Here is a 69,358-nt window from a genome sequence, read left to right as displayed (position 1 = left end):
GTGGGCTCGCAGTCTTAACAAGCAGAAAGAAAACTTCAAAAACAGCTTCCAGCCTATTAGTGCTCTACGAGATGATGAAAGGCGGGAATCGGCCACTGCAGACGCAGGCTACGCCATCCTTGAGAAGAAGGTATGTTGTAACTGTTCATCTGTACCCCACCTTCAATCTTACGATTCTTTAGGATCCTCTGTGGAGCTCTGAATTTCTGTTTCTTCTACCTCAGGGGGCACTAGCTGAAAGACAGCACACCAGCATGGATCTCCCAAAGTTGGCCAGTGATGACCGCCCAGTAAGTTTCAGGGCAAAAAGGGGCAGGGGTTTCTGATCTTAGCAGGTATGACTGACTCCGTACCCTCACCCTCTACAGAGTCCACCTCGAGGGCTGGTGGCAGCCTATAGTGGGGAGAGTGACAGTGAGGAGGAGCAAGAGCGAGGGGGTCCTGAGCGGGAAGAAAAGCTCACAGACTGGCAGAAGCTAGCCTGTCTGCTCTGCCGCCGCCAGTTTCCCAGCAAGGAGGCACTCATCCGGCACCAGCAGCTCTCTGGGCTCCACAAGGTGATTGAGCAGAGAATTGGTAGGAGAGCCCTGTCTAGCCCAGCCCAGAGCAGCCCGATCGCTTTACCCTATCCTGTCTCCCTTTGCAGCAAAACCTTGAGATTCATCGGCGAGCCCACTTGTCAGAAAATGAATTGGAAGCACTAGAAAAGAATGACATGGAGGTAAGCTGTGACCCACTCCTTGGCTCCATCCCATATGCCCCTCCAAGTCTCTGTCCCTCCAGGCAGTGGGACTTGAGAGTTCCTTAGCCAGGTATAGCCTTACAACCATGTATTGTCTCTATCACTGTGAAGCTTCTCCCTAGTTCCCATTCCATTATGTCCTGACTCTTAGGACCAAGGACCAGGCCAGACAGAGACTTGTGTTGCCCCTTACCCCATCCTTGCTTATGTTTGATGAAAATAATAGCCAATTCCAACATCTTCACATGCATAAATTTGTAGCAAATGAAGTATCGAGACCGTGCAGCTGAACGCAGGGAGAAGTATGGTATCCCTGAGCCACCAGAACCCAAACGGAGGAAGTACGGCGGCATATCTACAGCTTCTGTGTGAGTGCAGGGCCAGGTACCAGGTGAGGCGGGGTTGCTGCTGGCAGGCCACTAACACTATATATGCTGTTCCCTGCAGGGACTTTGAACAGCCCACTCGGGATGGATTAGGCAGTGACAACATTGGCAGTCGAATGCTCCAGGCCATGGGCTGGAAAGAAGGCAGTGGTCTAGGCCGAAAGAAACAGGGCATTGTAACGCCCATTGAGGTGAGTCTCTATGAGCCATTCTTGTCTCCAACACTGCTAGTGTACCTCTACCAGCCTGACAAAACCTGCTTCCCTTACACAGGCCCAAACACGCGTTCGAGGTTCTGGCCTGGGTGCCCGGGGCAGTTCCTATGGGGTCACCTCAACAGAATCCTACAAAGAGACACTGCACAAGACAATGGTGACCCGCTTCAATGAGGCTCAGTGAACCATTTTGAAAGCAGTTTTCTACAGATACGGGGTATTCAACCAGGGACAGAAAATGATGTGGAATGATCCAAGGAAGGCTCTTCTATCTACCAGCCTGCTCCCCAACCAGAGAAGCCCTTACCAAATTAGACTTGGAGTTGGTGACTTTTGCTGGGAATTGGGCTCAAATCATGTTCCTTTTGTAATAAAATCTAAAAAGCCTGCAATTTCTACTTTCTCATGTGGTAGCATGGTTTCTTACACAGGCACAGAATGCACAAACAGCTATTAGGCTAAGCTGGACAGCAATGGTGGCTATAAATACCTGGGGCTCTAGCCAGCAAACTCAACTGGCAAGCTTATGCTTATGGCCCATCCCTGTCAGAGACCTGGAGTTTTGTTCAGAACCTGGATTGGGAATCTTCAGTCCCCTCTACTCACTTAACCCTCACCCACTTTTAGCTTATGGTGCTTAGACTAAACTCTGATTTGCCATTCTGGACTGGAGACAGTACTTTCTTTCAGGCATCTGTATGTAAAGCATAGTAGGTGCTTAAACCCTGGTTGTCCCTATAACCTCAACGAGTTGATGACCCCAAAGGGATACAGGAAGGTTGGCCTGTTTAATTTCTTCATGAGCATCATGGCAGAAACTCTGAATGTAGTAGAACAGGAAACTTGGATTGCCTTCTAAACCCCAGTCAGTGGAGCTGCAAAATGAAGCTAGGAATGTAGACCTGCTATTCCTTTCTAACCTAGAATGCTAATACCAGAATCCCCAGAGAATACACACACACCAGTAGCTGTAGGGTAAAACAGTATGGCAAACTAACTTCATATGAAATTAAAAATGCATGTGCCCTGTGACCTAGCAATTCTTTTGTCTCTGGCCAACACAAATGAAATACATTGACAAAAGATTTATATGCATGTTTCTACCAGCTATATTTGTAATAGCCCCAAATAGTCCAAGAGTCCAACAAAACATACTTGATGTTTTGTAGAATGTATAGCACAAAGGAAAATGCTGGTAGTCAAGTATCAACAAATGAGCCTCACCAGTACCACTAGGTGAAAAGTCTGGCACAAAGGAGCATATATTAGATGACTCTATTAATGTGGAACTTGGAAGTCGAAGCAATTTGGTGACGGTAGCTGGCAGAACAGGGTTGAGACAGATAGCATTTATTATATTATAGGAAAAAACCACCAAAGCAAAAGGAAGAAGAAAATGTCTCTTATCTACAAGAAGCTGGTTTCAGTATATTATTGCTCCTTACCACCTGAGCCAAAATGCCAGGATTTCCATCTGAAGTTTTGAGACAGGTCTCCAAACTAGAATGGCTTCAGATTAGATATGTAAACAAGGATGGGTTTAAATTGATCCTTCTGTTTCTACCTCTTAAGTGCTGAGATTATAGTCATGTGGTACCATGAGCAGCTGAAGTTCCTTATACAAAAATGGTAGAGTATGTGGAGAGATGGCTCAGTGGTTAAGAGCACCTACTACTCAATTCCCAGAAACCACATGGTGGCACACAACCATCTGCCTTCTTCTGGTGTGTCTGAAGATGTCAATGCTGTACTCATGTAAATAAATAAGCAAATCTTAAAAAAAATTCAGATATAATTTCTCCCCCCCTTTTTTTTTTATTCATTTGTTGACTGGTGCTGGGGACAGCCCAGTGCTGCCTTTGATACTGTCAACTCTCCCTGAATGTTTTCTGTCATGGTTGAATCTGCGCATGAACTCATGAATATGGAGCACTAAATGTGAGCCTCCATGAAGGTGCTAAGAACCAAACCTCAGTTCTTTCAGAGCAACCAGTGTTCTTAACTACAAAGCCATCTCTGCAGTCCCCCAAATGTACTTATTAGTACCAAGGAAAAATAGTAACTTTACAGGATAGAAACCTGGCAGGTACCATCCTTATGGTATATTAGAATTCTGTTTTCCAAAATAACTGGGTAAGAAAGGCACAACATAGTCTGGTTGAATCCCCTATCCAAGTCAGATGGTATTAGACAAACCTAAACAGGTGAGCTACAAAAAGGCCTATAATCTTCAAAAGCCTTGAGGCCAGGAACACCAAAGACTGAAGAAACCATCATCTGAGCATTCTAGCAATGCCTCCATCATGAGGTCTGCCCAGGCTGCCCCATGTAAAAATTCTCAAGCCTCCTGTCATGCATGATCCCTGTGTTCCAGTGTGCTACTTTCCGCAATTCATTTGGTCACATGAAGTTTTATTTTTCCATATTTGTCGTTCCATTATTTGTTGCTTGAATCATAACAAAAGCATCATGATGTAAAGGACTTTTGTCTGTCTTGTTTCTTACTCTGTCACCACTGGCAAGAACAGGGTTCTCTCTCTCTATGTGTGTGTGTGTGTGTGTGTGTGTGTGTATGTGTGTGTGTGTCAGACCTTGGAGGCAGGAGGAAATTCACACATCGAAACTCTGAATTCCTCTCATTCTCAGAGATCTGTTATTTTGTGTCTGTGGTGTTTGAGGTTGAACCCATGCTGTGTAAGTGTTCTTACCACTGAGTTACACTGCCACCCCTAGGACACCATTTTGAACAAGGCTTTATTCGAACATGGTAACATAGACCTGTAGTCCTAGCCACTGGGGCAGGAGATGAGGGAAAAGTTGGGATGAGCCAGAGGCTTACTTAAGCCCCAAAAGTATGAGGCTAGCCTGAGCATCATAGGATGACAAAGACTACATTGGGAGAAGGAAAGAGTCAGGAAGGAAAAGTTCTGGATTGACATATTAAACATACTCCAGATGAGGCTATTATTACTAGAGGGAGGTCATAATGGCACAGAACACTCTTACCTCCCAGTCCTCCTATACACTTTCCCAATTTCAGTTTTTCTTGAGTTGTCCCTTACAACCAATACCCTGCCCTCTTGTTTTTTTTTTTTTTTTTTTTTTTTTTTTTTTGTTTTGTTTTGTTTTGTTTTTGTTGTTTTGGTTTGGTTGTTTTGAAATAGATATTTCCTCTGTATAGCCCTGGCTGTCCTGGAACTCATTCTGTAAACCAGGCTCAAACTCAGATCTGTCTTCCTCTGCCTTCTGGGTGCTAGAATTAAAGGCATACGCCACCACCTCCTGGCTTCCACTTGTTTTTGTAAAGTCTAAATTCTGCTTCGATTAGTGTATATGCAACATGGCTGCATATACAACATACACTATATCCTCCATGCATCCCCACTGGTAAAACTGGAGACAAAAACCCATTCACGTGCATGGTTTCAATTGCCAGATATTCTGGTCTTCAAATTCACATTCTGTGTAGACTTCACCCTTTTAATTTGATCACTCAGTCTTCAACCCTTATTATTTTTCTTCTGTTTTATTTTTAATTGGATATCATGCAACCCAGGATAGCCTATAACTTCGTATGTCACAGAGGATGGCCTGAGTTCCTCATCCTCCTTTTGAGATTGTATGGATTTACCTGGCTGTTCTTGAGTCTCACAGTAAGTAGATCAGACTGGAACTCAATGGTTTAGCTGGCCTCACACTCCCCAGCAATCCTCCTGCCATAGCCTCCAGAGTCTTGGGAGTAAAGATCTGAACCACCAAGCGTGGTCTCAGCTCTTCTTCAGATCAACATCTCCCCTTGGGTGTCTGACAGACACCTTTAGTGTGATACAAGCAAAACCAAACTCCATCTTGCTCCCTGTGCCTGTGAATGACAATTTTATCCTTCTAGTCACACACGCCAGAAACTTGGGTCATCAATGGCTTTATTTTTCATATCCCAAATCTGACTAAATCTAGCATGAGTAAGTTTAAAATCAATCTGGAATGGGACCACTCCTCCCTGCTTCCCCATTACTGACAAGGGGCTGCTCTTCTAGCATTGCTTCTTACATTCTTGACAGTTTACTTCCAGTGATTTTCCTTCCCTGCTTCCCACGATAAATGTTCTCTCCGCATACCCAGACTGTTTTTGAATTGGAGTTAGTGGAGTGTTTTCCTAGCATGTGTAACCCTTGGTTTCCTCCCTAACACTGCAATAAATAAAATTTTTCTTATGTGGTTCCTATTACATCTGGGTGTGGTGGCTTATGCCTATAATCACAGAATTTGGAGGGCTAGGGCAGGAAGATTGCTGAACATTCTAGGTCAGCTCTGGATATTTAAGGGTGTTCCAGGCCACCCTGACTTACAGTAAGATGCTGTCTCAAAAACTAAAATCCTGTTACATTTTTTATTATATGTGTGTGATATGTGTGTATATGTGCAAGTGTGCAGACCATGTATGCATGTATGGAGGCCAGTTGGCATCAGGTATCTTTCTGTCACTCTCCACCTTATTTTTAAACTTATTACTACTACTACTGCGTGTGTCACACGTGAAGGTCAGCAGACAGCTCTGGAATTGGAATTGGTTCTCTCATTTAAATGTTAGATCAAACTCATCGAGTTTGTACAGTAAGTATAGCACCTTTACCTGCTGAGCCGTCTCACCTGCCTCACATTATTATTTTCATTTTTTAAAACAAGGAGTTACATCATTGCCACCTCTGTCCCTTCTCCAATTTATCCCATACATACATATGGGAGTTAATTTAGTGTTACTCATAAAGGCTGATCACTTGGATAACCTGTCAAGGGGCATGGCATGTCCCAGAAGAAAATTGATTCTCCTCTTAGCAGTCACTGATTGTCTGTAGCTCATCTAGGGGTGGGCACTTGTAAGATCCCCACCTCCATTCACATTGGTGTCTCAACTGATATTGGCATTGTTCGGGTCTTGTTTAGGCAACTGTACTGGGATTTCAAGGCTGCAGCTTCCATGTTATACATAGAAGATAGTATCTATACTATCTAGCAGCAGGCTTCCTGGTCCTCTGGCTCTTGCAATCTTTCTACCCCCTTTCCCTGATTTTTTTTTCTTGCGTATATGGATTGAGTTATAGATATACCAATTGAGGATGAGCATCCAATGGGTCACATTTCTGGTTTTTGACCCGTTGTGAATCCCTTTTTCCCTCCTCAAAGATTCATTTATTAATTATATATAAGTACAGACGCAGGCATTAAACCATACAGAGGGTTGTGAGCCACCATGTGGTTGCTGGGATTTGAACTCAGGACCTCTGGAAGAGCAGTCAGTGCTCTTAATCACTGAGTCATCTCTCCAGCCTGTGGAACTCTATAATAGTATCTGTTGCAAAAATAGGAAAGCTTTTTTATATATAATAGCTACACTGAACCTGGATATAATAATAAGTGTGTGGGACACAGAAACTATAGTGACTCCAGAAAAATTGTAGTAGTAGGTTCTCTTCTAATGCCTATGATCTCTCTAGTCACAGGTAGTTGGCTAGCTTTATAGTACTAGGCATATCTTGTTAGGTTAGTCATGGTTCATAGGCTTTTCAGCTAAGTAGGACTATTTTTTTTTTTCTTATTAGCTTGCACAGCACCCACAGACACTGAGAACTAGTCTTCAGGGAGGAAACTTCTAGGTCAGCCATTCTCAATCTCCTTTGGGGATTGAGTGACCCCTTCACAGGGGTTGTATATCAGATGGCCTGCTATCGATATTTACATTACAATTTATAGCAGTAGTAAAATCACAGTTATACAGTAGCAATGAAATAATTTTATGGTTGGGGGTCATCACAACATGAGCAACTGTATTAAAGGCTTGCAGCAGAAGGAAGGCTGAGAACCACTGGACTAAGTAAATTTCAACTTAGTTCCTTCAAGTTCTGTGTCTGAAATGTGTGATATCCAGCATTAGGGTCTTACTTTCGAGTTCCCAAAAGGCAATAGCAATGGCCTTCATTTGGGGGAATTCTCCTGGACAATCCCCCACCTCCCAACCAAAAACTGGAAGGGAGGTTTCCTTTGTCTGGTGCTGGGGGTTTTGGTAGTCTATGGCTTTGGGGAGGGGTGAGTGTATATCATCACTCCATGTGGCCTACCTCCATTACAATATGTAAAGGTATGTATTACATATATGTACATATCACACACACACGTTAAGTAAGCTTATAAAATAGTGTATTTCCATATTGCTTTTAAAAACACCCTTAGTATTATTTATCTTTCCTTCTGTACTACCTTCCTTCCTACACACATAACTTTTGATCTTCAGGTATCCTCTCGTTTCTACCTCCCAATATTGCAATTACAGACCTAAGCCACCATACCCAGTGTTGTATGCATGCTCAGGTCCTGATCAAATCTGGGTCCTAAGTAAACCACTGAGCTATCTCCCTATCCCCTCTCCATGAGTCTTGAATGCTGAACATCTCAAAGCTGTTTTACAAGAACCCGATTGAACTGTATCAAATCTTTGGGAAGAGTGTTCTTGACTACTACAAGGATGGGATCTTTGTTGTGTTCCCAGAATTCTGCACTTAATAGGTGCTCAAGAAGTCTTTCAAATGAACAAATGTGGTCATTGGCAATATTTGAAATACTGAATCTGAGGTGATAGAAGCATTTTATGTTAAATACCTTTGCTTACACACCACCACTGTGTAAAGCTGCAACCTATCCTAACAAATCACTTTATTGTGATCTATTTTTCTCCATAGCATTTAGCAACTATCATGTACAATGGTGTATGTACAGAAAGCTTATTTGTCTGTTCCCAAAAGATTAAAATGAAACTGAAAATTTATTGTTATCCAGCATTTTGTTTCTGTGTTTGTTATTTTGTTTTACATTATTATTATTATTATTATTGTTGTTGTTGTTGTTGTTGTCAAGGATCAAATCTAGGGTCTGCACATTTTACACATGCATTTTACCACCATGCACAGTACCACTAGCCCAATATGTGTGTGTGTGTGTGTGTGTGTGTGTGTGTGTGTGTGTGTGTGTGTTTTGCCTGGAAGTCCTGGGATAAACCATGTATCTTAGGTGAGCAAGCTTGTACCATTTGGTTTAATATAAGTTCATTCAAGACATACAAGACAGTTCTTAGATACTATCTCTGTTGTACTATTGTTAAGGGACATATGGTTAGTTACATATTAAATAATATATACAGTTAGCTGTATAGACAGTGTTTAGTCAGTCATAATTATATGCACAATGCATTAAATATAAGATACATTTGATAGAAGCAGATGTAAATCATTTACATATTAACATTTGCAGCTAGGCATGGTGGTACATGTCTGTAAATAATCTCAGCACTTGGTGGAAGGAGTATCACAAGTCCATGATCAACCTGGGCTGTACAGCACGTTCTGCCAGCCTAAGTAGTATAAGGAGTTCCTGTTAAATACATGCACATGTATTTATGTTCATACATGGTCATTTATATAGTCACGGACTTCTTATATAATGCACATGTATATGTGAGGCTATTGCTTGTTCTTATTTGTTGTGTTTACGGACTTTCTCACGGTAGAATATTGTTCCAAGAAGGCAAGGAAGAAGTGCCCGCACCTATCCCACATCTTGAGCTCCACAAAACGGAAAAAAAAAAATGAATGAACGCTTTTAGCCACCAGAGTCTCAGCCTTCCAACGCTTGGGTTGGATGTATCTTCTAATCTTGAGGCTCTATCATATTCCGTTCCCTTTTCTCACCCTCACAAAGCACACAGTTCTATGAAATAAACCTAGGCTTACATTTTCCCATATTCTAGGGGCTGATACCCACCACGTGCACCAGGCATTAGCGGGACAGAACTACCAGTCCCAGCATGCATCGCGCGATAGGGTCGTACCACAACCTGCAGGGGATATATGGCCCTGAAACCGGCGCCAAAGGCGCAGAAGTAGGAAGAAACGCCCCTCTATCCAGGCATCTATGGTACGCCCCAGACCCGGCCCTCTAAGGCCCCGCGCTTCCGAGCTCCGCGCAAACTCTGGTTCTTTTTGCACGACCGAGGTGGTTTGTTCTTCCGTTGCCCTGTGGCTTCGGTTTGTCTCCAGAAGGAAGGCGAGGCTTCCGCCCAGCACTGGGGGTGAGCGGGAGCACATTGCTCCCAAGCCTCTGGACAGAATTAGGAAGAGGGTGCGTCTCTAATTCTAACTTCAGGGAATCCCTAATGGGCATGTTTAGAGGTTGTGGGGCCCGGGTGGCATTCTGTGGTTGTCTACTTTTGAGGAGACCCTTAGGAAGCGGTACTTCGGGACTCGGGTGGCATTTACGAGTCTGTTTTATGAGGTAGTTCTCAGACGCAGACTTACACTCCTTGGAAGCAGGGCTTAGGGGGCGCTTGGGGGAGGCTCGGGGTCTGTGTATGAATACTCTGTTGGCGGGCAGAATTTTGGGGCTCTCCTAGAGGAGAGAAGTTTGAAGTTACTAAAGTCAAGGCGGGAGTTGAGGAGAGCTTGTCTTGGGACCAGACCGGGTGACAGTGGGAACGTTCAGCACAGACGTGGCACTGTGAAGTTATCAGTGGCCTTTGTGACCTCTGACTAGGTGATGAGGTCCGTGTGGCTGCTGCTTTACTCTGGGCTCTGAAACCCGGGCACTTCAGGGGCCCAGACGCTGGGAGAGGAGCCTCTCAACCGAGGCCAGGAAAAACTGTCTGCGGAGATCTTCCGAGCGGACGTTGGGCTACTGGGCCGCTGAGCGGTCCTTGGCTGTTACTTGATTCATTTATGAGGTGTGGGGCTTTGGTGCGAACCCTTTTTCGCACCTGGTTCACTAGAAGTGTCAGCTTATGAATTACTCTCTAGGGGGCGGATCAGCGTGTGGAAGGGGCGTGTTGACTGGGTATCCCGAAGTCTGCCTCACAAACTAGAGTTTATTGATAACCCATACAATAATCTGTGAAGGTGAGTAGCGCCCGGAGGGTTTTTTTAAAAAGCTTTTTTTTTTTTACGGGTGCTATGCATAATTTATGAGGGGAGTAGCCTTGATCCGCTGTTAGCTTTCCCTCACAGGTTCCAGCATTTAAACCTGGCCTGAAAGTAGGTATCAGGATAATAAGGATAATTTACACCCATATAGTTACTTTCATTAATCCATTTTATCTTCACAACTTCTCAAAAGTAGGTTTCATCCTACTTCGTAGATGAGGAATCTGAGATACAGGACAGGTAAGTAATTTGTCCTAAAGCCGAACAGTGAATGGCTGAACTAGGATTCAAATCTGATCTGTCAGGTTTCATAGTTGGATAATGCTCCCGCCCCCAGGTCAGTTTAATGGTGTCATTACTTGTGCGCACTCCATAACTCCTGTCCCTTCCCTTTCTTTCCCTTCTCCACCTCTCTCCCCCAACCCCTAGTCTGTCACTGTGTTTCCTGCTGCTTGCCTAGAGTTAGTGACCTGCCTGCCTCAGTCAGCCAAGTACTGTGTGAAATTAAGAGTAGTTGGGATGTTGAGTGAGGCAGGAGGATCTCTTGAATAGGGGTGTTTAAAACCAGCATGGTCTCAAACCTCTCTACCTCTTCCTCTTCTTTCCCTCTCCCTTTTCTCTCTGTTCTTTCTTTCCTCTCTGTGTGTCTACTTCTGTCTCTTTTCCCCCAAACTTGGTAGATACTATGATCCTTTTGTGTAAGCCTGCCACATACTGTGGAATTACAGGAGCTGTGCTAGCATATCCCAACATACCCTGTCTTTTAAGAAAATTGTGTTGCTACCGCTCAGGCTAATTATATGGTACTATGTGCCAGGCACTGTACTAAACCCTTTCTACATATTTACTCAATCACAAGGTAAGTTCTTGTTCTTAATCCTCATTTTCTGATCTGGAAACATTCAAGTTGATAATTTCTGTAGTGGCTGGATATATCCTCAACGTAAGTACTTTTGGATTAATGCAAATGTGTCTACATATTACCTTTAGTTACATATATTTGAAGATTGTGGCAGGGCCTTGTGGCAACACTGCTCTAAGACCCTTTCTGGACATATTCTCAACACATTTCATCAGTGGCTTTTTTAAGGTGGGGATTGATGTGATTTTTGTTTGTTTTTTATGATTCTATGAATTGAACCCAGGGTGTTGAGGAAGTGCTTTATCCATTCTACTTCTCCAACTGAGGTGGATTAGTTTCTTTATCATTATCACTGCCTATCAAAGGCAAATGGTGAGTCTTCGTTTAGCTGAGGCAAGATAAGTGCCTAAGTAGTCAAGGATGAGGAGCCAGGACTGTGCTCACTCTGGCTTTGCAGGGTTATCCTTTATGACAAATGGCTTGACCATTGTCTCCTAATTTCCGCTTGCTGGGTGGGGCCACCTTGGGTTGGAGGCTGCCCTTCAAGCCTCATAAATAATTCATGAACTGGATGGGAATTTTTTTTTTTTTTTTTTGAGACAGGGATTCCTGTTAACTGGTTTGCCTCAGACTAATGAGCTTCCTGCTTCCACCTCTCTAGTGCTGAGATTAAAGGCATGTGGCACCGTGCATATAAGCGCAGCCTGGGTACAACCTTTCTTTTGGTGTCCCTACCCACCCCCACCATCCAGAGACAGGGTTTCTATGTGTAGCTCTGGTTGTCCTGGAACTCCCTCTGTAGACCAGACAGACCTCAAACTGAGAAATCCTGCTTGTGCCCTGAGTGTTGGGATTAAAGGTGTACACCACCACACCCGGTAGGTAGGCTCGACCTTTCTTGACCTCTCTCTTTTCATGCTGAGCTGCTACTGCAGCATCTCCAGAAGCTTCATTCAGTATTTAAGGGCCAGAGGAGTGCGGTTTTTCCTGCAGTAGCCCTGTTTTGTTTTGTTTTGTTTTTTTCCTTCCTGGGTATTAGAGCAATAAGACAGGCTTGCCTCTTTTGTTCCATCCCACTGAGTCTCGTGCATTATTCATGAATAAGATGTAGCTTTGGTCTCCTTGATTCCTGGCAGCTGCAAGATCATTCATTATTCATGAACATGGGGTGTGGTTGTCATGCTTTAACATTTACTGTCTGGTAGCCTAGTCTTAGTAAACCCATCGCCTTGCTTCATAATTCACAACTGGGAATAATGGCCTTGAGGTTCTTCTGTGATTTCTTTGACAGCTTAGCTGCAGTAATTCTTTATTCGTATTTCATGGGGCATGGCCTCTTGCTCTGCCTGTTTTTCTAGTTACTACCTCCAGAGCCACTTGGTGGAGCTGTTCTCCTTCTAATTAAAGAAGTCCCAAACTGGGCAGGGAAAATACATGATTCATGAGTGGGCGCGGTCCTCTTGCATCCGGGTTTCTGGGGGTGGGGCCCAGGGTTTTGTTCCGGCCTTGAGCTCTGCCGCCGCCATCTTGTGTCGGCTGCTTGGGTGAAGGAGTGTGGCAGGGAAGACCACAGTCACAGCAGTCGGGAGGAGAAGGCGACAGTGATCCTAGCTGGCCCAGGCGGCAGGGAGGAGGAGGAGAAACAGGAGGGTGGCGGCCGAGCTTGACTTCGGCTCCTTGAGGAGTTGGCGGCGGCGCGACCCGGGGAACCGGCATTGGTAATAGCTTTTCTCTGCACCTGGCTCGAAGCGCAAGGGCTCTGGGAGGTATGGGAGGGTCCATGCTGGCTCTCTGCCAGCACGATGTCTGAGTGCACTGCGGTGTTCTGCGTATTAAAAATCACTAGACAAGCGGGTGTGGGGGTGTGCAAATCCTGGGGCGGGTGGATCATTTCTGCCTGGGACCACCCCTATTCCCTTGGGCTCCGAAATCTGACCTTGACATCAGACCCCTATCTCTGCTTCTGGAGACTTCTGGCTCAGCACTATTAACTATAAAATATCTTGGTCGGATCCTGAGCCTTGCATTTCCTATCAGAACTCCACACAGTTTCGCATAAAGGCTAGTCTCCCATAAAGGCACCTGAATTCGGCGTCGCTGCTCGTGAAAGCCGTCCATACTTGTGTGCTATTTGAAGACCTCTCCCGAAATCTCCCTTGAGACTCCTCGTAGCCCTTTAGTATTTGCTCTCATGGCTTAAGAGGGCTTCAGGAAAGGTCCGCGTGGCCTTCGTTTCTGAAAGAGGAGCCTTGTCTAGAATTTTCATCTAGAATCTCCCCCTCCCCCCAGGATACTATCCGTCCTCAGAGCTACCTTCTGTATTAAGCCCGGTGAAAAGCTCTCTGCCTGGCCTTTCCGCGGGAAACCCATTCCTGCATTTGAGATTTCCCAATACTACTGACACAGCAGCCTCCATTGTGGACGCCTAGCATTTTTAGATTCTTTTTAGCATCTGCCTTTAGAGAATCCCTGCTTTTGGGGACTCCCCCTTTTTCATGTTCTCATTGTTCATAAAGGTTCGTCGTCTTCTCCATCAGCCATCCTTAACCTCCAGTATATTTCCTTTTGTCTCTCAGGGGACTAGGCACCAGGGAGGACCTGTTTGGACACAGGTCTCCATTAGTGATCTCTTGCTACTATCTACGTTTTCAGACTCTTGATTTGTAGCCCCATCTAACCATCATCCTAGACTCAGATTTTGCCTTCAAAAGCAGACCAGCATTCTAGCTTCTCCTTTTTAGATCTTTTAATTTACCAACAGGCCTCAGAATCTGCCTTCACCCTTTTTAAAGGTTCCCAGTATCATTCAGAGAGACTCAGCATTTGCTTTTGACTTCACTGAACCTCTATCATTGCCAGATACCCCTTTCCCCAACAGCCCCATTTATCTTCCATGGGAGTAGAAAAACCTCAGTATCTATTTACTGTGGAGTCACAGAATTGATTAGAGAAACCTAATTCCATTTGGAGATCTAGCCAGTATTTGCTTGGTAACCTATTATTATTGTATTACAGAGTCTTACTGTGTGGCTTTGACTGGTCTCATACTGACCAGCCTGGCTCTGCCTCACTAATGCTGGGATCAAAGGTGAACCCCACCATGCTTAGTTAGCTCTTTGTACCTTTTTAAGACTTGAACTATCTGAAATTCATCTTCCCTTCTCCACCCTATCAGCAGCTGTGGTACTTGTTTAGAGCCACACAAGGCCTGTGTTGCACCATTAGAAATCCCTCTCTAAGAGTCTGCCCTCAGAGACCTCTCCCTAGTCTCTTAGCACTTAATCTCACGGCTTTTGGGCATTATAGTGTCAGTATAAAAGACATTTTTCTGTGCATTCCCATTATCTTTGATGGAGGGTTTCTATCACTTAAATCTAAGACTGCCAGCCCCAGAATTTTCCTGCAGTAGTCTCAGGGTCTACATTCTCCCACCTCTTTTTAGAGACCCAGATTTAAGTCTTTCTTAATATCTGTATCCGATACCCCCATTATTTATAAGGCCTCCTTCACAGCTCCTTGAGCTCATTCACTTCCTTTGATACCTTTCTCACACTCCTCGAGATTTCTTATTTAAAACCTCCCAGAAGCCTCAGCCTGGGACAAGCTTCAAGCATCCTCCCCTGTACAGTATCTTTTCTACTTCAGCTGGCTCTGCTTCCTAAACCTATCCCAGGTTCCCTTACTCAGCCTTTCTCTGCTTTGGAAATAGAATATTCTCAGGCTTTAGTCATCAGTTTGGAGAACTCAAGTAAGTTTGAAATGCTTTAAGTTCAGTTTTGCCAAGTAAGTTTTGGAAAATATATTCTAACAGAGAAGACTGAGCACATGTTGAGGGAAAAAATATGGAGATTGTTTTGGGGGGGTTATTTTGGTTTTTTTGGGGGGGGGATGGAAGTTAAGGGGGGTCTTTAACTCTTGTCCCAGAGTCTCTGTCCCAGATTCCTCCTGCTTGCCTTGATAAAGGGGCTTTCCAAAACCTGGCAATTGAAATCTCCTTATTTATTTGTTTGTTTTTTTGTTTATTTATAAATAAATAGAGTCTCACTGTGTGTGTGTATATATATATATATTTCAGGCTGGCCTCAGACTTGAGAGTTCTCCTGCGTTTGCTTCCTAAGTGTTCTGGTTGTGGGCTTGTACTGCCGCACCTGGCTTTGAAGTCGACTTTTGAACAGTGATCCCAAACTGCTTACTTAGACCCTTGCTGCCAGCAGTGGGTGGGGGTGGAGAGGTAAAGGTCTGATAAAGAGCTCTCTCTGGCTCTGGATCTTGTCTGATGGGAGTGGAGAAAGAAAATGCCTGTAACAAACCAACCAATGACAAGAGAAAGGAGATAACTAAGTAATGGAGGCCCCTGTGGGTGCCTTGGGAGGAGCCTCTGTCTCCAGATCATTGAGTTTTGACCACAGATAGCCTATTTTGCCTCATCAGGAGGGAGATTCCTTTTCTCCCAGCTTTTGGAGAAAATGGGCTTAGAGGAAATCTTTGTGCCAAGTCACTGCCACTAAATGAAAAATAGTAATTTTCTCTTCCTCCTAGTTTATCAATTCTCTTCCTACCCAAGTTGGATCTAAGCATTTCCAGCAACTGCACTGGCAGACATTGACCCTAGGGAGCCTCCCACTTCCCGTCTCCCTTTCTTTACCTCCCATCTCTGAGAAGTCTGGGCTGGACCTGACACAACTCACCTAGGAAAACCATACAAACTGGACAGATGACATGAGCCAGGGCAAGTGAGAGAAGTTCTCCTAGTTTTCACTTTCTATTTATGTAGTTCACAAGCATTGTTAATGTTAGACAAAGCCCTTTACTCTGCTGACACAAGGAAACACTTGTCATTGTGTTCATATTAGAATGTGACAGTGCTAAGATGGAATCTTAGGTATGTTGGAGGTCTTCAGGGTCAGAAAGGGCTTCATTTTAAGAGCAGTTGTGTGAACAGAAAACTCAGCGTACACACAAAGGCTTGGTGCTTTGAAGAGCCACTGGGCCTACATAGTGATTCTAGGTCCTATCCTCTTATTTATAAGCATCTGAATCCACCACATTAGACTTTACTTCTAACAGCAGACTGTATTGTTATCCACTCCCTCTGGGATCTAGTATGTCACTTGATTATATGAGCTCAGCTTTTCTCATTTGTTCAGCAGGGACCTTAAGCCCTCCCTGCCTTGAAGGGTCAGGACAATTGAGAGCATGAAATTTGCTAACTCTGAGAAGTGGCTTGGACTTCAGAGTCATTGAATCTGATCTGATCTCAGTTCAACCACTCTGAGTGGGAACTTTGATCAAGTTTTTCCTTCCCTGTGAGCTGGGGTAAATAGTAGTTCAATTCCCACAGGGTTGCCCAGGGGACAGGCAGTGACAAGGCTAGTAAAGTGTTTAGTGTGGCCTCTGACACAGGACTTCTAGTAAATATTCATCTATCATTACTGCTAACCTACTGAAGGGACAGACAACATTCTGAAGAGACTGTAGAAGTGTGTATTTTCTCTCTTCATACGCCCTGTTTTATTGGCTTGAGTTGTTGTCTAGTCCTAAAACTGGGAGAAGGGTTTGGGCTTTGTAAAGCTCTGCCCTGAGTCTTCCTAGGGCCTGTGGTCTGTATCTTTTCTCATCCCAGTAACTCATAGAAATATATTATCTCTTCACCCATTTTACAAAGTGAGGGAGCAGATTTACATGATATGGATCAGGGACAAGATTTGAAAACTGAGTATTTCCTCAGTCTACATCTGTCCTCCAGTCTTCCCTGAATAGACTGCTTCCTTTTATTTCATATGCTGGGCTAGGGAAAGACAAAATGACTTAGCAATCAGCTGTGTGGATTTGCAAGCCAAACCACCTTGGTTCAGATCTTGAGTATGACAGTGGTGTGATCCTAGATAAGCCACTTCATCTTTATGTGCCAGTTTCTTTCATAAACTAGATTTGCTAATGCTTAAATCTTCCCCCACTATTACAAGTAATATGTAGAAAATTAGTTCAAGGGTCAATCAAGGTTACATGGTGAGACCCTGTATTTAAAGCTGAAAGGGTTTGCAACCTCATGGGAAGAACAATATTATCAACCAACCAAACCCTTCAGAGCTCTCAGGGACTAAAACACCAACCACTGAGTTCACATGGAGAGACTCATGGCTCCAGTTGCATATGTACTAGAGGATAACATTGTCTGGCATCAATGGGAGAAGAGGCCTTTGGTCCAGTGAAGATTTGTTTTCCCACTGTGGGGGAATGCCAAGGCACTGAGGAGGGAGAGGGTTGTTGGGAGAGGGAGCACCTTCATGCAGGCAAGGGGAGGGGTGGGGGAGAGATAACATTTGAAATGTAAATACAGAGAATATCCAATCAAACCAGAAAAATATCCCAATATATCCTAGGCTTACCTCTGGCCTGTCTTTCTCCCCTAGATGTCCAGCTCGCCGCTGTCCAAGAAACGTCGCGTGTCCGGGCCTGATCCAAAGCCAGGTTCTAACTGCTCCTCTGCGCAGTCTGTGCTGTCCGAAGTGTCCTCAGTGCCAACCAACGTGAGTATCTTCCCCCTGGAGACTGGCAGGTATGGTGGTAGGGAAGGGATTCTTTCATATTAGTCTGCATTTGCCCATACCCCACACCCGATGCATGCATGTTGTCCTGAACCCATTCTTGCTCTCTATTTCCAGGGAATGGCGAAGAACGGCAGTGAAGCAGACATAGATGAGAGCCTTTACTCCCGGCAGCTGTAAGTCAGGCTGAAGTCTGCCTGAGGTGGGAAGGGGCACTGAAAGAACTGGATGGGGTGGGCTGAACCATAACCTGGAGTACCCTCTAACTTAACAGGTACGTTTTGGGCCATGAGGCAATGAAAATGCTCCAGACATCCAGCGTCCTTGTCTCAGGCTTGCGGGGCCTAGGTGTAGAAATTGCTAAGAACATCATCCTTGGTGGGGTCAAGGCTGTCACCCTACATGACCAAGGCACTGCCCAGTGGGCTGATCTCTCCTCCCAGGTATCTCTTCCCAACATCCTTTCCCCTGCTGAGACACCTGCTTTTCTGTGCCACAGCCTTATCCTCCTGCCCACCTGTCTCTTACAGTTTTACCTTCGGGAGGAGGACATTGGTAAAAATCGAGCAGAGGTATCCCAGCCCCGACTTGCTGAGCTCAACAGCTATGTACCTGTCACTGCTTACACTGGGCCTCTCGTTGAGGACTTCCTTAGTGGCTTCCAGGTACTTGGTGATTGCTCAGCCTCCTGCTTGGTTTTCATAGAAAGAACTCAATGTTTTGTATTTTCAGCACTGTTCACTATTTAATGCGTTGTCTTGGGTATCAAGCATTATGCATGAGAGCAGAAAAGATGCAGACATGATGAGACCTTGGGCCTGCCTTTGGGGAAAGGGTGGAGACAGTGTCCTGCTATGAGTGTCTAGCTCTTCTGGTATTAACTTTACACAGGTCACTTAGATCCTGGGCCTTGCTCTTTCCGTTTTCAGAATAGGAATGGCAAAAGTACCAACTTCATGGAGTTCCCATGAGGATTAAGCATGGAGAATAGCAGCTTGGACACAGGAAAGAGATGGCACAGGCATTTACTAGTTAAAAAGCCTAGGCTGTAAGAGCTGGAAGTCTGCCTCAGGGACTGAGGTTCCCAAGGGCCAAGGTACTGTAGCAACAACAATCAGACATAGTAGTAGGAGCTCATCCTGGTGGGCAGAGATGGATATTCCTGGAGAAGGTAGAGCACTTTCAAAAATTGTAATGGAGTGGGCACCATCTTGGGAACCATCAACAGGTAGATATTGTAAGAGTGAGCTCAGACTTTGCCTTCATTTTGCCCTGCCTATGTCTCAAAGCGCATGGCATGGTTGTAGGCAGTTAGTAAACAAATGAGTCAGCTGTTCTGCAGTCTCTGCCCAGTACCATTCTACCTTCCCCAACATGCTCTAAACTTTCATTTTCTGTTTGCTGTGTTTTACTCTCATTGAATCTGATTCCCAGAAACTCTGAGAGAGGCCTGGAGGACTAGGAGGATAACTGCCGTCATGACTGCCTGAACCTCTTCCACCAGCTATTATTCTTTCTTCTCCCCTTCCTCCTAGTTCTAGCCTCTTGACCGGAGCTCCCTTTCTCCACAGGTGGTAGTTCTTACCAACAGCCCCCTGGAAGAGCAGCTTCGAGTGGGTGAGTTCTGTCATGCCCGTGGCATCAAGCTAGTGGTAGCAGATACAAGAGGCTTGTTTGGGTGAGTACCACTTCTGCACGCCTTTTCCCACATCCTTTCCTGAGCCAAGACCCTCATCCTTCTACAACCCACATTTCTGTTTTGTGCGTCCACCTCTCCCTGTGACATTAGTGCTGCTGTATCCCCTCTATTATGTGCCAAGTTTGTTCAGCACACATCCAATGCATCTTGAAAGATGCCTTGGCCCTTGTGTGGGCCTCAGGCATCAGTCCTCTTGCCACTCTCTACAGGCAACTTTTCTGTGATTTTGGAGAGGAAATGGTCCTCACAGATTCCAATGGGGAGCAGCCACTTAGTGCTATGGTTTCAATGGTCACCAAGGTAAGGAAATTAGCCCCAGGGATCTTGGCAGACAGATAGGCAATGGCAGCCCTCTCTGTACTCTTATAACTTGACATGCCTCCTTTTTAACCAGGACAACCCCGGTGTGGTTACCTGCCTTGATGAGGCCCGACATGGCTTTGAGACTGGTGACTTTGTGTCATTCTCAGAAGTACAGGGCATGATCCAACTCAATGGATGTCAGCCCATAGAGATCAAAGTGCTGGGTGAGCTGGGACCATTGGGGTATCATGGGGGAACTGGCTAGGAGATTTAAAAGAGAGGAGTCCCTGGGTTCAGAGTAATGGGAGCTGTATTTTGAGTGACTGCAGTGGATCAGAGAACCTAGGATCTCACCAGAGTCAATGGACATGGGGAAGAAGGACCAACCAACTATGTTTGAATTGTTAGTAAGAATGTGAGCCCTTAGGATCTGAATTGAGAAGAAAGAACTTGTGTTTTGAACAGGGCAGATCAAAAGATCTGATCATGTCTAAACTGATTTGGGGAAAAGCAGCCCATCAGTGTAGACCTGGGACCAGGGACACGAGTCTCATGGTGTCTGAACTAGCTTAATTTCTGATCCCCGATGGGGACTGTGGTTAAAAGAGTACCTGGTGTCTACACTGGGTCAGGTATATGTTTTTTTTTCCTTGTCTCTTGAGTTTTGTAAACTTTAAGTATGGCATGTAAGACTGACAGCCTCCCTATCTACTCTATACTCTAGGTCCATATACCTTTAGTATCTGTGACACCTCCAACTTTTCTGACTACATCCGTGGAGGCATCGTCAGTCAGGTCAAAGTACCTAAAAAGATTAGCTTTGTGAGTATTGGGGACAGTAGTTCATGGTGGGTGGTTCTAGAATAGTGGTTCTCAACCTTCTGCTGTGACCCTTTAATACAGTTCCTTGTATCATATTGATTGACTCCAACCATAAAATTATTTTCATTGCTACTGTTATGAAATGTAATGTAACTATTTTGCCAGAGGGTTGTGACTTATACAAATTCAGTGTTCATTTGTTCTCTTCTTATATGCTGCTTTCCCACAGAAATCCTTGCCAGCATCACTGGCAGAGCCTAACTTTGTAATGACTGACTTTGCCAAGTTTTCTCGCCCTGCTCAATTGCACATTGGTTTCCAAGCTCTACACCAATTCTGTGCTCAGCACAACCGACCACCTCGACCACGAAATGAGGTAGGAAGTTGGGCCAGAAGCCAGCCAGGATAGAAATCCTTGGTGCTAAAGTCCCACCCATACCTGTGCTTGTCAACTGTCCATCCCTTTACAGTCTCCTGAGAAAATCTTACTTGTTTCCTTTGCCCTACCAGGAAGATGCAACAGAAGTGGTGACCCTAGCTCAGGCTGTAAATGCGCGGTCCCTACCTGCAGTGCAACAGGAAAACTTGGATGAAGACCTTATTCGGAAGCTAGCTTATGTTGCTGCTGGGGACCTGGCACCTATAAATGCTTTCATTGGGGGCCTTGCTGCCCAGGAAGTCATGAAGGTTAGTGGGGTTTTGTCTTGCTTCTTATTTGCTATTATTCAATGTGTGAGGGCCTAATTAACACTGGCCATTTCCTCTTTCCTTCTCCTTCACTAGGCCTGCTCTGGAAAGTTTATGCCCATCATGCAGTGGTTGTACTTTGATGCTCTTGAATGTCTCCCAGAGGACAAAGAGGCTCTGACAGAGGACAAGTGCCTCCCAGTATGTGAATGGGCTGGAGGGAAGGCATTATTGGGAGTGTTTCTTGGACTGCTTCTCTCTGACCCTCCTCACTTCATATTCCTCAGCGGCAGAACCGTTATGATGGACAGGTAGCTGTATTTGGCTCAGACCTTCAAGAGAAACTGGGCAAGCAAAAGTACTTCCTGGTGAGTAGTTTTCACCTCCCTTGGTTGGTCTCTGGCCACCTTTCCTGGGGTTCTCTCCTGAATTATAAATGGGAGAGTCTTTTTATTAATCTTCCTATTCTGTATCTCTTTAACCTATTGCCTCTTGGTCTCATCTTCAGATTATGAAAGGTCATTTCTTACAGCCCTGGGGCTTGGACATGTGGCAGTAGACCTTTTTGCTCTATCATGTTGCCTCCAGCAGGCATGAGGAACAGTGGGTGGCTTTGTACCCACTTGTATCACCCTGACTTGCCACCGTGTCTCCTCTTGACTGTTTCTTAGGTGGGTGCAGGGGCCATTGGCTGTGAATTGCTCAAGAACTTTGCCATGATTGGACTAGGCTGTGGAGAGGGTGGAGAGGTCGTGGTCACAGACATGGACACCATTGAAAAATCAAATCTGAACCGACAGTTTCTTTTCCGGCCCTGGGATGTCACGGTGAGATGGATGGGAGTAGGAGATGGGTCTCTGACATCTCATTTTCCTGTCTTGTCTACAGTATTTCTAGTAGAGATATACTTACCTTTTCTTGGGCCCTTCTCAGCCTCTGTTTCTGTCATTTCATTCAGCAAACATTAAATAGCCCTACCTTGAATCAGTTCTTTTCATCTCTTTTTCTGAACAACCATCAAGTCAATTTCTTTCTTTTTCAGTATTGGAGGTTGAATCTAGAGCTATCTAGCATGCTGCATGCTACGTCGCTAGTTATAAAGACTACCGCTGAGCTGCCCTTTCATTTCTATTTTTTGTTGATTTAAAAAATTTATTTCTAGCTAGGTGTGTTGTGGCACCTCTTTTTTCCTCATTTATTTACTCACTTTACATCCGATCACAATCCCCCCCCCCTTTACACAGCAGCAGTGCAGCTTGGTTTTCGTGCAGGTCCTCAACAACTGTGGCATATCTTTAATCCCAGCCCTCATGTATAAATGAGGGCCTGCATGTATGTATGTCTGCCTGCTGTGTGTGTGCCTAGTACCTGAAGAGACTGGAAGAGTATAATGGTCCTCCATAATTGTAATTCTGGGGTTATAAGTGGGTTGTGGGCTATCAGATGTACTGAGAACCAAAACTTAGTCCTCTGAAAGACCAACAAGTGCTCTTAACCACCGAGCCATCATGATCCAGCCCTTATCACTGCTGCTTTGGCACAGTTGTCTTGCAGGTTCCCAAAAATATCCCCAAACTCAGTGACTGTCTGGGAGGACTAGTGGTTGATTTATTGCAGAAAAAGAACACAGCACAATCAATAAAGAATGAAAGTCAGCAGCAAGTATCTTAAAAGTTATCTCCTAGCAAGAGTTAATCTCCTAGTGGGGTTGCAGAAGGTGGATTTCCCCTGTAACAAATATAACAATACTCCTGAAAAGTTTTTAGCCAGGGAAACCTGTTCATCTGTACCGAGGGCTTTTACTGGGATTTGGTTGTGTATCATAATTCCTGAATCTAGAGAGAAAGAGCGTGATTAAACATACACATTGTTCACACAAACATTTCAGGCACACTGAGCCATTATCAGGTGGAGTAGTGACGGGGAGTTTTCCAAAAATCTAAATTCCTAGACTTCAGTCAAGGGCCACTTAGAAACAGGCCTTCTGAAGGATGACATTGACTCTTCAGTTTCAAACTGAGGTACCAGGTATGACGCTTTCTATAAGGCCAATATTGTTACCTGTCTAGTGTTCTTATTTATTAGGCTATTCACTGAATAGTAACTTTAGGAGTTACTTTGTAGATACTTGAGATATAATAAAGAATAAAATAAGGCAAGAAAAGGTTCATACCTTTTCAGTGCTTGAGAGGTGGGTGGATCTCTGAGTTCAAGGACAGCCAGGTCTATAAGGAAACAGTCTTAAAAAATAAAAACTAAAAAGAATAAAGGTTCTATGGAGGAATGTAAATAATAAAGGACAGATACGTTATTAATACAGATATAGTTCAGCCCACCCTTGCACTCAGGAGGCAGAGTCAGGCAGAGTTTGAGGCCAATCTGGTCCACAAAGTAATTTTCATGATACCTATGTAGAACCTGTCTCAAAACACCAAAAAATGTATGTGTGTGTGTATATAGATAGATAGATAGATAGATAGATATAGATATATAGATAAGTAGGTGGGTGGGTGGGTGGGTGGATGGATATAGGGATATAGATAGATACAATGCTACAATAAAATAGTCAATTTTGGCACTTGGCAAAGGGTAAAGAAGCAAGTTGGGCTAGCAAGGGGACGGGGTTAATTTGGAGATTTCATTATGCTTCTTAAGGAGCATCTCATTTCCACTCTGAGAGGTCCTGGGAACCAATTCCCTTTACCTTTACGTGGGGATAAGAGCCATGGAAAGGTTTTAAGCATAGGAGGGACGTGACCTGACTTTGATTTCATAACACTTATGTTTATTTATTATTAAACCATCTGGTTAGGTTTGGACAAATCTATTCTAACTTGCAGTGCTGCTCTTTTAAAGAACAGTAGGTCAATGAAGAACCAGGTGGCTAGTCCATTGTCTATAATACATGCTTGTCTTCTGCTTTCTTTTCCATCTCATTGCCACCATCTTTTCCAGCTCAGTCCTGGCCATGTGGCATTATCTTAGAATATTCTGCTAAGCCAGGGAGCCTCCTGAACTCGGTCTGGTTCTTCTAGCATTAGATGAATGCTCAGGGACACAGCTTTTTATGATGAGTGAATACACCCACTTTCTACCCTCAACTGTGTCTCCTGATTTCACAGAAGTTAAAGTCTGACACAGCCGCTGCAGCTGTGCGCCAGATGAATCCTTACATCCAGGTGACAAGCCACCAGAACCGTGTAGGTCCTGACACGGAGCGCATCTATGATGATGATTTTTTCCAAAATTTGGATGGCGTGGCCAATGCCCTGGACAATGTAGATGCCCGTAAGTTTTAAAGGCTGGTAAAGAAGGCAAAGGCAGAAGGGTGAGAATCTGGGTTTTCCTGTTCTTTCCTTGTCTAAAGGCTCTCACATTCTTGTCCTCATCCCCATCATACAGGCATGTACATGGATCGCCGCTGTGTGTACTATCGGAAGCCACTGCTAGAGTCTGGCACACTGGGCACGAAGGGCAATGTGCAGGTGGTGATCCCCTTCCTGACAGAATCATACAGTTCTAGCCAGGATCCACCAGAGAAATCCATCCCCATTTGTACCCTGAAAAACTTTCCCAATGCCATCGAACACACTCTACAGGTGAGTGGTGCTCAGGGGAAAAGAAAGAGGGCAGTCCATGTTTACCAGCCCTTGGCTTCCTGTTATTTACAGGCCTATACATGAAATGTGTTTCATGGCTATCCACAATGACAATGGTGTTACCTCCAGCTCCAAGGGATCCAGTGCCCTGAGTAGTTACTGCATGCATACTAATATACATGCAGAATACCCATACACATAATTTTTAAGTTGGGGCTAAAGAGATGGCTTGGTGGTTAAGAGCACTTGCTATTCTTACAGAAGACCCAGGCTCATTTTCTTTTTTTTCTTTTATGTATATGAGTACACTGTAGCTGACACACCAGAAGAGGGAGGGCATAGGGTTCCATTACAGATGGTTGTGAGCCAGCATGTGGTTGCTGGGATTTAAACTTACGACCTCTGGAAGAGCAGTCAGTGCTCTTTAACCACTGAGCTATATCTCCAGGTTCATTTTCTAACATCTATGTGGCAGCTCACAACTGTCTATAGTTGCAGTTCCAGGGGATCCAATGCCTTTTTCTGGCCTCTGTGGGCACCTATTACACACAGTGTTTATATAAAAATCTTGTTTTAAAAAATTAACCTATACCACACTTACAGGCTTCAGACTTGCTGTGTAGCTGAAGTTGACCTTGAACTGATACTTCTGCCTCCCAAGTGCTGAGATGTGCCACCATGCATGGCTCCAAAGTACTGTTTTCATGCTTAAAAAAAAAGAAGTTATTTCCCTCACCTAGTTACTATGTGATAAACACCTAAGCCACAAGAATAGCTGTAGTGCTATTAGAAGAATTCTTAGTGCTAAGGTTCAACACATTCAGGACGGATGGTAGGAATAGAGTGGAGGGAAAAGACCAATCCTATCTATCACACACCCACTTCTGATCCTGCTGGTTCATGAGGGAGTGGGAAAGGTTGAGAGCTTCTGCTTTCCCAAAGTAGTTGGGTATTTCCAACTTGCATTATCCATGATGACTTTCACAGACCTGTGGAGGCCTTTTTTTTTTTTTTTTTTTTTTTTGCCCATCATTCCATAAAAGTCATCTGCTCTCCCTGCAGTGGGCCCGGGATGAATTTGAAGGCCTTTTCAAACAGCCAGCAGAAAATGTTAATCAGTACCTCACGTGAGTAACTTCCACACTCCGCCCCCCTGCCTGCCACCAAAGACATTCTCTGCTTTCTTTAGTTGTTACCCTCAATGCTGGGTGTACACTTTTCAAAGCATGCTTAAATGTTTAGTTCTTATGTTGTTAGAGAATCAAGATGAGGACCTTTCCGTGGAGAAAGTGGGATTGCCATGGAGCCTAGTTCAGTGGCTACTATGTAATCTTACCCCCTGGTCCCCTCTGTTCCCTAATAGAGACTCCAAATTTGTGGAGCGGACATTGCGGCTGGCAGGTACCCAGCCACTGGAGGTGCTGGAGGCTGTGCAGCGCAGCCTGGTGCTGCAGCGACCACAGACTTGGGGTGACTGTGTGACCTGGGCCTGCCACCACTGGCACACCCAGTACTGTAACAACATTCGGCAGCTGCTGCACAACTTTCCTCCCGATCAGGTAGTGTAACTGTTTGGTTTCGTTGGGATCAATTTGCTGCAGACTCAAGTAGCTTCTGCCATTTACTAGTCCAGGCAAGAGATGTCAGAAAAGTGACCTTTTTGTTTCATCCGTCATTCCTTGAAGCAAGAGAACTGGTTCTCTTGCTGTTCTTTCACTGTGCTGTAGGCTATGTCTGACCTGATTTTTATCAGGGTTGTAGTGAACCTGGAGGCAGAGTTCCTTGATTTAAGAGCAAGGAAGTCAAGTCAGCATTTATTAAAACTTGAGCAAGTCATTTCTCCATACCTTTCTTTAGCTTGAAGGAAGAACAGTTAGATATGTTTCACAGGGCCTTCTGTTAATCCTCATTCATTGTTATTTATTAATAGTAAGTACATACCTAGTGATTTAGACTAGCAAGTAAAGCAAGTGTCTAAGAATTGATTTTCTCAGCCAGGACCTTGCAGGGTAGGTCTTAGAGGATTGGCTCCAGCCCTCTTTAGGACCCAGCCAAGGGTAATGAATTGGGGCGCATCTAGGATTTTCAGAGATCTTGCTCCTGAGACTTTCTTTCTTTGTTTTAGCTTACCAGCTCAGGAGCCCCTTTCTGGTCTGGACCCAAACGCTGTCCACACCCACTTACTTTTGATGTTAACAATGTAAGTCTTATTGGATTTTCCTGGGGTCAGATACAGAGGATGGGTAGGTGGGAAGGAGGTGGTGGTTTCCCATCCAAGGGCAGATGTGTTAATCCTACTATGCCCTGCCTTCCTCTAGACATTGCATCTGGATTATGTGATGGCTGCTGCCAACCTTTTTGCCCAGACCTATGGGTTGACTGGCTCCCAAGACCGAGCTGCTGTGGCCTCACTCCTGCAGTCAGTACAAGTCCCAGAGTTTACCCCCAAGTCTGGTGTCAAGATCCATGTTTCTGACCAGGAGTTGCAGAGCGCCAATGCTTCTGTTGGTGAGGGTGTTTGGCCATTTGGTTAGAAGTCACTGCCCATATCTGTCTCTACCTTCATTAGTCTTCTAATAGTTCTGTGACTTCTCACCTTCCTTTGCACTTCCCTCCCCCTGAAATGAAGACAATCTCAGTCTCCCCATCCCTCCCTCCCTCCCTCCATTACTTCTTCCCTCTTTACCAAGAAAACAAACTTTGTTCTTCTTGCTTGGTGCACATTTACCTTGATTTTATTCTTTTCTCTGCTTCTCCTCATCTAGGGGCAGTGATCTCCAGCAGGGATCTCCTCCTTTGATTCTTGCCCACTTTGTCTCATTCCAGATGTCCCATGTCTTCCCATCCATACAACTCTCCCACCCTGATTCTCTGTATATGTGTTTACCCTAATAAGGCCCGTGCCTTCCCTTCCTGTAAAGTTTGTATAGCTCTGTAATCACTCCCCATCTTTCTTCTGAAATACCTACCTTTCATGTTCCTGTCTGTGTATTTCCTTTAGTCTTTTCTTCCCCCTCCTCCACAGGCTCCCTCTAGTTTTCTTCTGGCCTGTTTCCTTCTCCATCTCATCTTCCATCTTGTCTCGATTCATATCTTCTCTATCTCCCCTCTGATCCTTCTGTATATTCATGCTTATACTTCCCTATATTCCCCACCATGTCTTCTGTGTGTCATATACATTATCTTCCCAGGACTTGACTGACACCCTATCCATTTGATCACTCTACTCTAAGGTTTCTGCTCCTAGTGTCTCTCCAGATCTTGATAGCCACTGTTCTTATCTTTTTCAGGTTTTCTCTCTGTTCTGTTCTGCCTTTTCCCTTTGACCCTTGATTCTAGGATATCTCTCCAAAATCTGTGACTAACCCTTTGCCTGACCCTAGGCTTTCTACCTTACTCTTTGCATCTAAAGGTCTGTGTTTTTCTCTTTGTGCAGATGACAGCCGTCTCGAGGAGCTCAAAGCCACACTGCCTAGCCCAGACAAGTTGCCAGGATTTAAGATGTACCCTATTGATTTTGAGAAGGTACTTGGAAAGGGCCCTGTTTAGGACAGTTGGGGTGAGCTAAGCATAGACTGGGTTGTAAAGAATGGGGATCTAGGACTATGTAGCCAGTCCAAGCCTTTACAGTGAGCAGATCATGGACTGCCACATAGCACGAATAGACCAGCAGGTAATCAGTATTGGCAGATACTTATGTTCCAAGAATCCAGAAAAACTTCATCTGATCTACTCTTATTCAGGATGATGACAGCAATTTCCACATGGATTTCATTGTTGCTGCATCCAATCTTCGGGCTGAAAACTATGACATTTCCCCCGCAGACCGGCACAAGGTCAGGAGACTTAAGCCTGATATTCTTATGTCCATTCTTGGGCTTCAGTTCCTTATAGCTCATTCTCTTCTGTAGACCTTCAGAGTCAGTCTCTGTCACTCTGTCTCTGTCTCTCTCTCACCTTTAGTCTCATAAATTATAACATCTTCCTTGGTCTGTTTCTCAGAGCAAGCTGATTGCAGGGAAGATTATCCCAGCTATTGCCACAACCACAGCTGCTGTGGTTGGCCTTGTGTCTCTGGAGCTTTACAAGGTAGTTCAGGGGCACCAACAACTTGATTCCTACAAAAATGGTTTCCTGAACTTGGCCCTGCCCTTCTTTGGGTTTTCGGAACCTCTTGCTGCACCTCGTCACCAGGTAGGTGCCCACATACAGGATGGAGCTTCTATCTCAATAGAACTTGCTTTGGTTTGCATTACACCTGGTCACTAAGTCAGAGTTCCAATTGAAATATGCCTGCATCTTTTTTGCAAGAGTACTAAGGAAATAAAAGTGAGTACATCAGAGTGATTAAGAACATAGTGGGGGGCTGGAGAGATGGCTCAGTGGTTAAGAGCACTGACTGTTCTTCTAGAGGTCCTGAGTTCAAATCCCAGCAACCACATGGTGGCTCACAACCATCTGTAATGGGATCTGATGTCCTTTTCTGGTGTGTCTGAAGACTGTTATAGTGCACTTATATATAAAATAAATAAATAAATATTTTTAAAAAAAAAAAAAAGAAGATAGTGGGTAGAAGATGAGAATAGGGTTCTTCTTGTGGTATAGGACCTGTCATTGTAAAGGTTCAGTGTTTACTCAGTGATACAGGAACCATGAGAAGGGTTTGAACAAAATGTTATGATCTGACTTAACTAGGTCTGCATGCATCAGAGCAGGGAGGGCAGGGACTTCTGGAATGGTCCTATTCTCTTTCTTATTGCAGTACTATAATCAAGAATGGACATTGTGGGATCGATTTGAAGTACAAGGGCTACAGCCTAATGGTGAGGAGATGACCCTCAAGCAGTTTCTTGATTACTTTAAGGTACGGTCCTTTCTCCCTTTCCTCCCACCTAGAGGACAAGATGTATATATAGATAACCTTTTGGCCCTCCACCATCCTAACACTGGTGTTTCCCCTTCCTGCCTTCCAGGTGGAGCACAAATTAGAGATCACCATGCTGTCCCAGGGTGTGTCCATGCTCTATTCTTTCTTCATGCCAGCTGCTAAGCTCAAGGAACGGTTGGATCAGCCGTGAGTAGGCTGGGGAAGGCCCTGTTTTCCTTGTGTTGGGTGGGGAACCTCAGCTTTTGAAGCTCTTCCACTCCTACCTATCACCTCTTGTGCCCTCACCTACCTCCCCTTCCTCTATTATCTGTCTTCCTGGCCCTCTTACCTTACCCTCACCCCTTTCCCTTAGGATGACAGAGATTGTGAGCCGAGTGTCAAAGAGAAAGCTGGGCCGCCATGTTCGGGCACTGGTGCTTGAGCTGTGCTGCAACGATGAAAGTGGCGAGGACGTCGAGGTCCCCTATGTGCGATATACAATTCGCTGATCTCCATGCATTCCTCTAAGCACCCGTCTTCCCTCCCCAGATCCTTTCCAGTCCTGGTTTCCATTTGGCCTCAGGCAGTGGTTCATGTAGCCAAGCCTGGTCTTTCCTTATCACCCAGCAACCTCAAAGATCCTCTCACCACTGCTTTGTACCTTGTTTGGAACGTAAATCCCAATAAAAAGATAATAACCCAAGTATAGCCATCATGGCTGTCTCCAGGGAAGAAAGGAGTATCTCTGGAGTTCTTTCATTCAAATAAGTACCCTAATGGGTTACTCCAGTTATGAGCTTTCTGGGTAGAGAAAAAATGAATTCGTATCTCTTAACTACTCTACATAACAGACATGAGATACCAGTGAAGGTATGCAAACCAGTACTTGGGTCCATATGACTTTTAAGTGACTTTGCAAACTCTGCGTTCTCTACAATCACTAGCTGCCTCCATCCACGATGAAGAACACACTTAACAGTGATCAGACTGCGAGGGCTAAATTAGCATGATTTGAGCATTCTTACTTGGGCAGATCCCCTCCCCAGTTTGAAACAACCAGCCTCTGGGCCATCCTTTTGCTCTTCTGAGACAGTCTCTGTGTTTAGCACTGATTATCCTGGTATTCACTCTGTAGACCAGACTGGCTTCAAACTCAGAGATCTGCCTGCCTCCCAAGTGCTTGGACTAAAGGCATGTGTCACCACTACTAGGCCTGAGCTGACTGTTACAGTCATAGTTCCCCATAGCACCAGGGTTGCTTGTACGGTGTTTCATGCTGAGGAGCTCTAAGCAGCCAGTATTTTGAGGAGTTCTAAGGAACACTGTAGTTTTTACAGACATACTTGGCTAAGGATATCTGGAGAAGAAAGTATACCTCTAGGAGGTACCTGAACCTTCCAAAGAAGAGCTGGCTCTGGAGTCAAGGAGTAATTGACTAGTGCAGGTAGTAGCAGAAAGCTTATCAACAGTTCCATCAAGCCCATGGCAGCTGTGCTCCACCCCTGTCTTAGCTGAGAGTACCAAACAATTGGAAACCAACCTGGATGGCTATCATGGATGTTTTTCCTTTATTAATTTCTGTGTCCAACATAGCTGGAAACCAGTTTCTCTGTCTTATTTAGGAGCATGACCCTTCTCCACTGAAGTGAAACAGTTCATCCTGTCCCCAAACTTGGCCTAATTCCCATCTTAGCCTGTTCCCATATCTACCTCCTGAGCCAGCTCCTGGCCCTAGGCACACGGTATGTTCTTGCCCACCTCTGCTTAAACTATTTTTTTCTTGGTCTGATCTGTTGGATTGACCTTATTCTTCCACATACTTCCTTTTTAGTCTCCCACCATGTCACCTTGCCTTTGATGTCTCATAGTGATAGTAACTATTGGGGGTGAGGGGAAGTTTCCCTACTGTCGGCACTTTATTGCTGTTAACTTCTCCAAGAATATACCTGATATCTGCCCATTGTCTCACTCCATTATAGGAAAGTACAACATACACTAGTCTTTGTACTGATTTTCCATCTCAGTTCCTTCATGGGCATCCTGCATACTTTGTTCTTTCACTCTTTCATTGCAGCTGATTCCCTAGACATTGCAGTCTCTTTACCATCCTAGTCCTGGATTCCCTTGATACTTTACTTGTATCCGACACCCTTGTCCATTAAAACCAGCTTCAGAAGCCAAAAATGGTCCATTCCTGTAATCCCAGCACGCTGAAGGTAAATCGGAAGTTCAAGACCAACCTGGACTACATGAGACACTGCTTTAAAACCAAAAGATTTAAAACAACCAGTTATCCCATAATTCTATGTCTTAGATCACTGCCATGCATACCATTTTACTTTCATGTGTGTATACCATTACAAAACCAGACTGATAGGAAACACGGCTCAGTAAAGCCAGGATTGATTAGATCAGTATTAGGCCCCCTGTATCTAGCAGACTTGCAACTATTTGCCATCTAATTATTTAACCATTTGTTTAGTACTTACTACTAGGTACCATTATAGGTATTTGGTACATAGAATTCTAAGGCTTATGAAATTTAGAACAAATACAACTAAGGTAAGAGTTGAAGGGCTGGACAGATGCTCTTCCAAAAGGCCTGGGTTTGGCTTCCAGCACCTAAATTTCTGCTCATGACCATAACTCTGGTTCCAGGAATTTCATGGCCTCTTCTGGTCTGGACACAAGGATCAAACATATACAGATATACATGTACATTGGTGTTTTCCTTCATGGATAAGGGATCATGTGGGTGCTAAGGAAATTGAACCTGGGTCCTCTGGAAGAGCAGCCAGTGCTCTTAAGCACTGAGCCATCTCTCCATCCCTACAAGTGGTTTTAAAAAGCTAGTCTAACAGGATAGAGCAGTAGCTGGTGCTTATCTAGCATGCACCAAGTTATGGGTTCAATCTCCTGCATAAGCTGAGTGTAGTAGTACACACTGTAACCCAAGCACTGGTGAGGGAATTGGAAGAGAATCCAGTGCTCAAGGCCAGGCTGGCCTACAGAAAATCTTGTCTTGAACTACGTTGGGCTGGTAAAAGGGCTGAGTTTGAGACCCACATGGTGGAAAGAGCCAATTCTTGCAAGTTGTTCTCTGACCTTCACTTGTATGCCATAACACAAGTGTGTTCATACACAAACACAAAACTTTAAAAATTTATTACATTCATTTAATTGGGGGAGGAGCATCCCATAGTATACATGTGTAGGTCTTTCCATGTGAGTCCAAGAGACAGAACTTAGGCAGTTCAGTTTGGCAGCCAGGTGCCTTTACTTGCTGAGCCATTCTTCTGTCTTACCATTTTTCTTTCTTAAAGACAGATTCTCTTATGTAGCCCTGGCTGTCCTGGAGCTGTGCAGGCCAGGCTAACTTCAAGCTCATAGAACTGTCTCTGCCTCTTGAGAGTGCTGGGATTAAACGGTTTTACCACTATGCCTGGCCTATACATTTTTAAAAAGTTGTTTTTAAACTTCATTGTGTGTTTCACAAAAATTACTTCTCCTGGAGCTGGAGATACAGGCAGTGTGAACCACTTGATGTGTGTGCTGAGAACCAAACTGGGGGAGCAGCAAATACCTGTAAGCACTGAACCATTTCTCCATCCCACCCCCAATAATTAATTTTTGATTGTTTAAAGGTTCATCGATGAACCTGGCACAAATGTAAATGGGCTGGAGATGTTGCTCAGTTGGTAGAATGCAAATAAAACCAGGTGTGGTGGCAGGAAGAATCCAGACTTCAAAGTCATTCTTTTTTTTTCTCCCTTTTTATTGGATATTCTCTGTGTTTACATTTCAAATGTTATCCCCTTCTCCCCCACTCCCGTCTACCCTCCCCTTCAGTGTCATTCTTGACTACACTGAATTCAAGACTAGACTACAAAAGACCCTGTCTGAAAACAGAACAACAAAATGTTGACCAGGTCTGGGTATTAGCTCAATAGGGAAGCACACACAAGGCTGGGAATGGACTTTAACATTGCAAAGAAACATCTACATTTTAAAAGCCACGCTTTCAAAAGGGATGGAGTAAAGTGAGGATCTGGAATAATGGGATTGCAACAGGAAGAAATAAGAAGTGTAGATATTAGGCAAATGAATTCCAGGCAAGAGAACAGCGAGTATGAAGCCTCAGAGGCTCAACTGCCTGCTATATTCAAGAACTAGGATATTCTCCTGTTGTGAGAGGAAAGGTAGAGACTAAGTCTGTTAAATGATAGACTTGATGTCAGTCCTTGCAAGGAGGACATTCATGGCTGAAGGAGTACTTGCCAATAAATGACCCTTGCTTGAAAAATCTAACTAGTGGGCTGGAGAGATGACTCAGTGGGTAAGAGCATTGACTACTCTTCCAGAGGTCCTGAGTTCAATTCCTAGCAACCTCATGGTAGCTCACAACCATCTGTAATGGGATCTGATGCCCTCTTCTGGTGTGTCTGAAGACAGCTACAGTGTACATGAGATATATATATCAATCTCCTAACTGGGAATGAAGGCCAACCAGGGGAAAAGCCCAGGAGAGGCAAGAAAATTCCTGGGTCCAGTGTAAGGAAGTCTCAGAAAGTCTGCAGAACTGTTTGGGATAGATATGGAAAATCGTGTCATTTTCTACAGAGAGAAATGAGAAGTATGCCTGGCAATGTTGGCCATAGTAAGTATGAAATGGGAGGGGAAATGGAAGGGGGAAGGGAAGGGAGATGGGATTGGGGGAAAGGGAATAACATCTGAAATGTAAATACAGAAAATTTCCAATTTAAAAAAAAAGAAAGGTGTCAAGAACGTCCAATTAGGGGAGCTTGTACAGAATGTTAGAATGAGGCAGCAAGAAGCTCCGCCCAAGCCAAAGTTCCAAACCACCACCTTAGTGGAGTCTGCCCCCTCTTATAGGCCTGCCTTTCCTCTCAGCCTAGGTTCCACACCAAAAAGCTGCTAGAGAATGTGGCAATGGTTACAGGAGGGACCCAGCTGATTGAGTAGTCTTTGGACCAATTATCTTACGGGATATTCAGCGACCTCCTGAGAAGCGCTCAGAACAAAAAGGCGAGCCTAAAAACCAATTTAAAAAAAAAGTACAGAGGAGGAGGCAAGCTGAGGGGAAAGCTAGATCATGCTTCTTCAGCTTTGCCACGCCCTTCATTCTTGCTCGGCCTTGCCGCAGGGAGCAAATCTGATTGGCTGAGCGTCACTTTTTCAAAAGGGTGGGGCTACATACGTTTCGCAGTGGGGAACAAACTAGTGGTAGAGGGTGGTGGCAGGGCGGGGCTAGATTGTCCTATCTAAGGTGGGAAAGGCCAATGGTAATCCAGGCCACCTCTCCTAGAAAGTCATTTCGAGCCTTTAAATTCTTGCCTCCTGAGGCACCACAAAGGATTAGAGCTGCCTGGCTCACCTGTTCTTTTTCTCCTTGCAAAAGTCCTGTTCGCTACCATGGGGATGTACCAAGTGAGACTGTAGGGAAAGAAGGTGGTGACTGGCACGCCTGGCTACTGGCTGCTGCTCACCTCAATGCTAGAAGATTTCTAGCAAGACCAAAACTGATTATTAGCCCACCTCTACATTCCCCTGGCGCCGTTCCAGGGCCAACGCCACATTCCCTGCTGGGCACGCAATGGCCGCACCCCCTCCCGCTGCAGAAGGCTCTTTTGGTACACGCAATCCGAGGTGAGTCTCCTCCTTCCTGCTTCACACCCCCCCAAAGCGTGTGCGTGCGCATGCGTATAGCGCGGCGCGCGCGGCTGTTGGGCCGCTGGCTGGGGGGCTCTGGGATCTGCTGCGTCTCCGCTAGCTGTCTGCCGTGAGTCACGAGCCGCCGTGAACACCCGGATTCCAGCGGGCGCTTGCGAGCATAGGGGCATCGCCCGCAGTGGCCAAGCTCATGGCCGGCTGAGCGGGACGCCGCCTCCGCCTCAGCCACCGCCGCCGCCGCCGCCTCTTCCTCCTCAGCCGGCGGCGGCCCGGGCCCAGCAGCCATGGCTGAAGACTACTGGGACGGGCGCCTGCGGCGAACTGGAGGAAAAGGAGGTCGTGCGGCCTCATCCCGGGCCGCCGCCCCAGGCGCCACCGCGCCGGCCCCGCGGCTCTGAGGTTACTCGTGCGCCCCCTCCGGTGAGCGTGTCCTCGATACTTAGGGTGGGGGCTGCTCTTCCTAAAGAACCAACAGGACCCTAGGCAGTGCTGGAACAAGAGTTAGGGGGTTCTGGGCTGCTTGGCTGTCAGGTGTTCCCTCCCCCTCGAATTTCCCAGAATGCACCGGGGGGTCATTTGGGGCCTCCCTGACCTTGGCCCCGCCCTGGGCCCCTGTCCTGGGAGCTGAGGATGGGAAGTGATGTGGATGCTAAGTGGGAGAAGGGTGATGAAATGACTAGAGTTATGGGAATGGATTGATAGAGTAGTGGTGAAAGGCTCGAGGTTACTAAAGGGGTAGGAACATGTAATAAGCCTTACGACTTCAAGCCCAGTGTGCTTATGGAAAGAGGTTGCAGGGCCAGGAGAGACGTGATGGGGTATAACGGGGTTTCGAGTGAGAGCAGTTCCAAAACACACTAGTGGAGGTTGGAGCTTCAGAAGCCCAGTGTAAATGGAGAAAGATTGGTACAGGTACCAGAAGGTGTACTGATAGACTCAGGGTTCTGAGGCCGAGTGTGTGGTGATGAAGGTCAGGATAGTATTCATTGCGTTTGTCCACGAGATTGACGGTGGCAGCTTCTCTGGGTCCAGGGTGTACTCATGGAGGTAGTGGAGGGTCCTGGAGATGAGGGTATGTAGATGTAATAAAGGTAGTGTGAGGCCAGTATATGCTAGTGAAGGCAGAGCTATTGAAGGATCTGAGAGTGTGTGTGTGTAATGAGGAACGGTGGGGGAAGGCCCACACCACTGGGTATCAGGTGCGTGCATACTTGTGTACGGGAGATTGTCAGTAAAGGAAGTATAATGAGATTAGCACACTAAGGGTCAAAATGAAGTGTGAGTGGTTGCCCATAAAGGCAGAGTGTGAGTTTCCAAAAATGTGGGGTCAATACTATATATGAAGTTCTAGAGCAGTAGTTCTCAACTTGTGGGGGTAGAATATCATATCCTGCATGTCAAATGTTTACATGACAATTCATAAAAGCAAAAGTATAGTTATGAAGTAGCAACAAAAATAATATTATGGTTGGGGTTCATGAGAAATTGTAGTAAAGGATCACAGCACTAGGAAGGTTGAGAACCACTGGTCTAGAGGCTGCTACCGTGGGATTAGGTAGATGCAGACTTAAATGTAAGGTATTGGGGGAAGAGCATGAAGTAAAATATGCTGAGGAACATCAAAACACTGTGTTTTTTCTACCCGTGGGCCACTGAAGTGTGTTGATTTGGGGAGTGCTACAGGAGTAGAGTTTTTTATGGGGGCTGGAGAATCTAGTGAATAATGAAAGGAACACAGCTATGAAGGAAATCAGTTTGTGAAGCAAAGAGATAGTGGTCGGAGTGGGAATGGTTGGTTGAAGTGGGGAAGGGGGATAGGAATAGGTGATGGTGTACCAAAGTGAATTGGAGCCATAAACTGAAGTGTACGTGATTAGGGGTCAGGGTCGAATGGAGGAACTGCATGCACTAATGAGAGTCAGTCTGATACAGAACAGTGTGTTTCTCCCTGGAGAATAGGGCTCAGTAAGGGTTCAAGGTGTAATAATAGAGTTGGGACTGGGTATGTGCTAGTCAGTGTCAAGATACAGTGAAGATTCAGCTCATGCTGAGGGAATGAACAGTGAAAGTACAAGAATGTATGTTAACAGTGGTCATAACTCTGAAGGTAAGGGCTAGAGAGATGGCTCAGCTGTTAAGAGCATGCACTGCTCTTCCTGAGGACCTGAGTTTAGATCCCGGCATGCACATCGAGACTCCTAACTGTGAAGGGGCCCAAGTGTGAACAGAACTGGTCAGGGATTGTACAGGATTCACAATGTACTAATATGATTCAAAGTTGTGTGAAAGTCCAGAGAATGTTAATTTGGGTCAGCTGTAGAACACCCTGAATGCATGTTAATGAGAATCAGAATCCAGAGGGGACATTGTTATTGGGAAGGGCAGTTCTACAGAGAGGCTAACAAGCATCTAGGCTAGGAAGGGACTCTTCCTGAGGGTCTAGCATGTGCTCATAGAGCTCAGGACAGATTGGAATATGTGTGAGTGTTATAGTATGACAACTGTGTGCTCAGGAGTTGGACTTTCTGAGTCCTTGGTATGAGAGTATCCTGAGGACTGGTGAGTATGTTTTTGAAGGATGCCAAGAAGGACAAATACCATGTAGAATGTCCTGATTCTTGCTTCACTTCACTTGAGTTTATAAGCTCAGAAAACTGAAATTATAGTATTTAAGTTTTGCTACTCATAAATAAATGCTTAAGTGTATCTGTTTTTAGGAGTCTGTCCCCCCCCCTCAAATGTTAGATAATACCCTGTCTTCTTAAAATCCCCCAAAAGATGAATTCTGGGAAATATTCATTCATCGAGGGTTCCAGTTAGAAGTCATAAATTAATTTATGGCTTCCTCACCATCTTCCTTTTCCTAGCCTTTTACCTTATCACTTGACACCTCATACAAAACAACTGGGTATGAGTGTCATATGGGGACAAAAGGAAGTCCTTGGGAACTGGCCACTTTCTAGGCCTAGATCCAGTGTCTCCAAGGTCAGGATTTTATGGCATTGTCCTGGGTTCCCTGTGGGTGGATCTTAGCCTTATCTATCTGATATTTCTTCTGCTAGGCTGGCTCTACCTTCCCTTCTAGAGACTGCAAACAGAGTAGGGAAGTGGGAGTGGGAACTTCTGGGGTAAGCATTTTGTTTCAAAGTAACAAGTGACCCATTTCATTTGAATTCATCCCCAGCCTTATCCTCAACTCCCAGTCTAGCTATACTTGGGCTGTGGGCCATCTCAAGCCCTGCTGTGAGTACAGATGGCTCCTGAGCTAGGTCTTTCCCCCTCCTTGCTGGCCCAGAGCCCAGGAGGAAGCAGAAGAATGCCGACCTAAACCTTTTGGTGGCCCCATTCCCACTAGCAGCTCATTTAGGTCATCTTGTTGATTCTACTATCCCTAGGTGTCTTTTTGGGGGTAGTTTGTAACCGTCTGGGACTTAACCTCAACAAAGGTTGGTACTAGGCTCTCAGCCCCTTGATTGGCTACTTCTATATGTACTTTTTGATATCAGCCATTATTCCACGTTCTGGGATATAGCAGCAGTCTAAACATACAGAAATCTACCCTGGTGAAACAAATCTTCTAGTTGTGGTGGTGAGAAGACAGACAGTAAAAAGGAAAGAAACCGATATGTAGATGGTGTTATTTCTGAGGTGAGATGAGATCTGAGGGATGGGGCTAGAGAGATGGCTCAGCTACAGTTACTTATATAGAATAAATAAATAAATCTTTAAAAAAGATCTGAGGGACACATTAGAAAGGCAAAGGAGCTTAAGATGGCTGAGTCTTTTTAAGATTTATTTATTTATTTTATACATGAGTACACTGTAGCTGTCTTCAGACACATCAGAAGAGGGCATCAGATCCCATTACAGATGGTTGTGAGCCACCATGTGGTAGCTGGGAATTGAACTCAGGACCTCTGGAAGAACAGTCAGTGCTCTTGACCACTGAGCCATGTCTATAGCCCCCTGGCTGAGTTTTTAAATAAGCCTCATGGAAAAGGTGATATTTGAACAATGGGCTGGAGATGGTGGGGGTAAGATTTTCCAATCTGGGAAGCAACTGATGTACAGATCCTGAGGTGGAAACTATTGGGTGTGGTACAGAACGACAACTAGGAATGATGAAGGAGGTGGTGAGGCTACAGGGTAATAGGGGAAATGAGGTATATATAACATGGGTCACATGAGGACTAGTATGTTTATTTGGGATAATAAGAAAGATGTGAATTCTCTAGGAGAAAAAGAATATGGTCTAGTTTTATAAAAACTTGGGTTTGTTTGGACTCCATGGGTCCCAGCCCTATAGAACCTGTTTAGCAGCTCTGAGTATACTGAGATACCCTCCTCACCCCCCTGCCAACTCCATCCAGTGGTTGGGCCTACACAGCCCCCCCCATCTGGATAGAGAAGTGGGATAATCCATTAGTCACCATGACAGTGGTTGCTGAGGGCGGTGAAAGGGTCCTTGTGGGCCACAGGGAGCATTCTGCCTGGCAGTTGGGGGCAATGTGGGGCTGGTGTCAGCGAAACATGCCATTTTATGGGCGCACCCAGGACTTTGTCACTAGTCCTTCAGTTCTGACTGAACCCCTTGTCCCAACTGTGGCTGCGTCTGTCACTGCTGCTGCACCTGAGGATAGTTGTTGTGGAGTCCTATGCTCCCACAGTGAGACTATCGCCCTAGAGACCAACAACCTACTGAGTGGACCCTTACCCTCAGCTAGCCACCCAAGTCTTGGTACCCAGGTAGGCTACTTAGGAGTAGGCCAACAATGAGAAAGGATCTGTAGTGATGGGCATTGACATGTTCATGTTGGTGTCCCTCTCTTGGTTGTTGGGGTCTTTAAGGCACCCTGATGATCAAGCAGGGACTAATGTCCTCATTTCAATTCATGTCCCTGTTCAGGTCGCCATGGATCGGATGAAGAAGATCAAACGGCAGTTGTCAATGACACTCCGAGGGGGCCGAGGTATAGACAAGACCAATGGTGTCCCTGAGCAGATAGGCCTGGATGAGAGTGGTGGCGGTGGTGGCAGTGACCTTGGAGAAGCCCCCACCCGTGTTGCCCCTGGGGAGCTTCGCTCTATTCGAGGCCCACTCAGCTCTGCGCCAGGTGGGTCTACTTCGCTCATTTTATTCTTCCTGTCCCGGCTCCCAGATTCTGCCTCCCAGACTCGTCTTCATTTTCCTTAGACTCTTGTTTTCATTTTTCCTCCTTTTCTAACACACTTTGTTTGTACTTCCTTGACTGTATCCAGGCCCCAGGATGGGGAAGACTGTTTTGCCTATTCAGCTGCCCCAAGGTTCTCTGCCTTTTCCCTACACTCTGTGGTAGCCCTCTCAAATTGGATCTGCCTTCTTAGGGCTCTTGGCAATGCCTGCTACCACTTGCCTTCTGACCAGGGGCAGCTACCATCTCAGCTTATCTCTGATGGAATACTCCACTAGGTGACCACACTCCCTCCATATGTGTCCTGGGTCTACCTGTGTTTCCAAGTCTGTTTTAATGGCCATGTATACAAATGGATATGATGAAGGAATGTATTGTATTGAGAGAAAGAGGGAATGCTCTTGACTCCAAAGGCCTGGCCCTTTTCTCTCCCCAACCCAGAGATTGTGCACGAAGACATGAAGATGGGATCTGATGGGGAGAGTGACCAGGCTTCAGCCACATCCTCAGATGAGGTGCAGTCTCCAGTGAGAGTACGCATGCGCAACCACCCCCCACGCAAGATCTCTACTGAGGTGCTTGATCTCTGTTCCAGTGTTGGAAGAATTGGAAAATGAGGTTATCTTTGGGAAGGTGGAGTGTATGATCCTTCTTCTCTTTCATCTTGGCTTCTAGGACATCAACAAACGCCTGTCACTACCAGCTGACATACGGTTGCCTGAGGGCTACCTTGAGAAGCTGACCCTTAATAGCCCCATCTTTGATAAGCCTCTTAGCCGGCGCCTCCGCCGTGTCAGCTTGGTAAGTATCTCTTTTTGTCCCATCTACCACCTATCCAACTCTCACAGTGCCCCTTTTCAACCCTGCCTCAACATACCTCCTTTGCCCCACAGTCTGAGATTGGCTTTGGGAAACTGGAGACCTACATCAAACTAGACAAGCTGGGTGAGGTAAGACAGTTAAAGGGACTTCGGTAAAGATGGGGTCAGTATGAACTCCATGCAACCTCATAACATCTTTGCTATTGTACTCCAGGGTACCTATGCCACTGTCTACAAAGGCAAAAGCAAGCTCACAGACAACCTTGTAGCACTTAAGGAGATCAGACTGGAACATGAAGAAGGGGCACCCTGTACTGCTATCAGGGAAGGTACAAACCCCACCCTAGACTTTCTTGAGTGCATGGCACATACTTATATTCTCTATGATGAGTAAGGACAGAGACAGGGGTTTTTCTGACCTTCTCTCCTTACCTGTACAACACTGCTAATAAGCAAGGTAATTAGGAACCTGAGTGAATTCAGAAGGTGAATTATGGTATTTGCTTTCATTCTTCAAGTACTCACGGTGTTCAGAAAATCACAGGAAGTAGATTTGAATTACACAGAAAATGAGTACAAATTCCAGCCTGCCTATTTAGCTTTAAAACAAGGCCCTTTCCCAGAAAGCAAAAACAGATTATGAACATATAATGTCACATGAAGTTGGAGCTGTAGTCCCATGCTCTTGCTTGATACTCTTGTCTAAGCCTTTTTTCTACACGTGGACCATGGATACACACCTGCATCTTACCATGGTGTAAATCAGAGCTAGTTGCTTTGAGGCATTACACTAAACTGTACAGGGAAAGAAGAAAACCCTCAACTCATATCTATCTGGTCCTTATTCTCACCTTTATTCTGAGACTGGAACCCTTAATCTTCTGTTCTATTCCATGCTTTCTACAGTGTCTCTGCTCAAGGACCTCAAGCATGCCAACATCGTCACACTACATGACATTATCCACACAGAGAAGTCCCTCACCCTTGTCTTTGAATACTTGGTAAGGTTGGATAGCAGTTGGACGCAGGGAAGTGGGGAAATGGTCAAGAGCTGTATAGTATGTGACTTGTACCTGTACTACCTCTTTCATCCTCAGGACAAGGACCTGAAGCAGTACCTGGATGACTGTGGAAATGTCATCAACATGCACAATGTGAAAGTGGGTGTGGGACAGAAAGCAAAAGGCAGGAGGGGGCCCCCACTCACCCACTCACTGCACAATTCTCCCAGAAACAGCCTTTTCTTGTATGTTTTTTTCTGGGAGCCATTGGAGGGTATTGGGAGCCTGTCATCTTTTGTGTGATAAGACATTGGGCTCAGTTGTCTATTTGGGAGGGAACATTGCCTGCCTGCTGCCAGGGAATTCAGTAGTGGATAGCTTTTGACTTCTGCCTGCCATTCCTGGGTCTCTAGCTGTTCCTGTTCCAGTTGCTCCGTGGCCTGGCCTACTGCCACAGGCAGAAGGTGCTACACCGAGACCTCAAGCCTCAGAACCTACTCATCAACGAGAGGGGAGAGCTCAAACTGGCAGACTTTGGTACCACCAGCTTCTCCCTTCTTCCCATCGAGTCCTCAGCATTATTCTTCAAATAACCCAATTCCCTATGACCACCCAGTCTTCCTTCCCCTTCAGTCTCTCCAGACTTTGACTATGGCATTCTTAGCCCCAGTTGCACTCTATTCTAGGCTTTGCCCACAACCTCATTCCAGCTGCTCCCTTTTTTGCCTCGCAGGCCTGGCTCGTGCCAAGTCAATTCCTACTAAAACATACTCCAACGAAGTGGTGACACTGTGGTACCGGCCCCCTGACATCCTACTTGGGTCCACAGACTACTCTACCCAAATCGACATGTGGTGAGGAGAGGTGGAAGTACAGAAGGGGGTGGCTTTCCTAGCCAACTCCCCCCTATATTTATGGTGCCTTTCCTGCCCAGGGGTGTAGGCTGCATCTTCTATGAGATGGCCACGGGCCGGCCCCTCTTCCCGGGCTCCACAGTGGAAGAACAGCTGCACTTCATCTTCCGCATTTTGGGTGAGGAGGAAATGTGTTTCTAAGGAGTTATAGGGACATGCAGGGAAGACCTAAGATGTGAGAAGTAACTTTTATTCCTTACTAGGAACCCCAACTGAGGAGACATGGCCAGGTATCCTGTCCAATGAGGAGTTTAGAACATACAACTACCCCAAGTACCGAGCCGAGGCCCTTCTGAGCCATGCACCCCGGTGAGGCTGGTGGGTAGGTGGGCATAAGGGGCCAGAGTGTCTGAACTCAGTATAAAGCACATCCCCTTACCTTTATGTTAGACTTGATAGCGATGGAGCTGACCTCCTCACCAAGCTGCTGCAGGTAAGACCATCTTCAGAGGCCAACCTTAAGAGGGTTGGTGTTCCAGGTGTAGGAAAATTGGAACTCCCCCAAGGGCAGGCTCTGGGGAGGGTAGGTGAAGAAACCTATGTGTTGAGATAACCATACTAATACACTCTTCTTCCTAACTCAGTTTGAGGGTCGCAATCGGATCTCTGCTGAGGATGCCATGAAACATCCATTCTTTCTCAGCTTGGGGGAGCGGATCCACAAACTTCCTGACAGTGAGTGGGAATGGGCTCAAGTTGGGACTTTGTGGAGCAGAGCCACTAGAACATAGGGTGCTGGTTTGTGCCATACTTGAGGGAAGGAACATCCTCACGTACATGTGTCAGGTTGTATCTATTAGGAAAAAAATTTGTTTTCATCTTGTATTCCTTTAACTTTTTATGAAAAGTTTCATACAGTACATATAGATGCAATATCCAAAAAATGTACACCATAGTTTTTGCAAACTGAACACCCACATAACTTTCACACTGTTCAAAACGAATGGTAGAAGTTCTCCTATATCTTCCTTAGACTGTCTTCAGCATTCCAGGCCCTTTCCCGGAGTAAGAAATAGCAGGGAGCTTTGGATTTGAGGGATTTAGGTTTTGTTTAGAGGATTCTTTGGAGGCAGAGTTGTGCTAGGTAGTCCTGGCTTGTGGTCATGTGGCTTTTTGAGATACTTTGTGAATCAGGGTAAACCTTGGGTTTGCTATGTAGTATAGGATGAACTCAAACTTCTGATCCTGCCACCAGCTCCCAAGTGCTGGGATTGATAGGTTCATGTCACCGCACCTGTGGTGTGCTATGTTTCTTAGGCTAGCCTGAAACTTGTGACAATGCTCCTGTCTCAGACACCTAAGAACTTTTAAATTTCAGGCAAGAGCCTGATTTAAAAAGTATTTCATCCTAGGCATAGTGGTGCTCATCTTTAATCCCATCACGTGGACGGTAGAAGTAGGCCCATTTCTGTGAGATCTAGGCCAGCCAAGTCTACATAGTGAGTTGCTGGAGTGCCAGGGTCATAGAGACCATATCTCAGAAAATAAAACAAAAGGTTCATTACATCAAAAAGTTGAGCTTATGTTTCCTATCTACCCACTGAATTAGTAATTAGATCCTAAAGTACCACCTATTGTAAGTAGTATCTATATTAGCATCATATATCATACTTGATAAAGCTAGTACTTTTTTGTGTCATGCAGTAGTCCATGTCTCATCTTCCTTAGTTATAGGCAGTTTGACAGAAAAAAGTCAAGCTTCTCAAAAGAAGCAACTTGTGCCAAGTAGGGTTTGTTCTGGGTAGACCCATGACTCATCTCCCACTTACATTTCTCTTATTTACAGCTACTTCCATATTTGCACTAAAGGAGGTACAGCTACAAAAGGAGGCCAATATTCGGTCCACTTCTATGCCTGATTCAGGTAAGCGTGGCCCTCTTCTCTTGCTCTATCCACCTACATGCTTGCCCACTAACAGCTATTCACTCTGCTTTCCCCTGCAGGCAGGCCAGCTTTCCGTGTGGTGGATACCGAGTTCTAAGCCAAGTTTTAAGCCACAGACCAAGGCCCCAGCAGGCAGCGGCTGGAGGGATGCCACACCCCTTACAGGACAGCCCCCACCTGTAATCCCATCTGCTTGTTGCCTGCTTACCTGCCTGAGCCACACTCCCCTGCCAACTTGTCCCCTGCCACCTGCCCAAACACTGAACCACTGGCCTGGCCTGTCAACCCAATCATTGGCCTGTCTGCTGGGTGCTAACAAAGCTCTCACCACTACTTTGCTTGATGTGTCTGTCTCTGTCTTGGTAGTTGCTGGTGGACAGAATGGCCATGCCAGCTTTCCACACTAAGGCTAGGCCTTCCCTTTTCATCACACTCTCCCAGGACTACTACCCTATGGCCAGCCAGGGGTTTGGAGCTGGCCCAGGCCAGGTTCTCAATCGACTTTGACTAGAAGGTAGTGATGCCTTGGGTCTAAGGCATCATTTGCCTGCTTCCCACCTGTCCCACTTGCCTCTGTTATATGGGCCTTCTTTTTTGTTAGTTTCTTTTATTGTTTTTTATTATTATTTTAAATGAGGTTCTCACTTTTTAATGCAATATCTCTGTATACAGACTGGTTGGGCGCTACTCCCTGAGTGTGGCCCTCCGACAGTATTTTGTGCAATGAAGTCCCACTCCCAGCCTTTGAGAGGTAGGGACCCAGACCCTATTTAGATCCTGACCGTCACTAGACCCTGGGATTGGCTATGGGAAAGCATGCCGCAGCCACTCACCTTCCTCCCCTACTTAGTGTCCCCAGTTATGGGGGACCTGAGAACTACCAGAGACTGGGAGATGGACATGGTAGGGCCTACTTTTTCCCTCCTTCAGTCCCGTAGCCAGGGCCTCCTTCCTTCTCAGGGTCTTCCCCAGCCCAGCTCTACCTAGCCCTCCTGCCCTGTCCTACTCGGTGCTGTTGAGTAGGGGCTCTGCCCAGAATTGACCAGCTTAGTGAGGAGCCATATATAACATGTATATGTGCACAAGCAGGGGGACATGTGAGAGTTTGTGCCCAATTGTTACACCCCAATCCCTGGGAGGGTAAGGCAGGCCAAGGGCAGTCTCCTGGATGGATGGTTTGCTCCCCTTCCTCCACCTTAAGCCTTGGGACCCTTAAGCGGGGTGGGAGGGCAAGGGAGGGTGCCCTCCTAGTGGGGTTTGGGGGGATTGGGTTCCTGAATGCACCATAATCGCTGTATGAAATATTAAAAAAAGTCTAAAGTGAAAAGTCTGGTTGTAAATTATCAAAAAGGCAAAGGGACTCAAGCTATGGAGATGACTGGAACATCATGAATCCTTACCTGGTCCCATTAAGTAATAACATTGGGACAGAGTTGGCTGGAAGTGTTGTGGGACTGGGGGAGGTGTTAAGATAAAAACTTTGGAGGAATTGCACATAGAATGGTAAGATGAGTTGAAGCAGTAGGGTGGACTTAATTGTGTTATTGGGAATCAAGCATTGAGCATAGACGAGTTAGATTTATCTAGCATTATGGACAAACCTGAAAGGATGAAGACAGGAAATGTAAAAAAAAAAAAAAAAAAAAACAGGAAAGTTGGAAGGCCCAGTAGATCCAGGGTGATATGAGGCAGAAAGGTCCAGTTTAACTGACACCAAAGAGATGGAGAGTGAAAGTAAAGTAGGGCTTTGATGACTTAAAACCTGAATTCTGGTCAGCACCACTAATTTAAAGGCTCAAAGGGTGGTGATGTGTGCATGTACGCACTTAAGAGACAGAGGCAGGCAGATCTCTGCATTTGAGGCCAGCCTGGTCTCCAGAGTGAGTTACACACAGGACAGCTAGAGCTACACAGAGAAACTGTCTTGAAAAACAAAGAGGTGGGGGCACTTGTAATCTCAATACTGGGGAATAGAGTCAGCAGGATCCCAGGAGCTTCTTGGCCAGCCACTGTAAAGAACTGGTGAACACCAAGTTCAGAGAGACCCTGTCTCAAAAAATGAGATGGAGAGCAATTGAAATTGATGTTAACTTCTGTACACAAGAGAGTACACAAAAAAGTGGCACAGCCAGTTAGCCTCAAATGAGAATAGGGACTTAATTTTCTCTTTGCATGAGAGACTTGGCAAACCAAAAAGGGTGGACAGAACCAGGCAAATGCAAGTATTAACAAGCCTAAGTGGCTGTTTATGGAAGTACAGCAGTGGTAACCTAATGAACCTCTTAATCACTGTGTCCTTGTAAACACTTTGAAATCTCAGTGTGAAGCTACAGTGTGTCACAATGATGGCTGTCTAGTCCCAGGGTTGAAAAAGTAGGACAGCCTACTTTTGGCGGTGGCACATGCCTTTAACCCCAGCAATTGGAGGCAGAGGCAGGCAGATATCTGAGTTCAAATGCCTGATCTACAGACTGAGTTCCAGGACAGAGAAGCCCTGTCTAAAAGATAAAAAACAAAACTCTAGGACATTTTCCTATTTCTGTCATTTTTTTCCAGTTTTTTTAATGGATGGGATGTCCACAAATTCCTCAGCAGACTTTCTGTGTCCTATTCTCTGCAGAGATTGACCTGGAAGGTGACGCGAAAGCAGCTTTAGGGATGGGGAGGAGTAGACTGCAATCAAGAGTCAATTCAGATGGCTTTAAAGAGCAGCTCTGCTTGTGCCAAACTCCATTTCTACCCTAGTCCTTTGGGAGTTGAAGGCTCACACAACTAAGTTGTGACTTAGTTGTGTCAGGCTGGAGTTAGATGATAGAATCACTGTCACAAACACTTCACCACTACTGCAAAATCAAACTCCTTATAGAAGCTAACTGAAAATACGGTAAAATAGATCATGTGAAAGGGAAGAAGGCCATTGAACTGTGCAAGCAGACCTGTATGCACAGGGGTCTATATAGGGATAGGGAGGTGTGCCTTAAAGTGTGTTCTTACCTGTGTGTAGTTGGTAATAATGAAGGTAACCACTAAATTAGCCCCAGAGTCATGATTTTGGGGAGTTTGTAGATTGTCAGCAGGTGAGGACAGCCAAAAGAAAAAGGTGGGGAAGTACAGAGAATTAAAGTCATCACTGACCAGTAGAACTGAGAGCCTAAAAGAAAAGGGTAACAACAACATAATGGGATGCTTCTGAACCAGAGAGACTTCACACTTAAGGACATCTGGTAATCTCTGGAGATACACAGCCTTTGTTCTGAGGGTTTTCTGGACATAGAGATCAGGAAACATCTTAATACCCCTGTGTGCTGCTTCTCACAAGAAAAGTTGCAACAGTGCTGAAGTCTGACAGAGCCTGGTACACCTGTAACCTGCATTAGCATTTGGGAGGCTATGGCAGGAGGTTCAAGGCTAAACTGAGCTTCATGTTCAGAAATGAGACTTTATTTCAAAAAACACTAAAAGAAACCCTGACCCATTCAATGGTTCCCACATTTTGCATCAGATTTCCTTTATATTAAAGATTGAGGACACCCAACGAATTTTCGCTTATTCCAAAATACCCTCAGAATAATTCCACTATATATGCATGAAAATAGAGTGAAGATACTGCAGAAATAGTCTTGATTTTGTGAAACCTCCTAAGAAGGTTTCCTGAGCTGATAACATGTGACCACGGGTTGAGGATCTGCCTGGTGTTTAAGGATGCAGCTCTGGACCTAAGTCTGCAGTGTTATCACATCCTAGCTGAGGACAAATGATTTCATTTCTGGCTCTCGCCTTCCTGCGTTGTTACTCATGGGCCAAAACAACAATAAAAAACAGTTATCTGCCACCCAAGGCTACTATTTAAACCCAACAAGTCACTTAAATTGGGCACAGTCACTATTTGTTATGCTTCCAACAAACACATCAGATTTCCCTGGTGAGTAACACTAGTTTAGGAAGCTTGAGTGTTGAACTGCATCCCTATAATCCACCACTTTGGAGGTTGAGGCAGGAGAATCAAGGCAAGTCAGTTGCCAGCCTGGCCTTCATAGAGTTGGAGGAAATTCTGCGCAATTTCACAAAGGCTCTGTCTCAAAGACAGAAAACACACACACAGCCATAGCCTAATTCAAGCTCTCAGGAGGTGGTAAGCTCTATTTGAGTGAAAAACAAAACACACACACACACAAATTGTACTTCAAGTATATTAAATGTTGTTTCCCTGTATGCATATATGTGTACCTTGTGCATTCCCACTTATCTGCTGGAACTGGTGTAATGGATGGTTGTGAGCTACTATGTGAGTGCTGGGAATCGAACCGCTATTTCTCCAAGAGCAACGAGTGCCTTTAACCTCTGAGCCATCTCACTATCCTATACATTTGGTTTTGATGGACGTGAATGGTAATTTTAGTTAGGCTAACAAAACTGCTGCTTTCACAGTAAGGATCTGCAATCAGAGGGATAAAGACTTGCCCTAAGCATTCTTTGTGAGGCCCTAAACACACACATTTGCTCATTTTGGAAACCTCTGGCCTCCACTAGTCATAAGATCTTTTCACCTGATGTTAGAGAATTCTACAAGGCACTAATTGTCTTAGTCCCAAACCTAGAGGGTGAACCCCCGGTATTGGTTACAGAGACCACAGACCACCCAATTTCCGCCAAATTATGACGTTTCCAAGATGGCAGTGGCCCCCTGATTGTTGGGGGGCTCTGCTTCCGTTTCCGGGACAGAATCCGGAAGTGCCAGTTGAGGGTCGTCTTCCTATCCTCAGTTGCGTCGGCAGTTGGAGGAGGGCGGACGGAGATGGCGGCGGTCGCAGCGGACCCAGCTGCAGCTGCTGTCTCGGCCTCTGCTGAGGACAGAAAGACACAGCCCGAAGCAATGCCAGACCTGGATGAACAGTGGCGCCAAATCGGGAATGGGCGAGAGCGTCCACTGCGAGCTGGCGAAAGCTGGTGAGGCTGGGCTTCGATGAAGCCTTGGCCAAGGGGACCGTGGGGGCGTTGTATCGCGGGGTTCTTAGAAATCAAATTCTGAGGAAGAAGCGGTACGAGGCGTTCGGGAAGGGGCTTGGGCCGGCGGGAGAGAGGGGGCGTGGAGGTGCTAAGTGAATGAAATCTCAACCTTTGAGGAAGAGGCGGGGCCCGAGCGGGGGCAGTCAGCCGCCAGAGGACAAAATGGGGTTTGTGGCAGAGGTGGGGCGTGAAGGGAAGAGCCATGGGAGTCAGGGGATTGCATCGTTTGGGGTGGGGGTGAGAAAGGACTGCGTCTCGGAACCTGGAGCCTGGAAAGGAGGTTGGCTCCATACTTAACGCGGGGGCGTGGCGTATGTTACGAAACGTTGCGTCGGTTGCGAGGAACGGCCTACGAGTACTCGAAGCGCCTGTGAACCCGACGAGCTTGGTGGCGTCCGCTGAAGAGCAACTCCATAGCCTATAGCTGTGGGCCGAGGGGCGGAGGAGTGGTTTGGGGAGGGTGCCTGGCTCCTGGGAACAAGGCGAAGGTCTGGGGAGGGGCAAACTGTGGAGGAGGGGCAGTGCCTGAGGCAGAAAATGGCGCCTGCAAAAGAGCAAAGATTGTGACGTGGTATTTTTTTGTTTGTTTTTTGTTTCTGTTTTTTTTTTTGTTGTTTGTTTAATTTCCCCCCTGTAGCTAAGGTCTCCTTCCTAGAACAGGAGAAAGTGCAGGTGGTTTGCAAAAGGTTATTGATTTGGTAATTTTTTCTACGTGATAATATTTTGTAATCAGTAGAAATAGGTATTTAAAAAGAATCCACAGCTTTTTACAAATTGTTTTTGTTAGACCTATTTTTAAGAAATGCGTATCAGTGCCTCTTAAAATTTACTGCTCCCCGGGTTCCTATTTCTCTTTGAGTTGCTTTTTGTTTTTTTAAATTGTGAAAATAGTAAGACCTACAAAGATTATAGTATAAAACATTTTACATAAATTGATGGACATCCTAACTGAAAGAAATGATTTGTGTGCTTCAAAAATGGCAAAGTCGTGAAAGACATATACTGAAGAACTGTTCCAGATTGAAGGAATTAATGCAGTTTAATAAGTCTATGCAACACGTGATCCTCATTGGATCCTAGAACAGGAAAAATAAATTATTTTTAAAAATGAGGGTTCTTTCTCATAATTTATTTCTCTTTTACTGGAAAAAATCGGTGAAATTTGACTAAGGCCAGTATATAAAATATTGGTACTGATAATTTCTTGTTTGTGATAACTGTAATGTGGTTATGAAATAATATACCTTGTTCAGTGAAAAATACATACTGAAAATTTAGGGATAAGGAACCATCGTGTAAACAACTTACCAAATAATTGAAACTATCTTTTGTTAAAATGTACATGAAAGGGAGATTATGGAAGTCATAGGATCATAGGATGCAAAACTTAGTTAGACAAGAGGAAAAAATTCTTGTCCAAAATGGTGACTATAGCTAATGACATTCTATTCCATACATGAAAATTGCTTAATAGATTTTACATGATCTTACCCCCAAAAAACATGTGACGTAATAATTGGTATGTTAAGTGGTTTGATTTAGTGTTTTACAATGTATATATCAAAGCATCATGCTGTATATCTCAATGCATACTTCTTTCTGTCTAGTTTAAGACAAATTAAAATGTCAGAGATGATACAGGGGAAAAATAGAATAAATGGATAAAGTGTGTTAGATTTGGGGAATCAAGGGCATACAGAGAAGTCTTTGTATTATTTTGCCCCTTTTTAGAGACAGGGTCTCTGTTATATAGTCCTGGCTGTCAGGGAAGTCACTATACCAGGCTGGCCTTGAACTCAGAAACTTGGCTGGGATTACAGGCATACTCCACCATGCCTGGTTTTTTGAAACCCATTTTCAGTGAGTTTTCTTCAAGGAAAAATTGCTAAACTTTATATGTGAATTCATCACTCATGTGAAGATCTGGAATATTACCTTAAAAAAATCATATGCTTCTCCCAGATAGAAATTTCCCTCCTTCTTCATAGGAAACTATCACCCTAAATTTTGAATTAAAGGGCTCTTCACGTTTCATTATAATAAACTTCCAATATTCTTATGTGTGTGTATGAACATACATATACTATATATACATACATATGAATATGAATGTGTTTATGAAATAGACCATATCCATACTGTGAGCCCTTGTACTATTTACATTGTAAATAGTATCTGTATAATGTAATTTGAGACATTAACCTTGATCTGTTGGTTATTATAGCTCTGTCTGCTAGATTTCTCAAATGTTAAGACGCTGTTTTTTCTTAAGCAGTAATTTTTAAATACATATTTAAATTTTTATTTATATGTTATGTATATGTGTTCCTCAGTATGTCCAACAGCTTCCTGTCTCATACAGTATAAATGGTAAAATCCTGAGTGACCTGCAAGGCTTTTGGAGGCTGGTACTCTTTCTCCATTCTAACATTTCTCTAATCTGATTATCAGCCCATGAGCCCCATTCTCTCTCCATCAGGGACATCCACATTAGACTGTTGCTGGCCTTTACATTTTAGGGCCTTTTCCAGGTTTTCCCACTTCACAGAGTACCTAAACAACACTGCCAGTGAAATGTATATGCATTACTGGAGAGACAAATTACAGTTCCAAAACTAGAGGCTAAGGTGCTATCTTTCTACCATTATCTCATAGTTCTCCATCCTGAAAACAGTGGTCAGCTGCTTTTGTAACATTCGGAGATGTCCAGACAGTTCTCAAAGCTTTTGCTCTTAACTATCTTGACAAAGTCATGATTGTGCTATTGGTAGATAACATAATCATGTCATACTTACCAATAGCCTTTTAAATTAGCCTGCCAGGAGAGGATCTTTGGGGTGAGGAAAATGTTTTGGAAATAAGTAGAGGTGGTGGGTACACAACATTGTGAATGTACTAAATGTTAATGAATTGTTCGCTTTAAAATGGGTTAATTTTATGTTAACTTCACCTCATTAAAAAAAATTACCACACCAGTGTTGGTTGAGTATTAAAGCCAATTTGTTTCTCCTGCTGGAATTGTTATGAAGCATTTTGCCAAGCTCCACTTTTTGATGCTTATCTAAATTAGGTAAGAGCAAAGTATCTAAGAGTTCTATATGGGTTTGTGTCATAGTTGAGAAATGTACATTTATAAAGCATTTGAATTCAGGGACTAGCTTTCATATCATACATTTGTCAGTATGTATTATCTGCACCTCCCATCCTTAGATTTAAACAATTCCAGTTAATTCAGTCATCTTTACTGATTAAATTTCATGGATGCATTTATTTGGAGGTGGGGTGGGGTACACCATGTGCTGGAGGAGGCCAGAAAACTACTTGTAGGAGTCAGTTCCCTTCTCCTTTGTATTTTCTGGGGGATCAAATTCAGGTCAGCAGGTTTATCATCTGACTTTACTATACCATCTTACCCACCTCTACCCTATTTTTCAATTACAGGAATTTTCATTGAACCTAGAACTCTGCTTTAGAACAGCCAGCAAACCTCTGGGATTTTTCTCCATGACCTCAAGTCTTGAGATATCACCATACCAAACTTAGATTTGTTCAAGACAGCGAGTCCCTGTGTAACTTTGACTGTCCTGGAACTCAATATACACACCAGGCTGGCCTTAAACTGGAAACCTCTGCCTCTGGCTCCCAAGTGCTGGGGCTAACAGTGTGCACCATCATCTGACTCATGGCAGACTTTTTGCTCAGCTGTTTTGTAGTTACCAAGGTCCAAACACAGCCAGCACTTTACCCAGCTCCTAAAGAGCTTGTTTTGAGACCACATTCCAATCTCTAAAAAGATAAGAGTTCTTTTATTAGTTCTTGGTGACAATGAATTGTCTACATATTTAAATCAAGGAAAGTTGAGAGGCTGGTTACATCCGTACAGGGTACCGACAACTTCCTAACTGTAAACAACTGTGGAGTTCTTACGAAGGTTGGCTAGGTTCAGAGAGGTGTAAGAACAGGATATGGAGAGAAACCAGTATCATAGGACCTTAAAGAGTGTTGGTGAAAGATATTTACAGTACCATATTCTGTACAACTAACTGAAGAAAATAAGCATTTATTTTTGTTCTTTAAGGTCTCACACTGTTAACCCAGGCTGGCCACAGACTTGTGAGAGTTCTAGCCTCTAAAGTGTATTTTTTTGATTTCTCACTCAAAAATATTCTAACAGGAAGAACTGGGCATGGTAACACATATCTCAGCCCCTTAATCCCAACACTAGGGAGGTAGTGCCATGGGATCAGAAAGCCAAGGCCAATATAGGCTACTTGAGAACTTGTTTCAAAACAAGATGGAAAAGTGAAAGCTATTATACAAGTTTCTCAGGTGTGGTAGCACATGCTTTAATGGCTGCACTCTGGAGGCAAAGGAAGACCTGGTTGTCTGCACAGTGAGTTCTAGGCTATACACTGAGTCCCTGTTTAAAAAAGCCGGGGACTTTTAGATATATATGATTATTCCTGTTGCCCTTTTATGGGAGGAAAAACAATCTGTTATCTCCCAGAGACAATTATGGCATTTTTGCAGTGTTATTGTCTTAAGTTTGGAAAGACAGATCAACAGGACTTAGATGTGGGCATGGTGGCTCATTTGTCTGATTTCAGCATTCAAGAGACACACGGGAGGATTACTGCAAGTTTGAGGCCAGCCTGGGAAGAATATTTAGAAAACCAGATAAGCATGGTAACACATCGGAAGTCTTAGCACTTGGGAAGCTAAAGCAGGACAATAGTGAGTTTGAGGCTATCCAGGGGAATATGAGTCCTAATTTAACCTGAGCTACCCAGTGAAACCCTGTCTCAAAAGGAAAATGTCACAAGCAAGACAAAAAGTTTTATAAGAACATAGTGGTAAAGATTGTTAGGTTCTTATGGTCATCTTTCTATAGTTTGAGAACAGCCTGGGCTACATAAGACTTTGTCTCGACAACAAAAAAAGTTGAATTGAGTATGTAGCCAGACATTCATGATGTATCCTTTTAACCCTGGAACTCTGGAGGCAAAGGCAGGTGAGTTCTAGGCCAGCCTGGGCTACATAATGAGTTCTAGGACAGCCAGGACCTACATAGTGGGACCCTGTCTCAAACAAAAGACAGTATGTAAAAAGAGGGACTGGATTAATAACTCAGCAGTTAAGAGTATGTACTGCTTCCAGAGGCCCTGAGTTTGGTTCCCAACACCCACATTGGATGGCTGACAAACACCTGGAACTCCAGCCCCAGGAATCTCATGCCTTCTGGCCTCTAAGGGCCTTTGCAATTACATGTGCATGCTTACAGACAGGTACACACACATTAAAAGTATAAAAGAGAAAGCACTAAGAATTGACAATAATTTGGTAACAAAACACAAGTGACTATAGTAATTTTATACCAAAGAGTCAAATCCTAATCATCTTTATGTGTATTGACCACAGGATAATGGGCAGTAAAGAACCCCCTAGTATGCCTTTAAGTGTATTTAAACTTATTTAAATAAATTTGATAGAGTAATGTTATTTAGCACCTATAAGTATTTGTTTAATTGTACATGATGGTGGGGATATGAATAATGAAAGAATTCAAGGGAGAAAAAGGCACAAGAAGAGTGTATTATGCAAGAGATGGCTTTTGTTGAAGCAGGGATGTTCTGCCAGGCAGTTAAGCAATGTTTCAATGATGTAGTGCCCTGAACATTTGTAATTGGGCCTTATGGTTGGTAGCTAACTCTTTCCGACCAGGTAACAGTCATCACTGGCGCCTTGCTTTGAGAAGCCCATCCTACCCTGAGTCAGTACTGCCTTGTTCTGAGGCTGTTCCAGAGTGGTATCTGCATTTATTTCCCCCTTTGTATGAGATTAAGTCTCTAGACCTGGCTGGGCTCACATTCAAAGTAATTTTCCTGCCTCCCAAGTGCTGTGGTATCTGGTGTGTGTGTGTGTGTGTGTGTGTGTGTGTGTGAGAGAGAGAGAGAGAGAGAGAGAGAGAGAGAGAGAGAGAGAGAGAGAGAGAGAGAGTGAGAGTGCGTGCTTGGGAAGCAGAGGCAAAACAGATCTCTGAGTTTGAGGCCAGAGAGAGAGAGAGAGAGAGAGAGAGAGAGAGAGAGAGTGAGAGTGCGTGCTTGGGAAGCAGAGGCAAAACAGATCTCTGAGTTTGAGGCCAGCCTGGTCTACAGAGCAAGTTCCAGGACAGCCAAGGCTGTTACAGAGAAATCCCGTCTTAAAAAAACAAAACAAACATACCAGAAAACTAATAAAATATTTTTAATTGGGCAGTGCCTCCCTTTGCATTGAAAATACTATTAAGTATAAATTAGCTTTATTAAGTGAACTTCATAAACTGTCAAGGGCACTAAAGCTGGAAGGAGGAATGGCAGTGCAGGAGTTGATAGGTTGAATGTATGGCATAAGCTCCTAGATGGGAATGTTTATTTTCCTGGAGTAAGTGATATGCTAGGGTTTGGGAGTAGGGAGGGCAGTGTACAGACAAAAACCCAAACAAACACATACAGAAATACAAAACCAAGTGTGCTTTATGGCTATAATTCTAGCATGGAGGCTGAGGCAACCAGTTCACTGCCAGCCAGAACTATAGTTAAACTCTGTCTCTTTTTTTTAAGAGACCCTGAACCAAACTCACAGCACACCTTTTAACCCCAACATTCAAGAGGCTGGAGTAGAAGGAACCAGAGACTTGAGGCCAGCTTGGGTTACATATGTAGTATGTTGCAGGCCTGACTGAATGGTATAAGACTTCATTTTAAAAAAACGGGGATGAATGAAGAAAAAATGAGCATTTCACAGAATAAATTTTGCTTTTACTTATATTTACATAGTGCTGAAATGTTTCTGCTTAAATTACAGTGGATTAATATTAACTGCAAGTGATGAAAAGTTCTGTAGCTAGCCCCTGAATAATCATATGACACCCTTGTTGTCTGTCTGGGTTCCAGGTTCCTTGTGGAGAAACACTGGTATAAACAGTGGGAGGTGTACGTGAAGGGAGGGGATCAAGAAGCTAGCACCTTTCCTGGCTGTATCAACAATGCTGGGCTCTTTGAAGGTACCAAGCTGCTGCCTTATTAACCTTGCCCTGGACTTCCTGATCCCTTTTGTTCCAACAGGGGGGCCATATTCCCATTCTCTATGCCTGGTCGTTGGTAGGGTGACCAGAATTAACAGTTCCTTTCTTAATTCATGGTTTGCCTCATTCATGCCCCCCTCCGTCTGCAGATCAGATAAGCTGGCACCTCAGGGAGAGACTGGTAGAAGGAGATGATTATGTGCTGCTCCCAGCGCCTGCTTGGAACTACCTGGTCAGCTGGTATGGGTTAAAGGATGGCCAGCCACCTATTGAGCGCAAGGTATATGAGTGGGGTATTAGATTTTTCTGGGAAGTCGGGGAGGAGGAAGGCCATATAGGCTAAGGGTAGGTCCAGAGTTGTGAATACCTGTATTCCTTTGTCAGTTAGGTGGGTGTTTGAGTATTGGTGCTCCTCTGCCTTCACAGGTCACAGAACTTCCTGGCCTTCGGAAGGTGGAAGTGTACCCAATAGAGCTGCTGCTTGTTCAGCACAGTGATATGGAGACAGCTCTCACCATTCAGTTTAGCTGTACTGACTCTGTGGGTAAGTCTCAGTGTGTGGGATAAATTCCTGTTCCTAGTCATGGCCCATATCTCAGTGATCTGACATTGTACGGGGATCATCTTACAACCTCCTGAGAATGCCAAGTTGAGCACAGACACTGGGTGTCTACTGGAGTCTTAAAAATGAGCTATATTCCAGTTGCTTAGGTGGAAGATAGTGTTTGTTTATTAGGAATGTCTCAGATTCTGTGTTTCTAAGTGTGAAGAATGATCTGAGGACACAAGGTATTGGCCAAGTAAGCAAAGTCTGTGAGAATGAGTTAACGCTATCACATGAGTGAATATTCTGGGGTCCCAGAAGATATGGTTATGTTCTATCGCCCTCCACAGACCTAGTCTTGCAAACAGCTCGGGAGCAGTTTCTGGTCGAGCCTCAGGAAGATACACGCCTGTGGACCAAGAACTCAGAGGGGTCTTTGGATCGACTGTACAACACACAGATTACACTGCTTGATGCCTGCCTTGAGACTGGGCAGGTAACAGTGGGGAGGATTCCTCTGTGCTGGTAGCCAGGTGGATGGATTCCTGGCACTAGTCAGACCAGGGAAGGGCAGGGTACCCTTGAGGCCTTCCATTAATACATTCCTTTTTCCTTTCTCTACCTTATACCCAGTTGGTCATCATGGAGACCCGAAACAAAGATGGCACTTGGCCCAGCGCTCAGCTGTGTGGCATGTGAGCCCTTGGGGTGTCATGCAGAGTGGGGACACCCCAGAGTAGGCAGACAGAACCTATGAGTACAGAGCACCCACCTGTAATAGGCCTTAGCTCATAGGGTTTCTTATCCAACCCCAGGAACAACATACCGGACGAGGATGAGGACTTCCAGGGTCAACCGGGCATCTGTGGCCTTACCAATCTGGGCAACACGTGCTTCATGAACTCGGCCCTACAGGTTGGGTTATTAGGTCTATGTCTGGCAAGCTATAGTGGTTAGGTATTGGGAACAGAGCTAGGGGGGTGGAAAGATTACAAGGGATCAGGTGCAAAGCCAAGGCTCTATGAATCTGATCTCGTGTGACCACATTTGCTCCCCATTCTTCCTTCTTTCCTTTGATGCTACCATTTTCCTCCTCCAGAGATACTGATATTTTCCCTGATACTGCATTCACAATGCCAACCCCTTACCCTTCTCTTTCTCCCTTCTTCCTTTTCTGTTCTCACCTATGCTACTTCACCGCCCCTCTACCTGTTCCACTGGACCCTGCTACCACAGTGCCTCAGCAATGTGCCACAGCTTACGGAGTACTTTCTCAACAACCGCTACCTAGAGGAGCTCAACTTCCGGAACCCTCTGGGCATGAAGGGTGAGCTTGCTGAGGCCTATGCAGATCTGGTAAAGCAGACTTGGTCTGGTTACCACCGCTCCATTGTGCCGAATGTGTTCAAGGTGTGTCTCAACCCCATGGGCTCCCTCCACCATCCTTTCTCTTGCTTCCCTTGTCTCATGTTCACTCTCTCATCTACTGTCTCCTCAGAACAAGGTTGGCCATTTTGCATCCCAGTTTCTGGGCTACCAGCAGCATGACTCACAGGAATTACTGTCATTCCTCCTGGATGGGTTACATGAGGACCTCAATCGAGTGAAAAAGAAAGAATATGTTGAGCTATGCAATGGTGCTGGGCGGCCTGATCTGGTAGGCTACCCATTAAAGCTCCATGGCCACTGCCTTAGGAAGTCTCTGGTTTTCCCAGTCTAACACCTTACCATTTTCTCAGTTCCCCTAAATTGACCTTCACCTCAACCTCAGTCGTAGCACTGTATCTGTCCCCATACCTATCTTAGAGTTAACCCCAGTCACACTCCTGTCCTTTATGCAAAATGCCAGCTCTGACAGGAAACATGGGTTCCAGATAGACCTAGCTGTAACCCTGCCACTAGGCTTCAATGGAGTCCTTTACCTCAAACCCCAATAAATTCATCCCCAAACCTTTCCCTCTGCCCCTAACCCACCGTGACGCCTGTCAACAGGAAGTGGCTCAGGAAGCCTGGCAGAACCACAAACGGCGAAATGATTCTGTGATTGTGGACACTTTCCATGGCCTTTTCAAGTCCACACTGGTGTGTCCTGATTGTGGCAATGTTTCTGTGACCTTCGACCCCTTCTGCTACCTCAGCGTTCCACTGCCTGTCTGCTCCAGGAGGGTCTTGGAGGTCTTCTTTGTTCCCATGGATCCCCGCCGCAAGCCAGAACAGGTAGGGTTATGGGAACACAATGAGAGACATGCGATCAGAATTTGAATACTTTGCTCAAGCTTTTCTACGTTAACCTATTATACGCTCCTTTGATCTTCTGTGAATGTTATTTCTCCCTCAGCACCGGGTTGTAGTCCCCAAGAAGGGCAATATCTCAGATCTGTGTGTGGCTCTGTCTACACATACAAGTGTTGCACCAGACAAGGTGAGACTTTGCAGAGGGAGGCTGGGTAGGTAGGGTTTAAAGGAAAAAGAACCTTGTACACTGACTGTCCTTATGTCCCTGTCCTATTCCCAGATGATAGTAGCTGATGTTTTCAGTCACCGGTTCTATAAGCTCTACCAGCTGGAGGATCCTCTGAGTGGCATCTTGGATCGTGATGATATCTTTGTGTGAGTGAGAAAACCAATGGGAATGGATAGAGGACGCTCCTCTGACCTTTTGTTTTGCCATACTGGGGATAGAACCCAGAATGCATAAGCATATTAGACAAATACTCTTTTTGTAAAATTATTTAATGTATGAGTGCTCTGCTTCATAGGCATCAGATCTCATTACAGATGGTCGTGAGCCACCATGTGGTTGCTGGGAATTGAACTCAGGACCTCAGGAAGAGCAGTCAGTGCTCTTAACCACTGAGCCATCTCTCCAACCCTAGACAAGTACTCTTAACACTGAGCTTTACTTACAGTTCAACACATATACTCATAAGTATATATACTGTATAATATATTCATAAGTATAGAAAAAACATGAATATATAAGTATATGTAATATTTGTATCTATCTATATAATATATCTGTATCATATATATGAGAGATCTATATAATACATACACACACACACACACACACATATATATATATATATATGAGAGAGAGAGAGAGAGAGACAGACAGACAGTCTCTCTGTGTAGCCCTGGTTGTCTTCAAACTTAGAGATTCACCTTGCCTCTCCCTCCCAGGTGCTGGGATTAAATGTGTAAGCCACTGTGTCCAACAGTATGCTCTGATAAAAATGTATTCATTATTTATTTGGAGCCCAAGCTTCCTGCATATCGGGCAAATGCCCTACCATGGAACTATGCCCTGCTTCCCACAACAGTTTTTTAATTTGGGACAACTAAAAATGGTGTGTGTGTGAGTAGAAATTTTCTTTGCAAACAAGTGTTTTCCACAGGAAAAATGTTTCAATTCTTGTTTTTGTTACCTCCCCTCAGCCTTCCCCTGTCACCAAGGCTCTTCCTCAAACGACATATAAACAAAGTGCTATGGAAGTTATCTGATAGTTTATAAAATACCAAATCCTTCATGGATTTTCAAACCCATTAAAATATTTTGGGACAAGGGTAGACAGACTGGCTAGCTACTCTTCCAGAGGATACAGGTTCAATTCCCAGCACCCACATGGAGGCTCACAACTATCTGTAACTTCAGCCCCAGAGCATCTAGATGACTTCTTTTGGCCTTTTTACAGTCCCCAGGCACACACGTGGTACACAGAATATATACAGGCAAAATATCCATACACATAGAATAATGATAAAATATTTGGGGGAGGCAGGTAAGATGGCTCAGTAGGTAAAAACACTTGCACAAACGCAGACTGAATCCGTGACTTCTGAAAGGTGTGTTCTGACACCCACATGTGTATCATAGTATGTGTGTACCCATACAGATACACACATACACTAATAATTACAAAGAAAAATAACTCACATTGTTTGAACTGAGATGAATGTATGGAACAACTGAGGGTTAATCTTTCTTGGGATGCCTCAGTCAAGAACAAACTAACTACTCCCCTCACACACACACAGGTATGAGGTGACTGGTCGGATTGAGCCTGTTGAGGGTTCAAGAGATGATATTGTGGTTCCTGTTTACCTTCGGGAGCGCACCCCATCTAGAGACTACAACAATTCCTACTATGGTCTGATACTTTTTGGGCACCCTCTCCTCGTGTCAGTGCCCCGGGACCGGTTCTCCTGGGAGGGCCTATATAACATCTTGATGTACCGGCTTTCGTAAGTACCATTTTCCTAGGGTTGGGGGAAGTGGATTTGAGGGAGAGAACCAAGGTCAGACTTGGGTTCTGAGTTGCTGTTTTGCATATCCAAAGGATAGTTCAAATTGAACATGACAGTATACTTTGCAGGGCTTTTTCTTTTTCTAGACCTCTGGCTTCTCTAGTGCATCTCTTTGGTCCTGGGAATACAGAGGTAAATGAGAAAAAGTAGAGACAACTTCATTTTGGATGTAATTGTCTCTACAGAGAGACTTGGATGTAGCTTTATCCTAAAGTCCCTACTATGGAAGGCAAGCAAAGCTACCTTATGTGGATTAATTCTTCATTCTAATTCAAAAGGTTTCTCTGACATTAATTCATAACTGATTATATATCTGCTTACCAGTGGCTTCAGAGTGCAGGCCACTACTGGTGTTTTCATGCATTGCTGCTTCACTACGTTCCAGGTTCATGATTAAGAACTGCTAGGTGTGGTGGTCCATGCCTAGAATCCCAGCTTCTTGGGCAGCTGTAGCAGAAGAAGCCACATATGACCAGCTTGAGTAACCTAACAACACTGTCTCAAACTAAAAAATAAAAATTTCAAAAGAGTATTGGGAATGTAGCTCAGAGATAAAGCATCCACATGGCATTTTAAAAGACAGACAGACAGACAGAGAAGGGGGTAGGGAGAGAGATTACATGTTTGTGTTTACCACTAACGTCTCCATCATACCCAAGATAAACCTGGGGATGCCCCTCTATTCCTGTGCCCCTACCTTGGGAGTCTTCTCTGCTCTATTACAGACGGTATGTGACCAAACCCACCTCGGATGAGGATGATGGGGATGAGAAAGGTGAGTTCCCAAGAAAGTCAAAAGGAAGAGATGCCAAATAAGGATGAGTGTATCTTAGCGGGATGAAGGGCTGAGGAGCAGCCCTTTTGGGGATATCCATGGCACATACAGGGTTCCTCTGGATATGTGTTGAAGCCCAGTTTCCTGGAGTACCCACATTTTGATCTCTGATATCCTCCCCATCCTAGGTGATGAGGAGGAGGAGGAAGAGGAGGAGGAGGAGGATGTCGAAGATGACAGCAGCAGTGAAGAAGAAAAGGAAGAAATGCCTGGGCCTGCTGTTAATGATGGTACCCAAGAATCAGAGCAGGATCAGGCTGGGACCAGCTCTGGTGTCACTGAAAGATGCCCATTCCTCTTAGACAACAGCCTCCACACATCGCAGTGGCCCCCAAGGCGACGACGAAAGCAGTTGTTTACTCTACAGACGGTGAACTCCAATGGAACCAGTGACCGGACCACCTCCCCTGAAGAAGTCCAAAGTATGTCACCTGGATAGGGTTACAGATAGCAGTAGGAAGGATGTCCTAGCAACAGGAGCATAACCGTCTCCTCTGTACCCCTAGGCCAGCCATATATTGCCATGGATTGGGAACCAGAGATGAAGAGGCGTTATTATGATGAAGTGGAGGCTGAGGTAAATGGAAATGGGACCCAAGGGATGGGAGACCCTTGTAGCTCACAGTGCAACCCTTTATACATCCTCCCTAACCCCAGCTAGGAATAGAGCCAAGAGATCCAGGCCCAGGACTGGCCTGGCCTTGGCAGCTACACACGTCTGGGAGCACCATGGTCTCAGGTTCTGACTCACTTGGTCTGTGATTGCACTTGCCCTATCTTTCTCTTCCTTCCTCATGTCTGCTCCTCTGGACACTAACTCCCCTCTGCAGGGCTATGTGAAGCATGACTGTGTGGGATACATGCTGAAGAAAAACCCAGTGCAGCTGAAGGAGTGCATTAAACTCTTCACCACTGTGGAAACCCTTGAGAAGGAGAACCCCTGGTGAGAGCCTACATTCAGGAGAGATTTCATGAGTGCTACCAGCTACATCCTTTAACAGAAGTACTCATAAACAGGAACAAATAAGGGTACCAGACATACCAAAAGTCAGAGCATCCTTTACGAAATGAAAACAAGTAGTACATGCCTGCAGACTTTTAGTGAAGCTGTCTGGGAAGGAGGGGAACGAATGAAAATGAATCTTTGTAGGCTGGATGGTGTGTGTGAGGAACACACAAGGTGTGAGGCAGCTGCTCGGAGTGTCCATTCCTGACCTGGGTTCTGTCTGTAGGTACTGTTCGTCCTGCAAGCAGCACCAGCTGGCCACCAAGAAACTAGACCTCTGGATGCTACCTGAAGTTCTCATTATCCATCTGAAGCGTTTTTCATTTTCCAAATTTTCCCGGGAGAAGCTGGACACCCTGGTGCAGTTTCCTATCCGGTCAGGAGCTTTGCAGAGAAAGGCTGTGGGAGATGGGAAGGTATAGGTGGAGCCCGCCAGTATTTACTGTCTTCTCACCCACAGGGATCTGGATTTCTCTGAGTTTGTCATCAAACCAAAGAATGAGTCTGCTCCAGACATGTACAAATACGATCTCATCGCAGTTTCCAACCATTATGGTGGCATGCGTGATGGACACTGTATGTACCAGGCGGTGGGCAGGGGCATGCTCTGGTGCTGGTGGGGTCTAAACTAGGGGTAAGGATATACTCAGTAAATGACTAGGTATATGGGTCAGAGATGAAAGTCAGGAGGAGCATAATTTAGATACTCTAGAGAACCAAGAGGGTGCTGAGAATGGTCTCCGTTTATTTCAGATACAACATTTGCCTGCAACAAGGACAGTGGCCAGTGGCACTACTTTGATGACAATAGTGTCTCACCTGTCAATGAGAATCAGATTGAGGTATAGCTTCTTTACCTCTTCTTGCCCCCTTTTCGGTCATCCCCTTCTGACTTCCAAACTGACCCATATCCTCTCTCTGCAGTCCAAGGCAGCCTATGTCTTGTTCTATCAACGCCAAGATGTGAGTCGACGCCAGTCCCAGACCGGTTCGTCTGATACCCCTGCCTCTCCTGCCAGTTCTACACCCAACTCTGACATCATGGATGTCAACTAAGGAGCCCTGGAACCTATTGTGAAGAAGGAAGCCCCCTTTGCCACTCTCTCCTGTCTACTCCCTCTCTTACCTGTGTTTATCGCTCCCCAGACATTGCAGGCTTAGTCTGTGGCTACTGTTCTCTTGTGCCGCTGTATAACTCTCTCAGAAAGAAGAGGCCCTGTGCCCCTGGCAGTGTGCTCCTGCCTGTGTGTGCCCGTACAGCAGTGACTCCCCCTTCTAGTCTTATTTATGCTCTCCTTCCCTCTTTTCCTCATGCCAAAGTGTTCTTAGTGGCTGATACTGGGGGTTCACATGAACACAGAGTGTATTTTCTTAGTGAGGCTATACCTTCTTCTCTGTGTTAAGTATACATAAAAAGACCTAGGCTCTCATGTCCGGCAGTGTGCTTTCTTTCTTTCTGTGTACTGACTACGCACTCGTCATAGGTCTTTGTTCTGTGTAGTTACTGAAGGTTAAGTGTGGTATATGGTTGATGCTGTTCTGAGTGGGTTTGTTGGTTTTGAGATGATATGTCTGTGTAGCCCTGGGTGTCCTGGAACACACTGTGTGGACCAGGCTGTCCTTTAGCTCAGAAACTGGGCCTCTGCTTCCTAAGTGCTGGCATTAAAGGTATGGCCATGATACCTAGCAGTTTTGAGGATTTATTAATCACCAAAGCAACAGGTGCGGTCTTTCAAAAGCTTTTAAAATACTTGCTGTAAGGACGATGTAGATCAGGCTGGCCTTGAATTTGCATCAGTTTCCCTGTCTCCTGAACCCTGGGATTAAAAGCATACACTACCTCCTGGCTTCAGATCATTTTACAAATAGCAACTCTGCCTTCACAGTGAACCTTTGCTAGAGTTGTCATCTCTAGTTTCAAATGGGGAAACAGGCACGGAAGTGAAGAATGGCTTTGGTCCTGTCAGCTTATCGGTATATCTGTATATTAGTCTGCATTCTTGAGCTGAAGATCTTTTGAGGGACCTGAGATGCACTATAGGTAATAAACCAAGGGCACACATGAAAGAGACAGGCATACTTATAGGCAAACATTGTTTGGGGGCATAAAGATACTTGCCAGACCAACACTCAGATTCTGCTACTACCCTCTGAGAATACTGTCCTCAGTACTCTGAAGCTGTACGTGGGCCAGACGGGCCATCTATTTCTATTGTCTCTGGGCTGGGTCCTCTGTTCCACCAGGACCACAATTCTCACCAAGAACTTGTTCTTCTATCTCTTCAGAGAAAAACAAGGTAGGATCATCTGCCAGAGAGCACTACTGAGCAGCCAAAAGATGCCATGTGTAGTCCTTCATATCATGTAAGGGCTCTTATTCCATTACATACATCATACAAGTTGATGACATTGCTTAAATAACTGGATATTGGTGAATGACTTCATCCCTTACCCTTCTGCCCTACCCGAGAGGTAGGAGCTGAAAGTTTGCGTTTTTAGAGGTAGGTATTGAGACAATCTCATATATCCAAGGTTAACTTCAAATTCATTAAGTAGTCAAGGATGACTTTGAACTGTTCTTCCTGCTGGGATTGTGGCCATGTACCACCATGCTAGTCCTAAAGTTCCAGTTTTCTAACCACTAGGTTATTTTCTACAGCAATGAACCCCTATCCTGAAGCCATCTAGGAATTTACCAAAGGTCACCTCATTACTATAAATTCAAGTATGGTTGACAGGGCATTTTACGGACAATGGGGTCCATCCACTCCATCACTAAGGGAAGAAAAGAAAGGAATAAAATGTCTACGTTGGGCATGGCAGCATATACCCAGAATCCCAGAGTTTTAGCTCTATGCCAGGAGCAAAGATCAAGAATAGTATATCACATCTTGTTTATATTATTGCATAATAGTGTTCTCTGCTAATTAATATCTTTATTGTAAATCAGGTGATTGTTGATCTTTAAATTTATTTTGTGTGTATATGTAGAGGGGAATGTGTGGGCCATGGCACATAGGTGGAAGTCAGAGGATAATGCTTAGGAATCAATACTCTTCCATGTGGGTCCCAGGGATTGGATTCAGCTATCGATCTTGATGTGAGTTTATCTGCCTAGCTGTATCAGTTGACTGTGGTGGTTTTGTTGTTGTTACTGTTGTTTGTTTTTGTGTTTTGTGGGGGTTTTTTGTTTTTGTTTTTTTTTTTTTTTTTGAGAAAGAATCTCACATCAAGGCTAGTTTTGATCTTATGTGTAGTAGAGAATGGCCTTAGACTTTTTACCTGTGTAGTTAGGTTTCAGTGGTGGTGGTGACATGTTTTATCTTTGCTATGTAGAGAACATCTCTCTTAGAGCCCTGGCTGTCCTGGAACTCTCTGAGGCATGCACCACTATGATAAGCTAAAATTTTACTTTTACCTCCCAAATACAGAGATTACCATGTCTGCTCTGATTTTTGTTTTGCTTTGTTTTTGAAAAGGGATCAAATATAGCTCAGGCTGTCTTAGAGGTCACTGTGTAGCTGAGGTTAATGTTGAATGTTGATCCTCAGGCCTCAACCTCTCAAATGCTACGATTACAAGTGTGTGGCACCATGCCTGGCTTGAGTTGATTCTTGTATATAGTGTGAAACAAGTCTACAGCATTTTCCTGCGTATGTCTATCCACTTTTCCAGCAACTTTTATTGCCTTTCCCTTGCCTGCTCTTGGATGTTTGTCTGTAAGGATAAGACTTCTTCCAGGCTCTCGTTCTTCTTCTAGCAGTTGCCTGTGCTACTCTCTTTGATATCCTGTGCAATTTTGAGATATGGCAGTGTAGTGCCTTCACCTTTCTTTTTTTTCCTAAGGGTTATTTGGCCACTCAGTCTTGTGGCTCCATATGAATTTTAAGGTTGTTTTGTCATTTGTGTGAAGAATACCATTGGGGTTCCCATAAGGACTCCGTTGAATGTGCAGGTCTTCAGAATTATATTTTCTTTGAAATAGTATAATTTTTTTTCAGGTATTGCTATTAAGATTTGTTTAGTGGGCCCAAAAAGTGTTTGGCTTGGCAGCAAGGTGATTGTAATAATGATAAATGTGTCCTGTTTGACTGGTGCAATCAGTACTACTACCCACACTGTGCAAGCACTGAGCTTCTAGGTGAAGCCTGCCATGTGAGACAGGTAGAAGGCTTCACCCCTGTCATACCAGTACTCAGAAGGCTAAGGCAGGAAGGAGCCTTATGGTCTCAAATTCAAGACCATTCTGTCTGAGAAAGGGAGTTTTAGTAAAGCCAGGGTATGTAGACAGACCCTGTCTCAGGGCAGGAGAGATAGTTCAGTAGCTAAGAGACCATGTACTGCTCTTCCAGGTCATCAGAGTTCAGTTCATTGAACCCATCCATGTCAGGCAGTTCACAATCACCTGTGACTCCGGGTCCCGGGAAATCGGAATGTCTCTGGCCTCTGCGCACACACACTTAAGAATAGTAGAAACAAAATTAGGTCCAGAAGTTGTGGCACACACATTTAACACAGCACTTAAGAGGCAGAGGCAGGCAGATCTAAGTGAGTTTGAGGCCAGCCTGGTCTACAGAGTGAGTACCAGCCCATATTCATCATATTCATTCATACATACATACATACATACATACATACATACATGCATACATATATACACGTGTGTGTGTGTGTGTGTGTGTGTGTGTGTGTGTGTGTGTGTGTGTGTGTATCTTACTTTAGGTTACTTTGGTGGTATTGGGGGGGTGATTCTAAGATAGGGCTTCTCTCTGTGTGGTCCTGGCTGTCCTGAAACTCATTATGTAGTTTCTTGAACTCAGAGATCCAGCTGCCTTTGCCTCCATAATGCTGAGATTGAAGGCATACGCCACCATGTCTGGCTCAGTTTACTCCTTTTTAACAAGTCAGAATTTTTAAATTTCATTTTTAGTTTTTTGAGATAGAAACTTTATGTAGCTCTGGCTGACCTGGTACTCATTATGTGGTTTATACTAGCCTTGATTTCCTGGCAGTCCTCCTAACTTGATCTCCCGAGGCTAGGAATACAGGTGTCAATCACTATGCTAGGTTTAAACTGCTTTAAGACCAGAAAGGGTAATGTACTTGTGAAAAGTTTATGGTTTTTCATGACTGATAAATCATCATTTTTATTTGTAGTTTTGAGTCAAGTTCTCATTGAATAGCCCATGCTTGCCTCAAACTTGGATTAATGATCCTCCTGCCTCACCCAAGTGCTGGCTGAAAGCTGTTTACAAGGATAGTTTTCAGTCCTGGGAGCAAAGCTAGTGCTCTGTGCTTGCTAGGCACGTGCTCTATCATGGCACTGTATTAGGGTCCGACTATACCTTCATTCTTCTTCAGAAACAAGATCTCCTGTGCACCCCAGGCTGGTCAGGAGCTGGAGATCCTCTTTTCTCGG

At 44.9% G+C, this 69,358-nt stretch overlaps 4 protein-coding genes across 9 annotated transcripts in view; all 4 read left to right on the top strand.

The window, feature by feature from the left end:
* The window catches only part of RBM10 (RNA binding motif protein 10), a 31,282-nt gene extending 29,536 nt beyond the window's left edge, over positions 1-1,746 (top strand). For all 4 annotated transcript variants that reach the window (XM_080910701.1, XM_080910700.1, XM_080910702.1 and 1 more), the window contains 7 exons: positions 1-130; positions 225-290; positions 369-557; positions 647-721; positions 1,004-1,110; positions 1,190-1,319; positions 1,402-1,746. The exon at positions 1-130 is cut by the window's left edge and continues 20 nt beyond it. In XM_080910701.1, the coding sequence (XP_080766827.1) occupies positions 1-130; positions 225-290; positions 369-557; positions 647-721; positions 1,004-1,110; positions 1,190-1,319; positions 1,402-1,527 (823 nt within the window). In that variant the 3' untranslated portion in view covers positions 1,528-1,746. The remainder of the gene's footprint in view (positions 131-224; positions 291-368; positions 558-646; positions 722-1,003; positions 1,111-1,189; positions 1,320-1,401) is intronic.
* A 7,629-nt stretch (positions 1,747-9,375) lies between these two features.
* On the top strand, positions 9,376-30,414 carry UBA1 (ubiquitin like modifier activating enzyme 1). 2 transcript variants are annotated; one of them, XM_080910847.1, is made up of 27 exons: positions 9,376-9,512; positions 10,184-10,282; positions 17,582-17,698; positions 17,834-17,892; positions 17,991-18,159; positions 18,247-18,381; positions 19,288-19,394; positions 19,625-19,715; positions 19,810-19,942; positions 20,443-20,540; positions 20,770-20,916; positions 21,051-21,227; positions 21,324-21,428; positions 21,515-21,595; positions 21,899-22,054; positions 24,350-24,515; positions 24,630-24,826; positions 25,889-25,953; positions 26,190-26,385; positions 26,952-27,026; positions 27,145-27,334; positions 28,263-28,351; positions 28,570-28,662; positions 28,829-29,020; positions 29,589-29,690; positions 29,800-29,900; positions 30,067-30,414. In XM_080910847.1, the coding sequence occupies exons 3-27, from the start codon at positions 17,582-17,584 to the stop codon at positions 30,200-30,202; spliced, it is 3,177 nt and encodes a 1,058-aa protein (XP_080766973.1). In that variant the 5' UTR covers positions 9,376-9,512; positions 10,184-10,282; the 3' UTR covers positions 30,203-30,414. The 2 variants fall into 2 exon arrangements, with proteins under 2 accessions (XP_080766973.1, XP_080766972.1); XM_080910846.1 differs by lacking the exons at positions 9,376-9,512; positions 10,184-10,282 and adding an exon at positions 12,683-12,886.
* Positions 30,415-35,145: 4,731 nt separating this feature from the next.
* Positions 35,146-45,509, top strand: CDK16 (cyclin dependent kinase 16). 2 transcript variants are annotated; one of them, XM_080910455.1, is made up of 16 exons: positions 35,146-35,360; positions 40,291-40,498; positions 40,997-41,130; positions 41,231-41,356; positions 41,449-41,505; positions 41,591-41,705; positions 42,283-42,377; positions 42,474-42,536; positions 42,791-42,914; positions 43,111-43,231; positions 43,312-43,409; positions 43,495-43,600; positions 43,682-43,724; positions 43,876-43,966; positions 45,078-45,155; positions 45,236-45,509. In XM_080910455.1, exons 2-16 carry the CDS (start codon positions 40,297-40,299, stop codon positions 45,271-45,273), a joined length of 1,491 nt encoding a protein of 496 aa, XP_080766581.1. In that variant the 5' UTR covers positions 35,146-35,360; positions 40,291-40,296; the 3' UTR covers positions 45,274-45,509. The 2 variants fall into 2 exon arrangements, with proteins under 2 accessions (XP_080766581.1, XP_080766582.1); XM_080910456.1 differs by lacking the exon at positions 35,146-35,360 and adding an exon at positions 35,430-35,804.
* Positions 45,510-49,941: 4,432 nt separating this feature from the next.
* USP11 (ubiquitin specific peptidase 11) lies at positions 49,942-65,369 on the top strand. The gene is made up of 21 exons (XM_080909980.1): positions 49,942-50,123; positions 57,116-57,225; positions 57,396-57,526; positions 57,673-57,790; positions 58,141-58,286; positions 58,424-58,485; positions 58,606-58,705; positions 59,027-59,200; positions 59,289-59,447; positions 59,783-60,007; positions 60,129-60,212; positions 60,306-60,400; positions 61,829-62,035; positions 62,824-62,873; positions 63,062-63,355; positions 63,440-63,510; positions 63,764-63,876; positions 64,166-64,315; positions 64,400-64,515; positions 64,693-64,781; positions 64,864-65,369. The coding sequence occupies exons 1-21, from the start codon at positions 49,972-49,974 to the stop codon at positions 64,993-64,995; spliced, it is 2,778 nt and encodes a 925-aa protein (XP_080766106.1). The 5' UTR covers positions 49,942-49,971; the 3' UTR covers positions 64,996-65,369.
* The last annotated feature ends 3,989 nt before the right edge of the window (positions 65,370-69,358 follow it).

Source organism: Micromys minutus, assembly GCF_963924665.1.
Source record: "Micromys minutus genome assembly, chromosome: X".
Taxonomy (NCBI): domain Eukaryota; kingdom Metazoa; phylum Chordata; class Mammalia; order Rodentia; family Muridae; genus Micromys; species Micromys minutus.
The sequence above is the reverse complement of the archived record's forward strand: the minus strand, read 5'-3'. Positions and strand labels throughout refer to the sequence as shown.

Bases quoted from the DNA above. Each gene is read 5' to 3' on its own strand.
- UBA1 (XM_080910847.1), top strand. From the start codon at position 17,582: ATGTCCAGCTCGCCGCTGTCCAAGAAACGTCGCGTGTCCGGGCCTGAT. The intron at 20,917-21,050 runs GTAGGAAGTTGG...TTGCCCTACCAG, and splicing joins CACCTCGACCACGAAATGAG to GAAGATGCAACAGAAGTGGT. The intron at 24,827-25,888 runs GTGAGTGGTGCT...CTCTCCCTGCAG, and splicing joins CCATCGAACACACTCTACAG to TGGGCCCGGGATGAATTTGA.
- CDK16 (XM_080910455.1), top strand. From the start codon at position 40,297: ATGGATCGGATGAAGAAGATCAAACGGCAGTTGTCAATGACACTCCGA. The intron at 42,537-42,790 runs GTGGGTGTGGGA...CTGGGTCTCTAG, and splicing joins TCAACATGCACAATGTGAAA to CTGTTCCTGTTCCAGTTGCT. The intron at 42,915-43,110 runs GTACCACCAGCT...TTTGCCTCGCAG, and splicing joins GCTCAAACTGGCAGACTTTG to GCCTGGCTCGTGCCAAGTCA.
- USP11 (XM_080909980.1), top strand. From the start codon at position 49,972: ATGGCGGCGGTCGCAGCGGACCCAGCTGCAGCTGCTGTCTCGGCCTCT. The intron at 58,287-58,423 runs GTAACAGTGGGG...CCTTATACCCAG, and splicing joins CCTGCCTTGAGACTGGGCAG to TTGGTCATCATGGAGACCCG. The intron at 59,201-59,288 runs GTGTGTCTCAAC...CTGTCTCCTCAG, and splicing joins TTGTGCCGAATGTGTTCAAG to AACAAGGTTGGCCATTTTGC.